The sequence below is a fragment of the Cotesia glomerata genome, linkage group LG1 (genome assembly GCF_020080835.1).
Source record: "Cotesia glomerata isolate CgM1 linkage group LG1, MPM_Cglom_v2.3, whole genome shotgun sequence".
NCBI lineage: Eukaryota > Metazoa > Arthropoda > Insecta > Hymenoptera > Braconidae > Cotesia > Cotesia glomerata.
This window is the reverse complement of record NC_058158.1, coordinates 13,868,206-13,940,294: the sequence shown is the minus strand read 5'-3', so window position 1 is coordinate 13,940,294 and position 72,089 is coordinate 13,868,206. Positions and strand designations below refer to the sequence as shown.

The 72,089-nt window shown below is 34.0% G+C and overlaps 2 protein-coding genes across 2 annotated transcripts in view; one reads left to right on the top strand and one right to left on the bottom strand.

Moving 5' to 3' along the window:
• The window catches only part of LOC123274024 (homeobox protein Hox-C6-like), a 2,594-nt gene extending 2,349 nt beyond the window's left edge, over positions 1–245 (bottom strand). Inside the window, exon 1 of the mRNA XM_044741526.1 lies at positions 1–245. This exon is cut by the window's left edge and continues 865 nt beyond it. The gene's annotated coding sequence lies outside the window, so the exon portion shown is untranslated.
• Positions 246–56,344: 56,099 nt separating this feature from the next.
• Positions 56,345–59,495, top strand: LOC123275054. Its single transcript, XM_044742957.1, has 2 exons — positions 56,345–56,670; positions 58,482–59,495. Exon 2 carries the CDS (start codon positions 58,581–58,583, stop codon positions 59,493–59,495), a length of 915 nt encoding a protein of 304 aa, XP_044598892.1. The 5' UTR covers positions 56,345–56,670; positions 58,482–58,580.
• Positions 59,496–72,089: the final 12,594 nt, after the last annotated feature.

The following is a 72,089-nucleotide window of genomic DNA, read 5'->3' as shown; positions in this document are numbered from 1 at the left end:
CGGTGACAATTTCGTTGGCTAGCCAAGGGGGGATGGGGCTACAGGATGAATACAATAAGGTACAGGGGTTGACGCGCGTGCCAATGGTCCCCTGAAAACTTTCTCCAGTTTATTGTAGAAAAGGTCGTCAAAGTAGAGGGGAGAAAAGACTATCCCTCATGCAGCGTGCCCCGCCAAGTTTTAGGTTTTGAGGGTGCTACTATCAGCTGCCTTGAGCCTTGAGTGCAAAAATATATATTAGTAGAACACACAATGGCCATTTCTCCATCAGAAAATTGAATTAGAAATTTAGTATATTTTCTAATGGAAATTGTTTTATAAATTAGTAAATATAATCATTTTTCATTTCTTATAAATTGAACTAACAGCATTACCTGTCAAGGAATTTATTTCCGGAAAAAAATTTCGATATCACATGTAACTATGAGTCATTTAAAAGGTACACGTTTTAATTATCATTAAAAGTGTTTACACATACATGATATACGTGTATAGAAGCATTGAATACGCTAATCCCATTTCAGGTTTGTGAACGAAGTAAACAAAGCGCGTGGCAAAGCTAGATATAGAAAGTCTTGCAAGTGACATCTCTTTCTAAAAGTTCACTAGTGTCGATTAATCACCCCCCTCTACACTTTCATTCCCTTTTTCATTGACGATTTCTCACGTATATAATACATACACATTTTATACGACTGTCGCCTTCTATTCTTTTTCTTCTCCCGTATTTTTTCAGGTACATTACAATCTTGTTACAGGCCGTAGCTTTGTCTCACTTGTACTTTTCAAAACAATTTTATACATATATAGACGTAATTTTTAAAAGAGCGAGTAGAACCTTCGAAGTTACTTATAACCAGACTTCAGTGACTTTTATCTTACATCATTTGTTCATTTTATAATATAAACATTACTACCATAGGGAGGCTGGTTGACGAATTGAAAATAATGTTTAATTGTGTATGCTCCTCGGTTTTAAAAACCATGAACATGTTTGGATAGTTTGTCATAAAGTTATTTATATACTGATTATTTTGGTTTCGATCAATAGGTACATTATGCATTTACAATATGCGATATGATTCTTCAACTGTCATTGTTATTACAAATACATATTCCAGAAAAATATTTTCTAAACACACAATAGTCCTTACAAGATAATCCCTTTGTGCATGCCTAATGAGATAAGTATTTACTTGATTACTTTTTGATAGTATAAGCAACCCGAATCTTTACCAGATTTTAAAATTAGTTAGTTAAATAAAAATTAAACACAATAGATTCAAGAATCAAATATTAAGAAAATGAGTACAATTGTAATAAACCTAATGCTAGCCGCAAACTATCTAAAAATAGTTGAGGCTGTTCTTCGGGTGAATGATTAATGATGTTCGTATATACTTATATGACCTAGACTGGAAATAATATATGTTTTATAGAACATTGTCAACCGCCTAAAGCTATAGTAACTCTCGAGTAAATAGAGAAGAAAAATTATATATATATATATATATATATATATATATATATATATATATATATATATATATATATATATATATATATATATATATACTTTATTGTATATAATTAAATGTAAGTTCGTCAGTATAAAGTTTGACAATTGATTTTCGATAATACATTAAGTTTTTTAAAAATAATATAAAAATCTAGAAAGTTAAAAAAAGCACAATTAATAATGTTCATTAAAATTTTAATAAGAATTAATGTTTTGTTGCTCATATATAAAGTGTAAGAAATTTTATTATCCTCGGTTAATTACGAAATTTTTATTTTAAATATTTCGCGGTGTTTTTTAATTTACTCAAATGAGTGTCAACTGAAATTATAACGTATGCGCATAAGGAAAAAATTTACCGGTATACATAAAAAAATATAAAATTTATTTTTTAATTATTGATATAATGATTCGCATTAATTGATAATAAAACTTTACTTTCAATTTGAGTCACATAGAAAAAAATTCAATTTTTCGGAAATTGTTGATACTTATAATTATGAGCGTTTATTGTTTTATTGATGTAAACAATAATCTTAAAAATAAGTAGCTAAATTGAAGTAAAAGTTAAATATTTGAAAATTTTCTCAAATGAAACTTTTAGAAGTACTGTAGGTACAAATATTTTAGATTTTACAATAGTGAGCAACATTATACCTGAGTTTTACAATCAAGATATTGTTGCCGAAACTATAGTGTAGATAGTTTATGGACTTACCTTCGTTTCTGTCTCAAGATTACCTTTCATCTACTAAACGTTAGCAAGGGGACACGTGCATAGCCACGCGCCTGTTGCATCCTTGTAGCATCTTCATGTTAATTTTTATTACGTTTGTCTCGTCATTGTGTTGTTTCGGTAACAAAAAAAAATTTTTGAAGGTCACTACAAATTTTATTCTGTTGAAAATATCTTCTTACCTAGTTTACCTAAGCTTTGCCGGCTTCCTTTACACAAGCCATGTTATTTCTTTACTGATGACACAAAAAGTTATAAAACTTTCACTATTGTCGTTTCAATTGGTCTTGGGGAGCGCTCAAGATTTATGCTGGCAAATATGAAGCGAAGTAAATTGAGCAAAGTATGTTGCAGATCCTTTTCGTCACCCCTTTGTTCATAAATTGAAATGTTGTAGATTTTGAAAACCATAAGATAGAACATTGAACCTACCATTCATAAAATATTTTACATAATATAATGCAGACAGCACTCTTTTTATTTGAATCAACAGTTTATGAATATTTATGTGTATTTTGCAGTTCAGGATATATTTAATTATTTATTTATTTTTTAAACATTGAAACGGAATTTTTATGTTTATATATTTACTATCATATTTATTAAACATTATTGTTGGCTGAACTAATTTAATCGGGGGTAGTGTGGTGTAGTAAATAATGGCGCAGACTCCAAAATCGACATATGTGCTGAAAATGTACCCTCCCAGGGTTATGAAAAAAGGAATACAATTGACCAAAAGGGCGGCGTTTGCAACCGTTCGAAAAATTCTGAATTACTAAGAATAGACAGAAGGCTTCTGTATACGTGATTTATATTTTATTTGCAATATGACAGAACAATTGCGTCGATCGAATTAATTTAATTTTTTATTGAATATCGATTTTGAAATAAAATTGACAAAAGTACAAAATTTTTAAATCAACAGAATTTTCAACTTTTCGCCATGAAAATTGTATATTTTCGAGTGCGAAAGTTATCGGTTTCGGTGTGGTTCTATTAATCGAGTTTTCATCAGATATTTTAGTTTCACAGTTTGAGATCTGGGGAAGCTATTCTAACTATTTATAGCCGGATACGTCTAGTTGTATGTGTGGTGTGTATACATGCTCACGTGTATGAGTGTCTGTGTGTATGTGCTTGTCTGTGCGTGAATAAAATTTTTTTGCACGATTTAATTAAATTTTCGAGTCAAATAATTGGGTAATGTCAAGTTAAAAATATATATTTTTGACATGATTTTCAGACTTTCCATCTGTCCAATTTTGGAATTTATAAATTTTACCGTATTTAAAAATGGCGTAAAATCTTGCAAATAAGATTGCACGAAAATATATCGACTTCAAAAAATATTTCTGTTCGAAATTTTCATAAAGATACTTTGTTTTCGATTGAATGAAGAAATTGAAACTGAATAAGAAAAATAATTTAAGAGACCGTTTAAATTCACTTTTCTTTATCCTAATTTTTGTTGAAAAAACATGTAACTTTTTAAATTTGTATTAATTGTGCTTACTCCAAAATCTTTTACACGAGTATATTTTTTAATGGTGCCAATACTGGTAACTCAGCTTGTAAGGTTCAGTCTTAAGGTATTGTAAAACAATCTTTTCTATGATATATTACTATCCATTATTCCTTCGTAAATATTGCTATCAAGTAGACACAAAAAAATTCTATTCAGCATTTTTAATACATACACAATATAGCGATTAGAAGATAAACAAATTGACTTTCCGGCAAAAAACATTCAGACCTGATCAGGTCTGAAAAATGACCAGGCATGAACAGGCCTGATCAGACCTGAACAGGTATAAGTCTTCAGATTTGATTTTTTTTTTTTTTTTTTTGATAAAAGTATATTTATTTAATACAAATAATCTTATAATTATAAGTTAAACAAACTAAATAAAAAAATTAGAAAAACGGTAGACCCTGAAGGCCATCCGTGCAACTTCCCGCTAATTCCATACCTAGGTGCTTAAAATTGCACTAATGATGTTTTTGAGCTCTCCGAGCTCAAAATTATAATTTATGTGTTATTTTAAGCTCTTCTAGCTTAAAAAGATAGTTTTTCTATGCTTTTGAGCTCTTCAAGCTCAAACTTCTGATAGAAGTTTCATAGAACAATATTTTTTTAATTTTCAAACCGCACTAACTTTTGAATAAATCAACCGATTTTCACGCGGTTGGCAGCATTTGACGCAATTTTTTCAGTTTCATGAAGAATCTTCAAGTGTGAATTGATAAAACTAGGAAATTTGGAGTAATTCCAAAAAATCACTAGTTTTCGGTTTTCTTTCGTTCATGATATCTCTTGAACAAATTGACCAATTTTGACCGGCTTGACGGCGATCGACGTAATTTTTTCATGCTGATAGCTAATTAGATTTTAAAATTGATCAGTGCAGCCGTTTAAAAGTTATTCCAAAAAAGGTCGGAGTTATGTTAAAAAAACACTTGTGTCCAAATATTTTATCGAAGATATCTCTTAAACCAATCAACCGATTTCTACGTTCTTGGCGGCGATCGACGCGGTTTTTTTAGTTCTAAAAATTATTGTATTTTATCAAAAACGATCCGAGAAGAAATGACGAAGTTATGACAAAAAAACACTTTTTTTGGTTTTCTTTTGTTCACGATATCTCTCGAACGAATCAACCGATTTTGACTGGATTAGCGAAAATCGGCGTGGTTTTTCAAGCTTAAAAGCGGATTAGTTTTTAAAGTTGATCGATAAAGCCGTTTAAAATTTATTCCAAAAAAACCACTTTCAAAAAAAATTTTTTCTTATTTTTTTTGAGATTTTTCAAAATTTCTCAAAAACTATCGCTCCGAATCGGTTCCAACTTACAAGAAATCTAAGTTTGGCGAAGCCCTTTCGAATGACACCAACCGCGATGAAATCGGTCAAGCCGTTCAAAAGTGACGAGAGGTTTACACACACACACACACACACACACACACACACACACACACACACACACACACACACACACACACACACACACACACACACACACACACACACACACACACACACACACACATACATACATACATACAGACGTACAGACATCATCGTGGAAATAGTCAGGAAAGCTTCCTAGGACCTCAAAACGTCGAGATCCGATGAGAACTCGATTTTCGAAAAACGGGGTAAAACCAATAACTTCCCGATTTTTGAAAATTTTCAACTTTCTTAGCGGGAAGTTAATAATCCCGGGTCGAGTAGGATTTGAACCGTAGACCTTGCATTCTCTAGTCTGATTAGAGAAGAAAAAAAATTCTAATAGGCCTTAACGAAATCATTATTACTAATTACTTACTATGACAATTTTTTCAAAATTTGGAATTTTTTCAAATTTCTAATTTTTTCGAAAATTTGAATTTTGATCTTAGAATTCGAATTTTTTTTTACAACCATTTTCCTTATTTTTAACTTCCCGCTAAAAAAATTGAAAATTTTCAAAAATCGGGAAGTTATTGATTTCACCCCGTTTTTCGAAAATCGAGTTTTCAATGGATGTTGACGTTTTGAGGTTTTAGCAAGCCTCCCCGAATGTTTCCGCGATGATGTCCATGCGCCTGTATGTATGTATGTATGTATGTATGTATGTGTGTGTGTGTGTGTGTGTGTGTTTTTTTTTTTTTTTTTTTTTTTATAAAGAGGTACGAAAAAAGATCTTCAAAAGACACCGGTATCGTTAACTCTGCCGCCCATCTTCCGGCAGATATCGATAGTCGGTAGTGTGGAGATTTTTACCCACTAAAAAAAACATTCCTCTTCCCCTCTCCCCTAGATGGTACGGGGAGGACTGGATTGGAACCGCGTTAGCATTACTTCAATCCAGTCGTGCTGCGTCTCACGACGCCTACTCCTGGCTACTGGTCCCTTTCTGCGATTTTGTCTTTCAAGAGGTGCTGTGCATAAACTGCAACAGCTGACCAGTTTTCCTCTTGTTTGATCATATAGGTCACCAGGCTTGAGGGGGAGAGCCTGGTGCCTATGATCTCTTCAGTGTTTCTTCTGTAGTCCTTCCATCGAGCACACTCGAAGAATGTGTGTTCGGAGTCGTCGATTTTATCCGGGCAGTATTTGCACGTTGGTGTGCTGTGCAAACCCATCTTGAAAAGATAGGCATTGAACTGCCCATGTCCCGTCAATAGCTGGGTCAGGAAAAAGTCCGTATCCCCGTGCTTCCGAGAGAGCCAGACGTTGATGTTTGGGATCAGGCGCGCCGTCCATCTGCCCGTCTCTCCCGATGTCCATCGGTCCTGCCACTCTTGCTGCGTTTCCGCCTTTATCCTCGTTCTTGCGTCCTTCATGTTATCATCACTGTCTTTAGCGTCATAGAGTTTTGCTCTTTCGAACGCTAATAGGTCGATGGGTGCGGCTCCTGCAATGACCAATACAGCCGCTTCGGAAACTGTGCGGTAGGCGCAGGCAACCCTGAGAGCGCCTCGCCGCTGTACTGCTGCGATCTTTCGCCGGTAGGTCTTCTGCTTTAATATGTCTGCCCATATCTCCGCTCCATAAAGCAGTACCGAGTGGACTGCTTCTAGAAGAACTCTTCTCTTTTTGTTCTTGGTCCCATGGTGTTGGTCATAATTCGTGCTAGGCTAGACACAGTCTTGCTGGCTTTCTTGCATGCACTGTCGAGGTGTTCACGGAAAGATAGTTTCTCGTCTATCATTACCCCTAGATACCGCAGGGCCCTTGTTGACGTCAGCGTTGTTCCTCCCATGTCCATAGCGAATGGTTTTGGAAACCATTTTTGACGGGTCAAAACGACCATCTCGGTTTTCTGTTTGGCGAGTTTCAGGTGATGCTTATCGAGCCAAGTCTCGACGGTGTCGATGGTTTCCCGAACTAGCAGTTCGGCCTCTTCCACACTGTCCGCACTATAGTGGCTGCAACGTCGTCTGCAAAGCCTGTTAGCTCTACTTGCTCTGGCAACGGGATTTCAAGAAGCTCGTCGTAGTCTGCGTTCCATAGATCAGGCCCCATTATTGAGCCTTGCGGCACGCCAGCCGTTATGGCGTATTCTTGTGGGCCTTCAGTAGTTTCCACTATTAGCTTTCTATCGTCAAGGTAGTTGTCGACTAGTGCCAGATTTTCTGGCTCCGCGTCAAACTTGTGCTCCAGAGCGTCTAAAATGTCTCCCCAATTTGCGCTGTTAAATGCGTTTTTGACATCTAGCGTGAGGAGAAGACATACTTTACGAGCTTTGAGGCTACCAGACCATGCTTGTGTTGCTGTCTTTATGACTTTCTTGATCGCTCCGACTGTCGAATGACCTTTCCGGAAGCCATGCTGGTTGGTGGCAAAACCTCCAGCACGGTCGATGTCGTCGCGAAGTCTCCCTTGTATGAGCTTCTCGAGCAGTTTTCCAGCAATGTCTAGCATACAGAGTGGTCTAAACGACGAAGGTGTTATGGGGGTTCCCTTACCTTTGTCTAAGAGAACCAATCTCTGCCGTTTCCAGACCGCGGAAAAGGTGCCAGTTGCCAAGCATGCGTTGTAGGTGTTCAGGAGTAAGTCTGGGTATTCCAGGGCTATAATCTTGATCACCGATGCCGGGATGCCATCAGGTCCAGGTGCCTTTCCTGTTTTGAGTGACTTGGCCGCGTCTTGTAGTTCCTTAGTTGTGAAGGGCGTTACTTCGTTGTTTTTAGTGTAGTGTTTCTTCTCCCGCGGCGGGTGTTTGGGGAAAAGCTCCGCTACGATGCTATCCATTAAGGCTGGAGACTTCGGCGCCTCTGGTGAAGCCTTTCCAAGTCGTTTGGCGACAATTTGGTAGGCTTTACCCCAGATGTCATTGTCGAGATCGTTGCAGATCTCTTTCCACAACTTTGCTTTACTTGCTTTGATGGCTCGATTTAGCATCTTTTTGGCCTGCTTGTACTCTTTTGAATACAAGTCCTGGCGTGGGGGGGCGTTTGGCGGCTCTCGTTGCGCGGCGACGTAGTTGATGGCACATTTTGCGAAGTTCCGCTATGTCTGTTGACCACCAGTACGCCGGCCTGCGAAAACTCCGGTTTTTCAACCGCGGCATAGAGGCGTCACATGCGGCGGAAATCTCCTTCATCGTATTTAGTACTGCGCTTGCTGTCTCGCTGCAAGTATCCGGAGTCGGGTTGTTCTGAAGGGTAGACCAGCTCCGTGCAAGTGAAGCTCGCAGTGCCTCTGGATCAAGCTTCCTGACATTCCACTTTCGCTTAGAAAGGTCGTGTTGTGGTACCGGAGCAGATGCCAATCCAACGTTAAATGTCACGAACTGGTGATCACTGCCACTGTATTTTTCGGATACTGTCCAGTTTTCAATCATGTTGGCAATTTTTGGAGTCGCCAACGAAATGTCGAGGATGGACTCTTGGTACCCCGGTCTTCTGAAAGTCGTGGTGCTCCCAGTATTTAGCACTATGAGGTCGAGTCTAGCCACGACGTCAGCGACCTCGTTGCCTCTGGTGTCCGGAGAAATCAGCGCCCCATTCAGCCGATTTAGCATTGAAGTCACCAGCTACGATAACTTCGCCGTCGAACTTAGTGACCGCATCTTCTATATTTGCGAGTTTCTGTCGGAACACACTAATCCCTTCGTTAGGTGAGAGATAGACGCTCATGAAGTAGGTTGTGGGGGTTTGAATCCAGACAAAACCTGCTCCACCTCCGCTGTTGTTGACGGTAACGTTCTTTGTGTTCACAATCCAAATTGCTGCCGTGCCCGTTTCGTCTGCGAACCATGTTTTACCTTCGATGTTTAGATATTGCTCGCAGATAAAGCAGACGTCAATTTTATCTTCGAAAACACGCTGGCGCAGCAGGTTTTGCGCCAAGGCGCACCTATTCAGGTTGCCTTGTAGTATGCGTGTCATTTCTGACCTTTCATGGCTTCTGCAAGTGCTTTGCGGAATGCCTTACACGCTCCAGTGCCAGAAATATGGCATAGACTATCCTGGGCATCTTTGTCCGAAGCACAAAGGAAGCATTTTAACTTCTCCGTGCAGTTTACGGCCTTGTGGTTCTCTCCGCCACATTTGTAGCAGCACCTGCTTCTGTCTGGTCCCGCACACTGACGTGTTTGGTGTCCATAACCAAGACATTTAAAACAACGTGTTACTTTTACTACTGGGCGTATACGACAGTTCACCAAACCGATCCGTATACGGGCCTTGTCAAGGGCCTTAATCGCATTGGGCTCGTCTAGTTCGCAGAAGGCTGCCCGATTACCTCGTGGTGTGGGTTTTGTCAAATTTACCCGTTTGACCTCCAGGTTGTCAGTGAATTCACGTTTGAGTGCTTCACGGACTTCGCTCTCGGTAGAGATTTCATCTAAGTCGAGGATCTCGATCGTTGTTGTTGGTGTTAGCGTCTTGACTGTGCCGATGTTTGCAGTGGCTGCCCTTACTGCATCGGTGAATGCCTTGCTGTCTTCGGACTTTCGAGCCATTTCAAGGAGAACGCCTCCGTGTTTCGTCTTTTTAATAGACCTTATGTCTACGCCCGTCTCGACAGGGCTTACCTTGGCCTTGACTTCCTTCAGGAGATCGGCGTATGTTCGCCCTTCAGCTGGTTGGACTAGGACAGCTTTAGTTCTTGTCTTCTTCCTCCTTGGTTGTGTGTGTGTGTGTGTGTGTGTGTGTGTGTGTGTGTGTGTGTGTGTGTGTGTGTGTTTTTCTTCCCTTTTTGGGAATCCTTTTTACGGATTCTAGGCATAGTTGTTTGGCCTGGATATGTGGCGACTCGACGCAGCGTCATACTAAAAACTCGACGCTAACGCCCCTACCCACTAAACCCTAAACCCCTTTCTCTTCTATCCTCTGATCCCCCATGGTACCGCCGTAAGGCATTTCTTCGCGGGGGGAGGAATTAGCTGCCGCTCTTCCTTCTGGTGGCTAAGATGTTATTTCTTCCTTCTAGATTCTGTCTTTTGCTCTTTTTCTCTCGATGGAACGCAGCTCTGTAAGCACTTCTGTGACAAAAGTGTTCGTTGCATTCCAGGCAGCTTCTGAAGACAGCATTGCTTCTACGACTGACTCTGGTTGACTTCTCCTCTTCAAGATCCTCTCCAGCTCCTCACGTTGTGGATTAAAACGCGAGCACTCGAAAAAACGTGCTCCGCATCTTCAGTGACTCCAGGGCAGGACGGGCACTCCGGAGAATCGTCATGCCTAAAGCGGTGAAGATAAGCCCGAAAACAGCCATGTCCTGACAACATCTGCGTTAGGTAGTAGTTGACCTCTCCGTGTTTCCGGTTCAGCCAAATGTCGATCTTTGGTATGAGACGATGCGTCCATCTACCCTTCTCTGCGGCATCCCACTGAGATTGCCATCGTGCGATGCTGTGCTGTCTTTGTTCCGTTCTGAGTTCTTCTGCGCTCAGTGTTGTTGACCTCTTTCGTTGGTAAAGGTTCCTTCTTTCTTCAGCTAGGACTCTGAGAGGTAGAGTTCCAGAAATTACGCACACTGCTTCCTCAGATATTGTGCGGAAGGCGCAAGCTACTCTTAGGGCACTCAGGCGATATACTGGTCCAGCCTTTCTCCATGCTTCTTGTAATTCTAGCGCATCGGCCCAAATGGATATTCCGTACGTAAGCACTGATGTGACTACAGTTGCCAACAATAGTCTCCTGCTCTGCTTTGGGCCTCCGACGTTAGGCATCAATCGTGCGAGGCTTGCCCTTACTACTGACGCTTTGGCACTGACGTGTTCCACTTGCTGTTTAAAGTTGAGACGGGCATCAAGCATCACTCCCAAATATCGGATATAAGGTTGTGATGTGATTTCTTGTTCGCCGACTCTAAGATTGATGGTCTCTAACACTTTCCTGCTGGTAATAAGCACTGCCTCAGTCTTATGTTTCGCCAGTTGAAGATTCATTGTGTCCATCCACTGGTTTACTTGCTGGAATGCTAGATCAAACATGTGGTGAATCTCGTCCAGGTGTTTAGCGACAATCACTACGGCCACGTCGTCCGCATACGCTACAAGTTTAATATTTCTTGGGATCTTTAGCCTTAGAAGCCCGTCATACATGATATTCCACAGCAGTGGGCCAAGAACAGAGCCCTGCGGAACACCTCCGGTGATTTCGTACTCTTTCGGACCGTCCTTTGTGTCATATCTGAGGACTCTATCCGTGAAGTAGCTAGCTACTATTTTACTTAGGTATCCTGGCACGTTCTTCTCTTGAAGAGCTTGCATAATGCAGTCCCAGTTAGCAGAGTTGAAGGCGTTTTTGATGTCTAACGTCGCCACCAGGCAGTACTTCTTCGTACCACCCTTCCATCTGGTTCCTGCAATTGCCTCCTGGGCCGTAGTAACAACCAGATTGATCGCGTCCAGGGTTGATCGTCCTTTTCGGAATCCATACTGGTTGTTTGCCAGGAGTGGATCTGCAACTGCTTCTATTCTTTGATGAATTATGCGTTCGAATATCTTACCGGCTGTATCCAGCATACAAAGTGGACGGTAAGATGACGGCTCTTCTGGTGGCTTTTTTCCTTTAGGGAGTAGAACCAGTCGTTGTTGTTTCCATTTCCGAGGAAATGTCCCTTCCTTGAGGCACGTATTGTAAACTTTCAAGAATAACGTTGGTGCTGCCTTTATGGCTGTTTTCAAGGCAATATTAGGGATTCCGTCTAGTCCCGGCGCTTTGTTATTCCCTACGCGGTTACAAGCCTCCATTAGTTCTTCTTCCGTGACAGATGGAATGTCTTCAGGGTTTAGCTGCCTTAACTGGCCGGTGAATACCGGTTGTTGAGGAAACAGCACAGTAACAATCCTCTCTAGGAGCCGCGGACACGTAGGCGACGGCATTGGCTGGTATTTCAGGTGGGCCGTGACCACCTTGTACGGTTTGCCCCATGGGTCCTTCTCCACTTCTTCGACGAGTTCTTTCCAACAGCGTCTTTTATTATCCTTGATGGCTTTGTTTAGTTCCCGACGGGCCTTTTTATACTCTGCCACCAGTTCTGCAAGGTTAGGTCGACGGAAGCCACGCTGTGATATTCTTCTTTTCCTGAGGCATTCTTTACGAAGAGCGCTGATGTGATCGTTCCACCAGTGCACCGCGGGTCTTCTATTTATGCCTCGTTTTCGTGGCATACTGGCGTCACAAGCTTCGGTCACTCTTTTCATAAGTTCTTTAGTCTGATCTTCTGCGCATCCAGCGGTGATCGGGCCATTATCCAAAGCAGTCGTCAGCGTACCCACGTCGAAAGATTGTACTCTCCACCGAATGTAGTTAGGTAACCTACTAGTTCCTCTAGTATCCTGGTCATTTGATATCTCCCAGAGAATCGCGTTGTGGTCACTGGCAGTGTAGATATCCAGCACCTTCCAGTTGAGGTTACCTCTCGCGAGGCTGCTACTGACGAACGTGAGGTCTACGATGGAACTTGCGTCTCCTTTGGTGTAGGTTGGTGTGTCACCACTGTTGAGTAAGATGTGTGTGTGTGTGTGTGTGTGTGTGTGTGTGTGTGTGTGTGTGTGTGTGTGTGTGTGTGTGTGTGTGTGTGTGTGTGTGTGTGTGTGTGTGTGTGTGTGTGTGTGTGTGTGTGTGTGCCCGACTAGAAATTTCAGTGAGGCACCCGACTAGAATTTTAGTAAGGCATGCCGAAAAATCAGTTCGGGGCGAAGTTGGCTTTCCGAACTTAGGCTAGCCCAATTCGGATCTTATTTGTTTTAAATTAAGTAAGTCGAACATTGGTATGCCAAAAGAATTCCACATTCGATGTAATCTCGTAATAGTTTGGCACTGCCTAAGTTCGGCATATCATGGATTGCCTAATTAGTACGAAATAACGGTAACCAAAGGTTTACCGAAGTTTGGTTCACCAAGCTCGTGCTCACTTAGGCAAACCTGTGGCAATACCTAAGTTCGGCATGTCATGGATTGCCTAATTAGTATGAAATAACGGCAACCAAAGAGGCTTACCAAAGTTCGATTCACCAAACTCGGGCCCATTTAGGCAAACCTGTGGCAATGCCTAAGTTCGATATGTCATGGATTGCCAAACTGGTATGAAATAACGGTAACCAAAAGCTTACCGAACAGTAACTAAAGGTATTCTGAAGCTTGGTCTATCAAAATGAAACGACTAGGTAAGGCTGTGGCAAGTTCTCACTTAGGTATAATATCGGAATTCCTAATTCGACCGTTGCAACGGTAACCGAATGTTTGCCGAAGTGTCGGGCTTACAAGTATCTTGAGGCAAGAGGTCGCTCATCATCGGCGTAGCGTCGCGGTATGGTATAGGGCTCTCGAGCGTCGGGTACAGTGTTCGAGTCTCGCGTTCGACATGTAAAATTTTTAATAATTAATAATTATTAATTATAATTATTCTTAAGGTGAGTGTGAGGTAAATTTAAGTATTGTGTGTGACTAATATATCTAACTCCATCATCTCCTTCCCCCATGGCCCATAAAAACGACTAATCAAAAAAAAAAACTTCTTCATAGTAAGAAAAACCCTAAAAAGCGAAAAAATGACCGAAAATATAAAAAAAATAATACTAAATAGAAAAAAAAAAATTTTTTATTTACTTAATATTCAAAAAATTTTGTTCTAAAGTCGATATTTATATTTAAAATTTAAAAAATAAATTAAAAAAAATAAGCATTCAGTATTATTAATTTTTGCTTTATAATAAAAATAGCTAAAAACAAAGAAAGGATTCAATTTGGATTCTTCCGTGCGAATTTAGTTTCTGAATTGCTACCTAGGTAGGTAGCCAAATTCGGACCGAATGAGGTTTAGATAGTCACCAGCAAGTGTGGTTTCTAAACCACCGCCTAAGTCGGAAGCCAAGTTAGGCCCAAACTCGCGACTGCGTTACTTCCGGGATGTGGGCCAACTTTGGCTTCCTGGTTCGGCGCGAGCTTGGGATTCGGCATGCCTAATTCAAAACGAACCACCGCCGAACTTAAATTTCTGGTCGGGCAGTGATTTGGTGCAAGTAAGGCATACCGAATTCCAAACTTGCGGTAAGTGAGGCATCCAAACCTAGCCGAAGTTTGGGATTTAACGCAGTTGCGAGGCTCAGCCTAACTTGGCTTCCTGATTAGGCTGCAGCTTGGAAACCACACTTGCTGGTGATTATCTAAACCTCATTCGGTCCGAATTTGGCTACCTAAGTAGGCAGCATTTCGGAAACCAAATTCGCAAGGAAGAATCCAAATTTAATTCTTTCTTGGTTTTTAGCTTTTGTATAATCAGGCGAAAATTAATAATAATAAATGCTTATTTTTTTATCTACTTTTACTATTTTAAGTATAAATATGGAATTTAGGACTAAATTTTTCAAATATTTCGTGAATAAAAAAAAACAATTCTTTTTTGCTTTTATTTAATATTATTTTTTATTATTTAATTTTAGTTTTTCGGTAATTTTTTTTTTATTTTTTGGAGCGTTTTTTTATGTGAAGAAGTTTTTTTTTATTGGTAGACTTGATAAGTCAAGGGGGAAGGAGATGATGTAGGAGTTAGATACATTAGTCACACATAACACTTAACTTTACTTCACACTCGCCTTAATAGTAATTATTAATTATTAAAAATCGTACATGTCGAACGCGAGACTCGAACACCGTACCCGACACACGAGAGCCCTATACCATACCGCGACGCTACGGCCATGATGAGCGACTTCGTGCCTCAAGATACTTATAAGCACGACCAATGTTCGGCTTGTCTAATTTAAAACAAATAAGATTCAAATTGGGGTAGCCGAAGTTCGGAAAGCCAAGTTCGCTCCAAACTGGCAAAACTCAGGTTATCGTTACTTGAAACCAGTTCGCTATTCCCATAATATATCAGACTTAAGAAATCCATGAGACTTTCCTAGTTACGTCCAAGTTTGGCAAGTCGAACTTCAGCAATTATTTATGGTTACCGTTATAACAAATCAGTCCGGCATTTCCATAATATGCCGGACCTCGGCAATGCCACACAGTTTCAGGATCACAACCAAATTTGGAATATTTTCGGCATGCCAATTTTCGTTCTGTCTACCTTGGTTTTTATGAGGTGCAACTTAGGCAGGCCTAAGTTAGGCAAACCAAACTTGTCCCTCACTAATTCTTCGGCATTCCTCACTACAATTTCTAGTCGGGAGTTTAACATACTATTGGTATGCCTGACTTTCATGAAATCACAGTTACCGAAGATTTGCCGAAGTTTGGTTTGCCGAATTTAGGTGTAGCTTGGAAAATCTACGGCAGGACGAAGTTTGACAAACTATTGGTGTGCCTGACTTGCATGAAGTCATGGTTACCGAAGATTTACTGAAGTTTGGTTTGCCAAACTTGGGTGAAGCTTGGAAAACCTACGGCAAAACAAAGTTTGACAAACTATTGGTATGCCTGACTTGCATGAAATCACGGTTATCGAAGATTTGCCGGTTTGGTTTGCCAAACTTGGTCATAGCTTGAAAAACCAACGGGAGTCCAAAGTTTGACATACTATTGGTATGCCTGACTCGCATGAAATCACAGTTACCAAAAATTTGCCGAAGTTCGGTTTGCCGAATTTGGGCGTAGCTCGGAAAAACTACGGTAGTGCCGAACTTTGGCTTACCTATAGTGGAATTAATAAGGCGTGAATTAGGCTTGCCAAAGTTCGGAAAGCCAAACTTGCCCCGAATTGATTGTTCGGCAATGCCTCACGAAATTTCTAGTCGGGTAGTTGTTCATTTTCGTCGAATAGAGAGAAAAATAATCATAAGGTATGTTCACGGTATGATCACGGACATCAATCATCATTTTTATATATCGATGTTCTTAAGGCAAAATTCTCGATTTTAAGGTTTATTTCAGTAAAACGTGTAGGATTTGAGTAACCATTTCTTAATACAGCTCTTCCTTGAGTGATTATTAATTTATTAAAAAAAAAATATGGAAGGTGGTTGATTCTGAAGGTCATCCTTTAAATTTCTCGCCTATTTTTTGAGCGCGAAACTCGAAAATATATTTAATTTGAATTTTTAAGCTCAAAGATTTCGTCAAGGTCAAGTAATTTTGTGGTCTTAAAATTCCTCTATTATAACCATATTGCACTGATACCATAATATGAGTTGGTATACATCAAGAATACACTCTAACTAATCCATACATTATATTTTCTAAAAAATCATTTTGTATTATTTCTTAAAAAAATTTTAACGTGGACGTGCGGATATCTGTATGTAAATTTTTGTTTGCAGTCACAACAATCCTCAATAAAATTAAAGTATCGTGATCAAGTTTTCTTTATTATCTTTAGAATTGCATCAAGTGATTTCGTATTGTAGATGGTTGCATAATTCAGTGCCGTTTAACTATAACCGAACAAAAACAGTTTCACTGTAAAAAAATCGCGCCAAGTCCACGTTCATAAGACTATTAAGAGAAAAAAAAATTTTTTTTTTCTTCACAAAAAGATATAAAATAAAAAAATTGAAAAATCCAAGTAACCGATATGATTGTATACGATTTTCGAAAATTAAAAAAAATTTTGTTGTAAATTTAAAAATTAAAAAAAAAATTTTTGAACGTACTTGGTGTGCGTCATTGTGTATTTCAATTTTTTTGAAAGTCCTAGTAAATAAATTTTACGAATTTCATTAAAAGTAAAATATTTTGCAACCACGCACACCAAGTACGTTCCAAATTTTTTTTTTTTTAATTTTTAAATTTACAACAAAATTTTTTTTAATTTTCGAAAATCGTATACAATCATATCGGTTACTTGGATTTTTCAATTTTTTTATTTTATATCTTTTGTGAAGAAAAAAAATTTTTTTCTCTTAAGAGTCTTATGAACGTGGACTTGGCGCGATTTTTTACAGTGAAACTGTTTTTGTTCGGATTTTAGTATTTTTTGTAATTATAATAAAAATTTACAATTGGTACCAACTTAAGTATCGCGTTGGCTGCATTTTTTATAGCAAACTATCCCTTTGAAGCTACAGTTTATGTAAAAATAATTCAAGCGCACCCTGGCGGATGTAGATGCAAGCCTTGAAATATCTTTTTCAACTGTAGTTTCCCATCTATTGAGGATTACCATGTATTCTCGAATTATTTAGTCTGTGGCATGTCACTTTTTACATCGAAAAAAAGTCAGGATCTAAATTTTTGCGTTGCTATAGTTTGTGCTGATTAAATTTAATAATTTCAAGCAGATTAATTGTTATGATCGACTATTATTAATTAATTTCAGTAAAATAAAGTATGAATTACTGTTATAATATACAATTTAGAAAAAAAAAGTACCGTAGAATTAAATAAAATTTGCAACCTCAAAATATCGTCCTGCTTACAGTAAACACAGTCGGTAGTCTGGCGCTCCGTTTACAACGGATTTGAACGGAACTTGGCGCCAGATTCTACCGAATCTGTGGATTAACAAAAAACTAAAATGGACTAGTCTTCGGTATATATATTTCTATATATGTAAATAAAGATTAGTCCTAAGCTAAGCACGGGCAATCTGTCATCTGTTTAGAGGTGTGTTTGCGCCGTATTTTTCTTACTTAAGATACGAATACCGCAAAATATTTTAATTTAAAATTAAAGCACGATATGTTAAGGTAGTGCGGTTATGAAAGCAATATTTTAAGAAATCCTCGAAACTTTGAATATAAGTCATTAAATGCATAATACATATGCTGTTAAAATTTGAAGACGATTTACCGTACCTAACTTGAGATAATTGCAATTGAAAATGACATTTTTTGTACATGTAACATAGGAGAATCGTGGGAAAATGACAGTATTTTTAATTTTTTCCATCGAAGGAATTTCACCACTCTATCGAAAAACTATAGTAGACTGAAGAATATGATATTTCGATTAATTAAAAAAAAATGGAAACTATTTACCGCGTATTTTTCGAGATTAATTAAAATGAATTTCACTTTTAGAGGATTATTTTTAGGAAAGGGGGTACGAAAAACAGCCGCTAGTCACTGAAACCGTAGTGTGTGTGTATATGTATAGAAAATATAGAAGTCGACGAGTACAGTAACGTTAAAAAAACCTAACCTACAACCTTAGCTCTGTCGATACGTATAACATGGATAGTAAGCCAAAATTTTTTATCTGGACTGTCGCGGGGGTACTACCTTAAATCATCTATATAATAAAAAGACTTCATCTCTGGGCTTTAATTTTAGAAGCCAGTAATATAACGTATTTTTTTCTTTAAAATTCAATGAGCGTTTGAGACGTGCACTTTTGCATTTTTCAAGCTTTTGATTTTGGACTTAATTTCTACATCTTCTAGGTACTTTAATAGATTTTGCTGGTATCAATAAAGAGGCAAAATGAGGATTTCTAATCGTTTTTCTATGGAAGTTAGTGTAATAACCATATATGGGAGTGAGCGGTAAAGTGAGTTATGTGAATAAAATTATAACGTTTAATGGTCTTTAGACAAAGAAAGTAATTTTGTTGTTAATAGAAAACGATTATCTAGATCAGGATCTGATTGATTTTTCAAATAATTGACTGACTAGTTTATCAATCGCTTGTGAAATAAAATGAAGCTAATTTGTTTCTACACTTAATCTAAATTACGTGGAAGTAAATGTTTGACCAATCAAAAATTTTAATAGTATCTACGTCTCTCTTCTTTGGCTTTCTAATTTGATTATTTTTTAACGATCGTGTTAATTATTTGTATTTTCATTTTGTTTTGTATAAAATTCTAAGTAACCACGACCATTCGGTAAATATCTGTAGGATTTCTTCATTTGCATGACTTGGCATCTTTTATGCTCCGCCTTGTCCTTAGCACTCTAGAACCGCCTGCTTTTATTCAACGATAAATCAACATAGAAATCGGATATCAGTTTGATGATTGGAAATTGTGGGCTAAGATAATTATAATCACTATGGACGAGCTTATAGTAAATCAAAATACAACGATAAGTAAATTGTTGAGATTTTCGAGCGTAAAATATCAATTATTTTTACGCTTTTTCAAATTCTTCAAGCCTACTGCTTAATTTAAATATGGATGGCAACAATTAACGCAGTTATTGGAAGTTATTGGTTTTACCGGTTATTTCTTGTTGTGGTTTTTAACCATAAAATTCGTTTATTTTCTGTCTATTTCGAATAAATCAGTCGAAATTTGCAGAAAATCGAAAAAATTTTTTTTCCGGGGTATGACGACCCTCTTCCCAAGAAAGCATAAAAAAAAATTAAGAAAACGGTTGACCCTAAAGGTCATCCCTGCAACTTCCCACTCATTTCATACTTAAACACACAAAACTGCATTTATTACGTTTTTGAGCTCTTCGAGCTCAAAAATATAATTTTCGTATCATTTTGAACTCTCCGAGCTCAAAAATCTGCTAGAAGTTGAATAAAACACTATTTTTCGAATTTTTAAACCGCAATAATTTTTGAATGAATGAACCAATTTTTACGTGGTTGATGGCATTCAACGCAATTTTTAAAGCCTCATTAAGAAATTTTGAGTTTAAATTGACCAAACAAAGAATTTCAAAGTAATTCCCAAAAAACGATTTCTTCGATTTTTTTCGTTAACGATAACTCACGAACGAATTAACCGATTTCGACCGGGCTGATGGAAATCAACGTGTTTTTTTTTTCATGTTAAGAGCTGATTGATTTTAGAAATCAATCGGTTAAGTCATTTAAAAGTTATTCTAAAAAAACCACATTTGAAAAAATTTTTTTTTGCAGTTTTTTTGAGATTTTTCAAAATCTACTGGTTCGAACTGGTTCAAATTATGGTCAAAATCTAGTCAAGCCCTTTCGAATGGTGCCAACCGCGATGAAATCGGTCAAGCCGTTCAAAAGTTATGAGAGGCTTACATACGGTCGCACACATGTCCTATATATAGGACCAGTACAGAATAAACTCCCTAATAAAAATTTGAACATTAGTATCAATTGCGTATCAATAATAAACAGTGCAAAACAGAAGAAATGAAGTGACCAAGATTATTAACATCATAATGTAACATCTTGAACATTTAAAACATTGTTTGAAGTGGAGAAGACTTTCAGCTATGACTATGTTTAGCACAACGAGCGAAGTGTGTGCATCAACACACGATTGCTTATAGCATTATCCACTCAGTTTATACATAAATGAATATACTTAACTAGTGTAATTAACATGATATTTCACACAATATTGTGATCCAGAAACGAATAATCATATCATAATCTGAGAATGAGTAAATGCAAATAATAGTAACGAATAATAGTCTTATTTCTACATCATAATCTGACCATTTGTTATTTGATCACACTATTGTGCGGAAAATTCACACAAGTTTGCTATTTGTATGGAATTTTAAACGTATGAGCAATGACAACTTTTGTTTATATGCTTAGTTATTGACTATCTTTTGGTAAGAGTTTATGATGCAAATAAATGGCAGTATAATTTTTTAATACATTTGCTCATGTGAGTTATTTATAGTATTTGATATGCATGTCTAAAAAGAGATATTTAAATACGAATAACAATAAAATCTAATATAAAGAAATAGAAGTTTTATGACTGATTTGATTGAAGAGACGTCTGACTTCTTGCTGCACGCAAAAAACACATTAACTTCAAATGCTTAACTAATAGTCAAATTTGCTGTAATCAATAATAGTTCTAATTTAAGATTTTTGATGTTTTCTTTTCAGAAAATACAGTGAATTAGGAATAATATACAATATTTTTCATAAAAAACAAAATTTTATTAGTAGATAATAGCACAAACAATTCTAGACGTATATTCGATGATGTTTTTTTGAGACCATAAATTTATACATCACTTATTATTTATATCGGATATAACTTCAAGTTTGAAAATAATTAACTGGTATAAGATACTATTTAATAACTATTCTTAATTCTTAGTTTAATTTTTGTAAATGGCGAGATCTAACAAATGTAGCCATCGATTGATTATTAACTAACTATGTTAAAGTTTTTTAGATGTAATTTTAAAACTTAAGTATTCTAATGTATATTTTCGAGGATAAATAAAAACTATACTTTTAGAAAAAGAAAAAAAAAAAAAAAAAAAAACAATTCTAGACGGAAACTTTTTGAATGACATATTTCAGTACTGTATATGCAATTTTCACCCAATTGTGGTGTTTGCATTTAACTCGATTAATAAGCTCGACAATACTTTTCTATTCGAAAATCTCTGTTTGGTTATTATTATTTTTTTATTTATATATGGTTTTCACTAAATTCATATATTTAGTTTTTGATACAATTCTTAATTTTTTTTCTCAATAAATTGAATACCTTAACAATTTTTTGAAATATGATATCAAATAAAAGTTCCATAAATTTATAACTTTCATGTGCATTATATTCTTACATGAATTAAATTAGTATTTTTAGAATTCTTCAGCTAAATTGCTATTAAATACACATCAATAATTAGTGTTACGATATGTTTAAGCAGAAATTCAATTGATCTTGTCAGACGGTGTCAGTCAATTCATCTTAGTTCTTCTATTGGTGGCATCTTTACCAGTCGCTCTATCGGACGTTCTTGTAGTTACTTTAGTTCCGTTTCGTCTCGCCAAGCAGAAAAACAAAAACTTAGCTGTCCGGTTGACTGCCAAACTAGCCATTAATTACAAGCGCTCACAGACTTAGTTATTTGTCGTCGCCTGTTTTCAGGACTCATTCTAAATTATTTTTCGCGCTAAGATCTAATCTATGAAAATCTTTGGGTACTATACAATCTTACTGTATGTATTAGTAAGTTTCGTCTAATTTTTTTCCGTATTTTAAATCAATAAATACATTAGCAAAATTAACACAAAAACGTGATTTCTACTTGTTGTACCTTTTTTTTTTTTTTTTAATTCAAATATTACCTTATAAAAATTACCGAAAATAAACTTCAAGAAACTCGGCAGCGTTTCGTGCTGAATTATCGTTAGTTTTTTGTTTACCTACTTTCATTGAAACTTTATTTCAGTATTATTGATGCGATAATTTTCATTCAGTAATCTAGTCTTGAAAACAAATAAAATATTTAAAATATATAATCTCAAATTTGCTGATTTTCTTGCATCTAAATTGAAAAATTTAGGAACATTTTTGAGCAGTTTCGAGAAATTCTTATTTGATTGTAACTTACGCTTCTATATTCGCGTTAGACATGCAGTAAAAAAAATATATATCGTCAGTGAAATGTATAACATCGAACGAGAAATTAAAGTAAATTCGGCTATGGTATACAATCAAAAAGCAGTTTGTATATAAACCAAGAATTCGTCAACAGCTAAATATATGATGATTTTTAATTTATAAAATGTGGATATATCACAAGGTTTTTTATGGACACGTGTCATGACGATAAATCGTAAATGCCTGACATATTTTGTTTGTTTTGGAACCGACCACGACTTTTCGGTATTGTCGCTGTAACTGTGATAGACTAACATATGGATAACAGATTCACATGTATGTATGAACGTTCATGTATAACTTGTTAAAACTGTATTTTTCTATCTCTCATCCTTCTTTCCGTGGCATGAATTGTCATGACCCCAGTTAAACATAGTCATTTTAGTTGTATCTTAAGTTCGTTCTTCATGTTGCTGTACGATCTATGAGGCGGAGGAAACTTTAGAAGCATCGCCGGGATTATATGGGGCGCGACCAACGTTCCCGGCTGTCGTTCTTCCGTTCGGCAACTGGTGAGAGCTGCAAAATGCTACGCACGGTTTGCATCCACACCTCACGCTCTTTATTTGTTGCTTCCGTTCAGCAATAACTATTTCCATCTTTGTCTTGGCAACTTTTCGAAATTAGTTCAAAAGTACCGAATTTGTAAATAATCTCATACCAAACTAGGGAAAAGCATCTCGGTTACTCGATGGCTTTCAAATAAAAGTAAATTTCGAAAATATATTCGATGGAAATACCATCTATTGTTGATTCAAAACAGTATTTAATTATATTTAAAAAATATGCGAATATTCAACTTTCGACGCGATGAATATCAAATTAGTTATTAGATTAGTTATATAACTTCTATATATTTTTAGTCAAAATCTGTTTAAGACTACATATACCAAAATTAATCATGAAATGTGTCAACATATCTGTCAACTTAGTTAGCCTTGACAACATGAACACTTACAAAAAAATATCAATTTTTTTACACTTTTCAATAAGATGTATCTTTAAGTGAATAAAATGATAAAACCAAGAAAAAGCTTTATATTTTCAATCAAGTTTTATCTCAAACTAACTGAAGTTTTTTTCTTCAAATTATCCATGAACAGATCAAAATTTCTTTGCTGCGATTATCAAAAAAAAAAAAAAAAATTACAAATTAAGAATCAACACTATTCTTGTTTGTACCGATAAGCAAATTTTTAGTTATTCTTGTAGTCATTGATAAAGTTCCAGTATAAGAGAAAATGGATTTGTTTCATTCATAGAGTATACGACATTTATACACACGCAGATATGCACTCTATTTTAAGATTTTATTAAATTTAAAACAGTAAAATTCAATGAAGTTTTAATTTATAAAAATTTAATTTAAGCGAAACTTACGATCTTAGTTTTTCCAGAAATTGACCATTTTTTGAGTGTGAAATTAGAGAAAAAATTAATATATTCATTAATGTTTATCACATAAAAAGTATCTGATATTTATTTGTTCTATACAATTGTATAGGGTTAACCCTATTAAAAACGAGAATATTTTAATAATATCTAATAAGATGATTTCAAGTATTTGAAAATTTTTATGTATAAAGACGAATTACATTGAATGATTTCATAAAATTTTATATCAAATTTTCCAGCCATATTCAATTTCGCAAAATTTCAATGTTCAATAAAAATTAGCAGAGGTGAAATTATTTTTTAAAACAGATTTTCTGACATATGTTAAAAATATAAAACTTGTAAATTAAATTCAATCTTTCCATATATCTTTATTGATTCAGTCTAGAGAAAAAATGTTTTTGAAAATACATTGTGTTAAGGGGGGAAATACGTGTACAGGCTTAAAAAAATTCAATTTTTTTTTTTTTTATAAATCGCTTGTAAAACTATTCAAAAATATAGATTGAAAATTTCAAGTCAAAATTTCTATTCGTTCAAAAGTTATGAGCGATTTAGTAATTACTTTAATACTATTTTACATTAACTTTTTCTGTCACTTTTTTTTCAAACGCGTTTTTCTCGAAACGAGTTTTTTCAAAACTGTGTGCAGTCTAGCTCAAAGAGTTTTAAACCAATCATCTTGCGATATGGCTTATAATTTTCTTTATACAATTATCTTGAATATGAACCTCAATCGAAAGCGATATTTTGATTTAAACTATTTTTTTTTTAATAAACAATGCATGAAAAGTGATAAAAAATCTCGGCTTAATTTCACAACCCTCTAAAAAATGCAAATTTTTAGTTTTTTTTTTTGTGGAATTGAGGTTCATATGGAAGATACACATATAAATGAAGTAATTTTTCTATGCCATTGATTTCAAATAAAAATTGTGTCTTCCATACTGCACACAGACTGCTAAGTCGGATGACAACCTACGATGTGTATCAGCTGATATCTCCGCTATTTGTTAACTTATATTGTTGTTTAATACGAAAAAATACTCATAAATATATTTATAAAATAAAGTGATAGTTTCAATAAATAATATTAATTTCTTACACCTTAAAAAAATTAATGAAAATCAGCATGAAAACGGCCTTCTACACGTATTTCCCCCCTTAAAGAATTCATCTCTTAGACAATGAAAAGGTCAATTACTTCATCCGAATTCAAAATAATTCTAAATACTTTGTTAGATCAAGGAAATTTCACTGGGATCAAGAATTTCCCTTGTTTGTACAGAGGTAAACACATGGAAAGGTTCATTAATATTCAAGGTATACTAATCGAAGTTTTAGTAGTTTCTTTTTTAACTTCCCGCTAAAAAAATCAAAGATTTTCAAAAATTGGAAGATTATTGGTTTTACCCCGTTTTGCGAAAATCGAGTTTTCATAAGATCTTGATGTTTTAAAGTCACAGGAAGCTTCCTTGACTACCCCCGCGATGTTGTCAATGTGTGTATGTTCTTATCTGTTCAAATTCACAGGAATCGGTTTCGTCGTTCAGAAGTTATTACGGCATCAAAATTCAAAAAATAGTGTTTGATTTAACTTCTATCAGACTTTTGAGCTCAAAGAGTTCAAAAACGTTATAAGTGCAATTTCAAGCGTTTAGGTATTAAATTAGCGGGAAGTTGCAGGGATGGCGTTCAGGGTCAAACGTTTTCCTAATTTTTTCATAAAATTTTGAAAATTATAACTCAAACCTTGACAATAATTTACTTATAAATGAATTTTCATTAAAAAAAAAACTTTTTTAGCCTTGAATTATCACTGACAAAAGCATTAAATAAATAAATTAATGAATCTATTAAATAAGCAAATAAAATTCAGCAACAAAAGAACCTGGTGAAGCGAACACGACGTCAAAATCTTGAGCTCCATTCAAGAATCCAGATCTTGGTTTTACGGTGGGGACACGCAAGGGTAATGACGTGTGCATTATTTTGATAAATGACCATAGTACGCATCAAACTAGACTTTGCGCTCACGACAACCTTGAAGCTGTGATGTGTGTATACTTACATATCGTTTCAGCTTTTCTATATTATGTATCCGAAAAACACGTGGTATAGAGGGAAGAAATAGAATAGGAGAATCAGGTTTTATTTTTAAATAACTTAAACCATAAAAAATTTCACTAAAAATAAAGTCAAAGGTTCATTGATAAGCTTTACGCTATGATTAATTAAATCGATCGAAAAATGGATACTGTTAGTGTGGAGAAATTCTATTTTATTTTTGTTTTTAAGAATAGATTATGCGGGAAAGTGAAACAACTGGATCTTAAAAATATCAAGCCGTTTTCTTCAATAGAGATATATTTTTATAAAAATAATCTCAATGGTCTCTTTATAATTGCTTCATAAAACTAAAAATTATGATAAAAATTAGAAATTTACGGATGATCTTTAATTTACATACTATTTTCAATAATGCTATTTAATAATCGATTAGTAAAACATCGTTGAAAAATGTTAACGCTATATTATTTTTTTCTTTCCTGTTACTCGAATGACCTCGGGATGTGTAATTCGTATCGTTTAACCTTTCTGAGAGACTCAGTTCTTTAGCACACTTGCTTTCATCCTACTAAATTATAGTCACGCAAATGTATAATTCTGTCAAGTAACTGTAAATGACATTTTCATGAAGCTAGGCCATCTATGAGACGAGATCAAAGCTGTTCAAAGAAAGATAGAAAGTCGGTATCATTGTGTATCAGGCTTATCGGCTTAGCATAGATGGTAACACACGACAAAGTCTATCCAAAATTGTACAATCAATATTATGTAACGCAAACAGAAGGTGATCGAGTTATCCCACTATCGCAAAAAGACCGACGTAATTGTCTAGGTAATACGGAATTTCGTAAAACTTGGCAAAAGCAGTTGTGCCAATTTATGATACAGGTATTTTTTACAGCTTTCTAAGGATTCATTTTGTTAGGAGATTAAATAATAATTTTTTTTTTTTTTTTTTATTTAAACACAATTGTTTTATAAGTGTCACAATTTATTAATCCAAATTTTTCATGATTGTTACTCCATGGAAAATTTATTTTACTAAATATTGAAATTATTTTTTCAATTCTTAGATAAAACAGATTCGCAACAATTGAGGATTTTATAACATTAATCTTTATACAGATTTAAAGAAAATTTCAAAAATTGTAGTAATCATCCCACATAATTTTTATGTGTGCTCATTTAGAAATTTACTCATTTAGAAAAATTCAGTATAATAAAATTATAATTATTGTCGAAATAAAAAATAGTAATAATGAAAAATTTTCAAACAAAAAAGATTTTTTTTTTCATGGTTCTTGCTTAAAAATATATTATATTATTACATAAATTCATGTAACACATAGGAAGTTAGTTACACGGATAAAAAAAAATTAACTTGATTAAAAAGGGAAAATTTTAAACCAAGAATTTGATTATTTTGAATCAAGTGAAAGAATTTTTAAGGTAAGAAATTTTTTTTGGCTCAAGTAAATTTTACTTTATATCAAAGAATTTTTCTTCTTGAGTTAAATAATCAAATTCTTTGAATGGGTGTTTTTAATTTTAGATTTTTTTTCTCTTGAATCAAATTAATTGTTTTATTAGCGTAATATTTATTCACTTAGCTTTAGTTCACAATATAAAATCCCTTTTTCTACCATTCGTAACTAAAAATTCAGTTGCATGATGAAAAATAATAGTTTGAAAAACTAAAATACATGCTTTAATAGTAAACTAACATAAATTGTATAAGATAATTTTAAATGATTGTTAATGAGTTTAAAATAAGAATAGGTTGATAAAGAAAAAAAATTATTTAGTTATAAGAAACGTGTGGGCTACTTGACATCAATTGTTGATTTAAAAATTTAAAAATACTCGACGCGCTTTGTTTACAATAAAATAATGTTTTTAATTGTTAGTCACTCTTATTCTCGTTTTCAAACTTATTTTAAATCATGGAAAATTTATTTTCAAATTACGTCTATCCTCATATTATTTTTATACTTCCATTAGTAGTTTTGTTGGAACTTTAAAAAGTCCCACAATTAAGGATATTATTTTTTTTTTTCAATTTATAGTTTTGAAATTTACCTTCATGTATAGAGTAAGGCCGAATGGTGCTGTTTGTATGAATTAAATTGTGTCACACTATTAGTTATTAATTAATTTTCATCAATTCTCTGTCTCTTCGAGTTTTCTGAATTACATATATTTAAAAATCTATTTATACCCATAACCATATCCTAGCTATCTAGTATAAATAATCATAAGATATACGAACACTCCAAAGCCACTGGGTGTTCATGTGTTTTAATTTAAAACGCCCAAGTGTTTTATTGCCATGTAGATACATGATAGTCACTTTTAAAACCCTAGCAAAGCGCTTAGAAAGTGACTACCATGTATTTAAATGGCAATAAAACACTAAGGCATTTTACATGAAAACGCAGTAATACATCAGGAGACAGTATATATCTTAACTTTGATGACTATTCAATTGAAAAATTGCAACTTACATCAAATAATTAATTATAAAGACGGCGATCAATGATTTCAGGACTATTTTCAAGAATATTCAATTTATATTTCAATAAAATTGAGAAGCAATGTTGATGAAAATTTTTCTGTACAATAAATACTTCTAAACTGAAAAAAAATTTAACTTAAATCAAGATGAAAATTCTTGAATCAAGAAAATAATTTTGAAGAGTTTTATACTCTTGAATCAAGACGAAAAATTCTTGAATCAAGTAAAATGTACTTAAGCCAAGAAAAATTTCTTAATTTAAGAATTTTTCTATTCAAATCAATAAGGTAAAGTTCTTCAAAATTATTTACTTGATTCAAGCAATTTTTTTTTCTGTGTAATAATCTTTAAAAAAAATTGCTTTTCTAGTAAAAATACAATAAAAATGATTATATTAGAGTAACTGTCTTAAACTTTGAAGAAACTCTGATATGCATTTTACATAAAGAAGAATTATTGTAGAGTGTTCTCTAATTGAAATAGATTATTGAGTGCTGTATAACCATATATTATAAAAATTACACATATTTATAAATACACAGACCTGTAGATTTGTTTTTTCTATCATTATTTTTATAGGTTTACATAAAAACATATCGTTTGTTGTTATTGTTACTTCTATAATAAAATCCGTGGAGCTTTTTTTAATGGAAAATCTCTGAAAAATAATCGTTTTAATCAATTTTTTAGAAAGATTTAATTTATTTTGTCACTATAGATTAGTTTTTTCATGAATACAACTCAGCGACTAAATAAAGTTGATCCAGTAGATCGTTTTATTCATCGATTATTTTTGTTCGTTTTTTAGGTGTCCTCATTTTAATCGAAATTTGGGTTTTGTAATATCTAATGCATAATTCACGAGAATCAAAATATTGCAGAGTGCAAACGTGATTGCTGTTGAATGGATTCATGGCACATAGGAATCACGAAGAGGCACCAGGGCGCAAGCCACCTGGGTATGTTACTGGTGCTGACTGGCTGACAAGAACGATATCCATTCTGCTTTTGGCTATATACCGGATAAGTATACGAATCCGAGAGAAATGTAGAATTCAAATGAGTTACAAGCGTATTACACTCTTGGGAAGTAGGTGCTAAGTGCTTGGATATGCTGATCAAGCATATAGCGACATTCCAAGTTTGACAATGTAAATATAAGTAGACTAAATCACAATAACGTTGAATAATAAATATTATTTTTGAAAAATATTATAAATATATAAATGCAACTGAAATTTCTATTAGGGTTTTATAAAAGCAAAATTGAGTTTCAAATAAGGTCTCAAGACAAAAAAAAAATTTATCAGGATTTCTTGTTGGTTTCATACTATATCGGAATAAATATATTTTATTATATTATTTTCGAAGTAAACAGAATAAAAAATTGATTCCAATTTAAAAAGAATTTTTTCAGTTCAATAGAATGTGTAGAATAAAAATTTCTTGATCGAGTTAAGGATTTTCTTGATACTGAACATATTTTGATTTAAAAATTAAAAACAGTCTTAAAGAAAGTAAAATTAAATTACACAAAACATTATTTGTTCTCATATTGAATTCGTCTGTACAAAAGAAATTTTGTTTACGTAAAAGAAAATGTGCAAAAAATTTTCTTCTTGCTTTCAGAAATCATGCAGCAGCCCTGCATTTAAAATATTCCACATAAACCATTGAAAATTTTAATTTATTCAGCATGCTGAGTTTCAAGAACAATTGTGATTAGATCATTAAAGAATAACGTAAAACTTTACTATAAGAGAGACTCACGAGAAAAAGTTGTATCGAACAAGAAACTGAAGCCCACAGAGAGTGTATCAAATCTAAGTTACCGGCTTTGCTCATTCGTCGCTTATTATTTGTAACTCTAGTGTTCCAACAGCATCCATTTAATCTCTCTCAGTGAGGAGCATTTCTTTGATCAGCGCGAGACCGCATCTGGTATGCAATATCTCAAGCCATACCCACAACTAGCTTCTCAGGCGCAAGCTTCCCGTCTTTCTTGCACCAGAGCATTAGTCCATGTCAACTGCCGGCTCGCGAATAGTGTATTTTACATTGCTACCAGGACTCTGCTTTTCGTTCCTTAGATAGGAATAATAATCTATGTTTTGCGAGTCTTGAAAGAAATTTTGAATTATAATCTATACAAGCTCTTAACAAAAATTATAAGAAGATAATAAACTTTTGTTTTGTTTCAGGACAATTAATTATAATCATTATCGTTCAGATATTATAGTATAGTAACTGTCATGCTCTAACACAATAATTTTTTTTATATTATTTTTGAACATCTCGTTTCAACTTTGTGCAGTAACAATATGAAAAAAAAATCAGTCCCTTATACATGCTATAAGATAGAAATTCTCAAAAAAGTAAATGTTCCATAATCAGTGACTTAGAATTTATAAGCAAATTGAAAAAATAACAAGGGTGCTTGAACTACAAACATCAACCTCTATTAGATGATAATTTGATATTATCATTGTGAACCAATAGCGGTTTATGAACTCAATAGAAAGCAATCATCATTACCATTAAGTTCTACTAATTATGGAGGTTATCTTTTCAATTGCAGTAATAACTGCTGTATCAATATTACTAGAAATTTCTGTGTGCATTCTTCTATTTCTTATAAGCTATACACGGAAAAAAACTGTATGGAAAACTGGCAATTGTCATATCGTTATCCAAGACCAGATTTTCAATATCTTCACTTTCATGATTTTACATTTTAAAATTCACGATATTGCATCGTTCAAATTTGAGATTTAATACTTATATAGGCATTTTTTACGATGTAACATTATAAATTTTTTTTGTCATGCACTATTAAACTATAGCAGTGCACTACTGGACTCATCAGTCTAGTTGACATAGTGTCTAGTTGATATATGCTCTAGTTTTACGCCGATAATGAGCCATTAGAGAGTAATAAAACTTAGAATCAACTTAAAATAAATATAAAAGACTTAAATTGAATGATTTTTTTTTCGTTTAGCACAATATTTAACAGTGTTAGCAAAAAAAAAATTAGGAATTCGGTTGACCTTAAAGGCCATCCCTGCAACTTCCCGCTACCTCCATACCTAAGTGCTCAACAATTCACTTATTTTTTAAGCTCTTCGAGCTCAAAAATATAATTTTCGTATAAGTTTGAGCTCTCCGAGCTCAAATAAATCGCTGTTCTGTGCTTTTGAGCTCTTCGAGCTCAAAAGGCTAATGGAAGTTTTATAGAACACTATTTTTTGAATTTTCAAACCGCAATAACTTTTGAATGAATTAACCGATTTTCTCGCAGTTTACGGCATTCAACGCAGTTTTTTGAGTTCTTTAAAAAAATTTTAAGCGTAAACTGGTTAAACTGAAAATTTCATAGAAATTCTGAAAAAAACATTTTTTTCGACAACGATATCTCACGAACAAACCAACCGATTTTGACCGGGCTGGTGGCAATCGACGTGGTTTTTTGAGGTTAAGAGCTGGTTAGTTTTTGGAATTGATCGGTTTAGCCGTTTAAAAGAAATTTCAAAAAAACGAATTTTTGGAAATTTTATTTTTGAGATTTCTCAAAATCGATCGACTCAAATTCTAAAAATTAGTATCAGAATTTTAGGGGCAAAAGAACTCTTCATAACGCTGCTTATTTCGATCGAATCGGATGATCCGTTCAAAAGTTATGCGAGATTTACATACATACACACACACACACACACACACACACACACACACACACACACACACACACACACACACACACATACATACGTACGGACATCATCATAAAAATAGTCAGGGAAGCTTCTTAGAGCTTCAAAATGTCGAGATCTGTTGAAACCTCGATTTTTGCAAAACGGGGTGAAAACAATAACTTCCCGATTTTTCGAAAATCTTCAATTTTCTTAGCGGGAAGTTAAAAATTATCGTTTTAAATAAAGCTCCCTTATGTCTCGTATTATGGATTTATCCTATCTTATCTATCATACATATATATCTATATCATATGATATCTATCGTTATTGAAGGAATGAAGTTTTTAACAATTAAGTTGTCGCATTTACCCGATAATTGCCGGTAGTAGAATCGTATGGCCCACCTGTAGGATCCTACTTAGATTATCGTCATAATCATCATTATGACCACCATCATGATCATGTTCATCATTATGATCAATATCATTATCCCGTTGTCATCATAATGATCTGCGTCATGATCAATGATAACCATATGATGATTATTATTAGGGTCATCAATAAGAACATCAACTTGCCTATCATCACATACTATAGAATTGTTTTGTCTAGAGACACTTTCACACTGAATTAATTCAACCGAAGTTAACCTGATCAGAGTTATATTGGCTCGAGTTATTTTCAAAGATTTTTTTTTGCGATTATTGATTATGGCAACATCTTGTGTTCAAACCGTTCAAATATAAAATTACATTGAATAGTAGTAATCATTATCATCATTAAGTACTAATAAGTAATCATTATCACTATAGATAATACTTATGCCTATTCAAGGTGTTGTCATAATGGAGCAATTAAAATTTTTTATAATTATAAGTATGAAGTATAGGAGTAAGTTATTAAGAACCAGTAGCAGCTAATTATGTGGTTCTTTGTGATGAAATCTGTATTAATTACAATTAATAAAGCAATCATTATTTAAAAAAATTAGGAAAACGGTTGATCCTGATCATGGCCATCCCTGCAACTTCCCGCTAATTCCATAACTGGGCGCTTTAAATTGCACTAATAACGATTTTTTTCGACAACGATATCTCACGTACGCATCAACCGATTTTGACGATTTAGTGGTGATCGATGCAGGTTTTCAAGGTTAAGAGCTGATTAGTTTTTAAGGTCGATCGGTTCAGCCAATTCGAAAATATTTTTAAAAAATGTAAAAAGAAAACAACTTTTTTTTACACTTTTTTTTCACTTTTTTGCAATTTCTCAAAATCTACTAGTCCGAATCGGTTCCAACTTACAGGAAATCTAAGTTTGGCGAAAACCTTTCGAATGACACCAACTGCGATCAAATCGGTCAAGCCGTTCAGAAGTTATGAGAGGTTTAAACACACACACACACACACACACACACACACACACACACACACACACACACACACACACACACACACACACACACACACACACACACACACACACACACACACATACACACTCGGGGCAGAAGAGATACTGCTACCGGGCGCATCTCCCCGAGCGGATGGGAGAACGCTCGCTGTCCTTGGATGACACTGAGTCTCTTAGTTGACAAGGTACAGAGGGTAGGAGCTAAATAAAATACGCTCCCGTGGACAAAACTCCCCTTAATGAGTTGGTCACACTAACTGACCTAGCAAGAAGAAGATCGTTCTCTGTTGTAACCCACTGGAAGTGTCCGGAACCTGTGTCGTAGTTTCCGACGACGCAGGCCACGGCTGATGTGAGCTTGCTCTGCCGAGGTGTAAGTTACAGCAGTAGATCAGGAGCCAGCCACCTCGGGCCTTGATCAGGGAGTACGCAGTGAGTGCTAGAGATCAGAATCTTCACCGCCCCGAGCGAGTCTAGTCCGTCCGTGTATTCCGGGACTAGAGAAACTGACCAGCGAGTTAAATGTCTTCGTTCAGTCAAAGGTCAACATCCACAAGGAGATAAAAAACAAGATGACTAGTGTAGCGAACGCACTTCAACGTTTCAAAAAACTGGACGAAGAATGGCGCTCATCATTACTCCGCACCCCTTGTGCTACATCGGAGAAAAACAGTCAAGTGGTTGTTGAAGAAGCGATGGACACTGGAGCCGAAGGTGACGGAGAATCAGTCACTGAAGAAGAAAGTGAAACTATCCGAACGGCAGAGACTGAATCCTTTGACCAAGACGGCCACAACCTGAGGAAGTTGAAAAGAAAAATTCGTTCTCCCATAGGCGGAGCTTTTCATACTCCCAAGAAGCTGAAAGACCTTGGACCTGGTCATCCCATCAAGAAGCAGGAAGTGGTTAAGGATCTTCCACAAAACTCTGGTGAACAGAACAAGAAGCCAGGCTGGGAAAAGGTGCAGTCCAGAAACGACAAGAAGAAGGAGCGCAGGAAACTGCCCCCAGAAAAACCTCTGGTGCCTCCACCGAAGCCGAACCAGAAGCCAAGAAGAACAGCAACGAGACCGGAGGCACTTATTATCCGTCCAGCGAACAAAGATAAGTATTCTGAAATACTTACACGGATCAAGGCGGACGTTCGCCCGGATCAGGTCCGTAACTATTGTTGAATTCATGGACTTTCTGGATCGACTGACGGAGGACGCGAAGCACTACTACCCAGTGGCAATAGCTGGAGACTTCAACGCCTGGGCAATGGAATGGGGCAGCAAACACACCAACGCTCGAGGTAAAGAACTACTGGAAACTTTTTCTACGTTAGATGTAGTATTGTTAAACAGCGGCGATGCGCCGACGTACACTAAAGGAGACGCAAGTTCTATTGTGGATCTTACTTTTGTCAGCAGCAGCCTCATCAGAGGAAACTACGACTGGAAGGTAATGGAGATCTACACGGCCAGCGATCACAATGCGATTCTCTGGAAAGTATCAAAGGACCAGAATCCTAGAAGACCGGCTAAGAAACTTGACATCGTTGGGTGGAAGGTGAAATCCTTTGACCCAGGTGCTCTAGCAGCTGCCCTAAATAGTGAACCGCTTACTACTGGATCTGCAGAGGAAATGACCAAGGACTTGATGAAGAGAGTGACCCAGGCTTGCGAAACCTGCATGCCTCGTAAACGGAGCATGAACCAAAGACCTTCGGTGCACTGGTGGAACGAACACATCAGCTTCCTACGGAAAGAGTGTCTCAAGAAAAGAAGAATATCTCAGCGTGGTTATCGGTGGCCTGACTCAGCGGAACTAGTCGCAGAATACAAGAAAGCTCGTCGACATTTAAACAAAGTCATCAAGGATAGCAAGAAGAACTGCTGGAAAGAGCTAATCAACGAGGTGGACAAAGACTTGTGGGGTAGACCTTACAAGGTAGTCATGGCACACCTGAAATATCAGCCAATGCCGTCTCCTACGTGTCCTCAACTCTTACAGAAGATCTTGACTGCGCTGTTTCCGTGACAGCGCGTTTTCAACTATCTGTTGGCACAGGACGAACTGAATGATATTCCACCTGTCACGAAAGAAGAACTGATGGAAGCTTGTAACCGCGTCGGGAATAATAAAGCACCGGGATTGTACGGAATCCCTAATATTGCCTTGAAAACATCTATTAAAGCAGCGCCAGCGTTATTCCTCGACGTCTACAACATCTGCTTGAAGGAAGGGATTTTTCCTCGGAAATGGAAACAACAACGGCTGGTACTACTTCCAAAAGGGAAAAAGCCACCGGAAGAACCGTTATCTTATCGTCCACTCTGCATGCTGGATACAGCCGGTAAGATACTAGAACGTATAATCCACTAAAGGAGAGAAGCAGTTGTCGATCCACTCTTAGCAGACAATCTCTACGGATTTCGGAAAGGACGATCAACCCTGGACGCGATCAACCTGGTTGTCAGTATAGCCAAAGACGCAATCGCCGGTACCAGATGGAAGGGGGGAACGAAGAAATATTGCCTGGTGGCAACTTTAGACATAAAAAATGCCTTCAACTCCGCCAACTGGGATTGCATCATGCAAGCCCTTCAAGAGATGAACGTACCAGGATACCTACGGAGGATAGTCGCTAGCTATTTCACAGATAGAGTCCTGAGATATGACACGAAGAATGGTCCAAAGGAGTATGATGTTACTGGAGGTGTACCGCAGGGTTCTGTTCTCGGTCCGCTTCTCTGGAATGTCATGTACAACGGATTGCTGAGACTGAAACTACCAAGAAATGTCAAACTGGTAGCGTACGCGGACGACGTAGCCGTAGTAATCGTCGCCAAGCATCTTGATGAGATAAAACATATGTTCGCTATCACCTTTGAGCGAATTAACCAGTGGATGGACACAGTAAATCTACAACTGGCTAAACAGAAGACCGAGGCTGTACTTATCACTAGCAGAAAAGTGGTGGAAATGATCAATCTAAACGTCGGAGACCAAGAAATCACATCCCAACCATTCATTCGATATCTGGGAGTGATGCTCGATGCCCGACTTAACTTCAAACAACAAGTTGAACACGTGACCGCCAAAGCATCAGCAGTAGTAGCTAACCTAGTACGATTGATGCCCAACATCGGTGGCCCGAAGCAGACAAGGAGGTCATTGCTATCATCAGTAGTTACATCGGTCCTCACATATGGTATATCCATTTGGGCCGACGCACGTGAGATCATATCATCACGCACTTTCGAACAATATCAGAGGAAGCAGTGTGTGTCATTTCTGGAACTTTGCCGCTCAGAGTCCTAGCTGAGGAAAGACGGAACCTTTACCAACGAAAGAGGACAACCACACGAGAAACTCAGAGCTAAAGAACGGCAGAACAGCATCGCACGATGGCAATCGCAGTGGGACGCCGCGACAACAGGAAGATGGACACACTGTCTCATACCGAAGATCGACGTTTGGCTAAACCGAAGTCATGGCGAGGTCAATTACTATCTGACGCAGTTGTTGTCAGGACATGGATGTTTTCGGACGTATCTTCACCGCTTCAAGCATGATGATTCACCGGAGTGCCCGTCCTGCCCAGGAATCAATGAAGACGCGGAGCACGTTTTCTTTGAGTGCCCACGATTTTACCCACAGCGAGATGAGCTGAAGATGATCCTAAAGAAGAAAATCCAACCAGAAACAATAGTAGAAGCAATGTTGTCATCAAGAGCCTCCTGGAACGCCATCAGCACACTTGCAACAGAAGTCCTCATAGACTTGCGTTCCATCGAAAGAAGAAGAGCAAATAACAACAACTAGAAGAAAGGTAAAATAACACCTTAGCTACCAGAAGAAAGAGCAGTAGCTAGATCCTCCCCTCACGAAGTAATGCCTAACGGCGGTTTCCATGAGGGATTAGGGGAAAGAGGAAAAGGGGTTTAGGGTTTAGTGGGTAGGGGCGCTAGCGTCGAGTTTTAGTATGACACTGCGTCAAGTCGCCACATATCCAGGCCAAACAACTATGCCTAGAATCCGTAAAAAGGATTCCCCCCCTTAAAACAAAAAAAAAAAAAAAAAAAAACACACACACACACACCACTCACACTCACATACAGACATAGTGATATCCTCGCGAGAGTAGTCAGGGCAGCTTCCTAGGACCTCAGAACGTCGAGTTCAGATGAGACTTCGATTTTTGCAAAACGGGGTAAAACCACTTACTTCTCAATTTTTGAAAATTTTCAATTTTCTTAGCAGGAAGTTAAAAAAAATCTTTTGCTTTCTATAGTGAATCATAAATGAATCAGGAACTTAAAATGATTTTGCGACTCAGTGTGACAGTTAATTTGACAATATTGTGTGTTCGTCCTTTCCAAATATTTACAAATTTAGAAATATTGTACTGTATCAGAAAAACATTGAAGAAATAATCCTTCATATGATTGAATATGAAAAATACAGATGGTAAAAAAGACTGACGGATAAATATAGGTAAAAAAAAAAAAAAAAAAAAAAAAAGAAAGAAAAGAATATAAGAACAGAGGCTTAGGTAGCAACTCGCTTTCGGGTTGAAACGGGGAGCCGCCCTATGTTTGTGCTCTCGCCAGGGAGCACAGAGAGAAATGGCGAAATATTTATCAGTGTTGTCTCCTCTTGCCTTCGCATCCCTTTCTCTCGTGATCTTGCTTCTCTATCTCTATCCTGCTGTTTTAAATCCATTCGCCTGTTCACCGAACCTTGTTTTCTCTTCCGTTCTCGGTGAGCTCTTCTGATGGCCTTTTATGTCACGGTGCACGTATGGATACTCAATCTTCACACGCTCGACTTTGACAGCTGTCCGAATCGCGGATCTCTTCGTTCACCCATTCCAATTATTTGCACTTAACTACATATTTTCTAGAAATCCATTGAAGGAGTAGCTTATATAAATGTCTTTCACGCTCGTGAGATATGTTATGCAAACTTTACATGCATTTAGATATTCTTCTGACAAATAGTAAGTATTGAATATTTTAGAGAAATATAATCTTGAAAATTTTCTTCTAAAACAGGAATATTTTTAAATTAAAATAATAATGTAAGTAAACTTGAAAAATTATGAGTAAATTTTTTTTTTTTATTTGTTTAAAGTCACATAGTCTACTAAGGTCATGAGCGACTACTGTAGGGAATCAATTTTTGTGGTTGAACCCGTTTTATTTTTTTGGGCTGAGCAGCATTATACTTTTAAATATTGAAAATATTCATTGGCGTACGCCAGGTTCGAACCCGATTCAATGCTTTGGTAAGCAAGGGCCGGATCCGATAGGCTACTGCGCGCCTATGACTAAATTTTTGTTTTGTTAAAAGTACATAATGTAAGTTTTAAACCAAGGTGTCCGTCTGATTATTGACTATTTTAAAAATAATTACTACTTCATATTAATTATCACACTGTAAATCTATTTTTTCCAACGGAAAACACTCTATTGTTTCTTTACCATTTGGATATAATGCAATTACATTCTACAACTGTTTCGTTGATTGTATACTTTAAGATTTTGAAATTAGTATTTTGAGACTTTTTGACTGTTTACTTTTTAGAACCGCTAACCGAATAGATTGCCCTGGAGAGATAGCTATTAGAAAATTTAGTCAATGTACTTAACAAATAAAAGTCACACTGATCAAAATAAGATTTAACTTTTTAATAGCACTCCGAAATTTCAATAAATTTATTATTTTGTTGTATAGTTAAATAAATTTAGTTTTTGTACTGTCTATAAAGTCTTTTAGAATTTTTCCACAGCAAGAATTAGTGTGATACTTTAAAGATTGATTGACCCATTCATTTAAGGGCAATATTTATCTAATTTGAAAATTTCTTTGTCATTCATATTCCATAAGATCTTCATTTACTCCTTCAATTGTTTCTACTAGACAAAAAATTTTGAATAATTATTCTTAACTAGTTTATTTTATGATTGTCGCTGGTCATCATCATTATTATTATTATTATTACTATTTGTTGTTTTTATTATTATTATTAAAAAAAATTATTAAAAATTTTTTTGTTTTGTTTATAAACCGTTATAAATACATACGTAATTGTGTATCTGACACTAAGTGGTTACATAGCTACGTAGGCGATGGTATTCAAACTAACCAGGATTAAGATGTCAAACACCCGCAGCGTTTGATAAATATCCTTCATTCACTGAAACAAGAAGATGTACCATTTCTATGATGCAACTTGATGGGTCGAGTTGACTTTAGTTATACTACTTGAACACGAGTCACCGAATCCATTTATGTTTATGAAAAGTGTTTAACCCTCAAAAGTCTGTTTATGTTATCTTTTTCTGTCCAACTCATGTGACTTGACTCACAAATAATAATGAAATATTATAAAATAAACTTTAGAAACCTAGCTCTTATTCATAAATTACTATAGTAGGATCCCAAGTGTCCAAGTTTTTTTTAACTTCCCGCTAAGAAAATTGAAAATTTTCAAAAATCGAGAAGTTATTGGTTTTTCGAAAATCGAGTTTTCATCAGATCTCGACGTTTTGAGTTCCTAGGAAGCATTCCTGACTATTCCCGCGAGGGTGTCACGATGTGTGTGTGTGTGTGTGTTTTTTTTTAGGGGGAATCCTTTTTACGGATTCTAGGCATAGCTGTTTGGCCTGGATATGTGGCGACTCGACGCAGCGTCATACTAAAACTCGACACTAACGCCCCTACCCACTAAACCCTAAACCCCTTTTCCTTCTTTCCTCTAATCCCTCATGGAAACCGCCGTCAGGCATTACTTCGTGAAGGGAGGATCTAGCTACTGCTCTTCCTTCTGGTGGCCAAGGTGTTAACTACCTTCCTTCTATCTTCTGCTATTTGCTCTTTTTCTTTCGGTGGAACGCAAGTCTTTAAGGACTTCTGTTTCAAACGTGTTGGTAGCGTTCCAGGCAGCTCCTGATGACAACATTGCTTCTACTAGTGAATCTGGTTGCATTCTCTGGTTCAGGATCCTCTTCAGTTCTTCACGCTGTGGATCGAAACGAGGACATACAAAGAAGACGTGCTCCGCGTCTTCAGCAGCTCCTGGGCAGGACGGGCACTCCGAAGAGTCATCGTGCTTAAAGCGGTGTAGATACTCTCGAAAACACCCATGTCCCGACAACATCTGCGTAAGATAGTAATTGACCTCACCGTGATTCCGGTTAAGCCAAATGTCGATCCGAGGTATGAAACGGTGCGTCCACCTACCCTTCTCTGCAGCATCCCATTGTAGTTGCCATCGGCCTATGCTCTTCTGCCGTTCTTCAATTCTAAGTTCTTCAGGGCTCAGTGCAGTTGACCTTTTTCGTTGGTAAAGGGCCCGCCTTTCCTCTGCTAGAACTCTAAGAGGTAGGGTTCCAGCAATGACGCACACTGCTTCTTCTGATATAGTGCGGAAGGCACTAGCTACTCGTAGGGCACTCAGTCGATATACTGGTCCAGCCTTTCTCCATGATTCTTGCGTCTTTAATGCGTCGGCCCAAATGGATATTCCGTAAGTGAGCACCGTGTGTGTGTGTGTGTGTGCGTGTGTAAGTAAGTAAGTAAGTAAGTATGTAAATTTCCTGTTAATTAGAACCGATTCGGACCGATAGATTTTGAGAAATTTGGAGAAATCTAAAAAAAAATAAGAAAAAAAATTTTTTTAGAAGTGGTTTTTTTGGGATAACTTTTAATCGACTCTACCGATCGATTCCAAAAACTAATCAGCTCTTAACCTTGAAAAACCACGCCGATCGCCGCCAATCCGGTCAAAATCGGTTGATTCGTTCGAGAGATATCGTGAACGAAAGAAAACCGAAAAAGTGTTTTTTCGGAGTTACTCCGAAATTTCTAGTTTGACCAATTGAAACTTAAAAATTATTTATAAGGCTTAAAAAACTACGTAGAATGCCGCCAACCGCGTAAAAATCGGTTCATTCATTCAAAAGTTATTGCGGTTTGAAAATTCAAAAAATAGTGTTTTATGAAACTTCTACCAGACTTTTGAGCACATAGAGCTCAAAAGCATACAAAAGGTATCTTTTTGAGCTCGAAGAGCTCAAAACAATACACAGACTGTATTTTTGAGCTCGAAGAGCTCAAAAAAAGCGGCCAAGCATTAACGGAATCAGCGGGAAGTTGCAGGGATGGCCTTTAGGGTCAACCGTTTTCCTAATTTTTTCTCAAATAATAATCGAATCTATCCACGAGAAATTCCAATATTATTTATATATAATCACGAAATTATTTCATCAAGAGTTTTATATGTAATCAATTCATAGGTAAATCGCCTTCAACTATACCCCAAAATCTACTGGAAAGCCCCCACGGATCAGATTCTCATCCGAGATAAATCTGAGGCTGAATATCTTTTGCAAATTATTCGAGGGAGAGAGTTAGCTTCTGATCGCTCTTCAAGCCACTCCTACACGGAGAAAAAAATTTTGCTATAGGAATTCTATAGTAGTTAGTTAGTTGTAAAAAGTTCCAGTAGGTTAACGTATTCTTATGGTAACAATACCGTTTGGCTCCTGCAACTCGACATCGTTGAGCACTGAGAGCTAAACGTTATTTACCTCTCATAACTCTACAGGATCGTTCTGAGACTATAAAAAATTTTTGGCAGTCTGATTAATAATTTTTTTTACGATTTAGCATTGATAATTTAATAAATAAATGCGACAGAACGAATTTATATTGCCAACGATAATTGTATATGACAAATAAGAATAGTATTATAATAGAAATAAAATAATAATAGAACTTATATTGCAAATAAAAATTATTTGTAAAATAAAAAAATGGTCGTCACAAAATTATCTTATTTTCTTGATTATATTAATAAATATTGGACATAAAATCACTACCGTATATACACAAGAAAATATAAATAAACGAAAACAAATTTTATTTTGTGTTAAATGGGGTCTTTTGAATATATTCCGATAACTTATTACTTATCACAATATGTTCAACTAATAAATTAAATTAACAGTCACTGCAAATGAACCTTGAAAAACCACACTTACAAAACTGTTCTAACGAAATTCAATTTGACAAAAAAAAAAAAACCTATTTCCTTAAATAAATAAACTGGAAACTTAATTGTCCTCATATATTTTTAATAATATGGATGAGTAACAAAATAATTCTGTTTGTCATTTTAGAAAGTTATGAAATATGTCAGCGCATTCTACTACTGCGCAATGTAGGGCGCTCCCAACTATACCGTTTGGTTCTGAGAACAATCCCGTAGAGCTTTGAGAGCTCAACAACATTGAGTTATCAGAACTAAATAACATTATGTTACTGTAACTCTACAACGAATAGTAAACCGTGTATAGTTGTGGTAACTCTACAGTTAGGTTACCAAAATGAAATTTTTTTTTCCGTGTAGGTTCTCGATTATGTAAATCTAGCTTGTATACTTTGGAGAACAAACAAATCTAAATCATGCTAGACCATAAGGTTTTGATAAGTGACATAACAATTATAAATTTAAGACAAACAATTTTTTTTAACTTCCCGCTAAGAAAATTGAAAATTTTTTAAAACCGGGAAGTTATTGGTTTTACCCCGTTTTGCGAAAATCGAGTTTTCATCAGATCTCGACGTTTTATAGTCACAGGAAGTATCCCTGACTATTACCGCGATGGTGGCCGATTGGATCGAAACAGATGGCGATCCAAAGAGTATCATTGCCATTAAATTTCGTAAAAATTTGAATCGATTCGGTTCTCTAGATTTTGAGAAATCTCAAAAATAAAATTTTCAAAAAATTGTTTTTTTGGAATAACTTCTAAACGGCTTCATTGATCAATTCTAAAAACTATTCCGCTCTTGAGTTTGAAAAACCACGTCGATTGCCACCAGTCCCGTCAAAATCGGTTGATTCGTTCGGGAGTTATTTCTGAGCAAGGCCTCGTGACGTTGTCAAATTATTTGGCAACGCAGGTAAGCTCAAAGATTCGGGGACTAGATTAGACAGACGTACGAATGATACTTTCGTTGCTTATAGCTTATATTCTATATATATTAGCTTATATTAAATTGTTGATTTACAAAATAAATTCTATATACAATATCGATAAACGATACTATAATTGCACAGTTAAAGATGAATGGAGATGTTTTTTCATTGCCTGTTGAGAAAAGATTGGTCACTACTCTAATTTATCCTATTTTTGATTATTGCGCGGCTATTTATACTGATATTACAGGTCAACTACAGACTAGACTTCAGAGAAAATTAAATGCTTGTGTACGATACATTTTAAAATATCAAAGTATGAACATGTTACTCAATATTATACTGAGCTTCGTTGGCTGACACTTAGTTCTAGGCGTAAATTTTTCTTATCGTGTCTTATTTATAAAGCATTGTATCTTAATCAAAAGCCTCTAATTAGGCGAGACTTGGAAATTCTTGAGCCTCGCCTACGCCGAGGAGACATTCGTCAAGACTATCTTGAGTTACCGGTTTATCATTCAGCGAAGTATGAAAAATCATTCTTGATATCTGCGGTTAAAATCTGGAATCAATTACCAGCTGATGGTACAACGTTACCAACGTTTATGGAGTTTCGAACTGCTTGTTATGAATATTTTTTACAATCTGATAGATCAAATATGTATTCATTGTATTAGAATTTAGTAATGATTGAGTGATTGAGTGACTGAGTGTTTAACACACTATATTATATATACTACTTTATATATATACTTTATATATACTACTTAACACACTACTTTATATATTATATTAAGATTTTTTGTATCAATTTTGGATGGCCGCAAGGAGTTTCGACTTCATGGCCAATTAAATAAATAAATCATAATAATAATAATACTCTTGTAGGGGGGATAATTGTTATGGCTCAAACAGGTCTTACGGCTATACCTCCCCACATGGGTCCCGCTGGTAACTGGTCGGGTTGTCATTATATTACCGATCAGGCTAACGCAGTCGTTGAATGGGTTGATACAGTTAACTGAGTACAAGGTCAGATTGACATTAAATTCAACTCAATTCACATCTGTCCTATGATAGCGTAAATGCTTGAGGGCAGGGTTTTTCCTTGCCAGCAAACTTGGCTGTGTATTTCCTGTGTGAGGGTAGGATAGATATACGTGCGCGTATAGCTCTTTTGAGCCCAGGAAATGGCCTCTTCGGAGGTAGGCGAAAGCCTCGCCATATATTCTTCTTCGGGAGTTATCAAAAACGAAAAATTTCGAAAAAAGTGTTTTTTTTACTTAACTTTCATATTTATTTTTTGATCGTTTTTGATGAAATACAATAATTATTAGAGCCCAAAAAACTTCGTCGATTGCTGCAAAGAACGTGAAAATCGGTTGATTGGTTCGTGAGTTATCGTTGTCGAAAAAATTCGGAAAAAGTGAATTTTCAAATTTCTCTAAGATTTTTGGTTCGATCAGTTTGTGTTCAGAAATATATCATAGAATTTACAAAACTTCGTGGAATACTGTCAACCGCGTGAAAATCGATTCACTCATTCAAAAATTATTGCAGTTTGAAAATTCAAAAAATACTATTTTATTAAACTTCTATCAGACTTTCGAGCTCGAAGAGCTCAAAAGCTTTGAACAGCTAACTCTATGAGCTCAGAGAGCTCGAAAGAACATATAAATTATATTTTTGAGCTCGAAGAGCTCAAAAACGTCATAAGTGCAATTTTAAGCGTTTAGATATGGAATTAGCGGGAAGTTGCAGGGATGGCCTTTAGGGTCAACCATTTTCCAGATTTTTTCTTATGTATTAAAAATTTATGATAGGAGTAAATTAAAAAAATAATACCTCCAGCTTGAATTACCCTTGCAACAGTCAAATAATCAGAAATTCAGACATGGCAATTTACCCAATATTTGATTTTCAATCATGCTCTCTTATGAATCGGTGATAGCATATGGATGTGTAGAAGTTAGTTTAATAGTTTATTAATTATCATTATCACATCTTAGCAATATTATTCTAATACAAAAATATGTTTAAAAAATCCAAGTTAGAGTTATTATTAAATAAATTATATTTAATCATAAATTATTTTTTAATTAATCGCTCGTAGTAATAGACCTTCATTTTTAATTATTGGCTCTCAATAGTCCAATAATTATTGGACAAAAAATGTTAAAAGATCATTGCGCGATTAAGTATTCTCAGTTCACTGTTTGAAATCAGTAATTTCGTTGAATCGTTTTAATAGAGTATAATCTTTAACCTTCTATAACTTTTTTGAGCTCCTTTATTATGAATTTGCTACATAGAATATTTTATTGAAAATGTATGAAAAAATAATTTATTGTAATTTTATACAGCCACTATGTCCTTACCAACCACTACAGGAATTACAGAGCTTGGATAGGTCGACCTGTGCTGCCGAATGATCTGTGTTACGCAGGTTACTAAGAGGTGGTGGGACATGATATCTACTTTCAACTCAGGATTCTGTTAAATATAACATAAAATTTTTTCAGGATGATTATGTAACATAGGAATTTTACCAATAAAATATTATCAACAGTGTAAGCATATTTTTTTAGACTGTTATTTTTTAAATAAAATTCAAGTTGTTTACCCTTTCTGATCTTCTAGTGATTATATAAGTGTTTTTCCACGTTAAAATAATTGGTTCTGGAGTTTCACCACCCACTTATTTTTCAAACAATTCTAAAATTCTCTGCAAACATATTTTTGTCGAAAGAACTAAAAATATATAGCCAAAGCTTTTCACTAGAAATGGACTGGTAGAAAAGTGCTTGTAGAAAAATTGCTCGACATTTATTGCAAGTGAAAGAAGAAACTAGAGTCTCTATCAATGTCCCCTAGTATTTTTCAGTGACGTTTTTTTATACAGCTATACGTAAGATAGTGGAAATAGCGATGCTACATCGTTTTTTTGGTTTTTAGTATCGTTGCATCGGATCACTCGTAAGAATAATATTGTGGTGAATAAAAGAATAAAGCTCAAAAAGGCAAAGCAAATAAAACCATCAGAGAATAATACGTGTAAAAGCTGAATAATGCTGAAGCGTATATTTTATAGATGCTTTATTCAATACTTATTTATTCATCAGATTCGCGAAATATTCTTATTGCTTGTGATATAAAAAAAGTCACGAGTGAAAATAATAAATATTCTTACAAAATTTTTATATTGTAAATTAAAAATTTTTATATGAAGAGTTAAAAATTTAGTGAAAATAAACAATCAAATCAATTTTTTATAGGTTTATTTTTTTCTTTTTCACAATATTTTTTGAACCTAAAATGACATCTGAAAATAATAAATGAACTGGAATATCTCTAATATACGTACTAGAGTGGCATAGATATCTTTTACGAGTCTACTATGAAAATATGTTAATTTATCATGTTTTAAAATCCCTTTTCAAAGATTAGCTCGATAAAAAATCACTAAGGGCTACTTAAAATTTGAAAAAATTTTAAAATTGATTTTTTTTTTAATTGAAATTTTGTTGACATTCACATTTCGAAGTCGTTTAAAAACATTTCAATTACACTCGTTTTCAATTAAACTGTAAATCCAAGTGTTTTAAAAGTGACTACAAATGGGCATTTAACATAGGAAATTGAAACACGTGGAAGTGTTTTAAAAGTGACTACAATGCTTCAAGATAGGAACAAAACACTTAATGTGTGTTTTGTTGAAACACTTGAATTTACAGTGTACTCTTATTTGAAAGCTAAAAAAATTTTGAACGACCTTCAAAAATTTTTCCATCGAGCTGGTTTTTAAATAGGATTTCTAAAAAATTATAAACTAACATATTTTCATAGAAGATTCGTAAAAACCAATAGGTACTTTTGCGCTACCCTGATACAACCAAAAAAATTTTGATTACTAGTATTTTCAGAAATTACTGGTTAACTGAACGCACGTTCAAATTTATTGAAGTATCACATTAGAAAAATGATTATAAAAATGAAAGATTTATTTCTTTTTAATTCGCTTAACTTAATGAAAAACAACACAGAAGAATATCAGAGTTATATTTAGTACGCTGTATATTAACATTGTACCATGCGAATATTCTATACGTGCATATATATATGGAAGGTTTCTCGTGTTTCATTTCCTAAGCTCCTTTATAACTTTGTGCTCAACTCGACGCCAGATTAATAACAATCCTCAATATTCCACTATATCCACTTTCAAACAGGTTTGAAGTGTTATTCTGCATAAATATGTCCTGTAGATTGATAATACTTTTTATCATTCGATTCGATACCATTAGAGACAATATTGTTTTGAAGGTTATTTGAAATAAAACTCAGAGTAAACGCTCAAAAACGGATGTAGTATTCATAAATAATCGGATCACAGGGCTGCACTTCAATTCATTGTTTTTTAACGCCTCGTAAGACACTAAGTCTTTAGCTATGCTACATAATCCAGTTAGTTACCTGTAATTAGCATTAACTTTTTAAATGATGATCTAATTAAAATAATTATTCATGCAGAAATTTTATTCTAAGTGGAATGAAAGTTTTAATGAGGTTGTCATGGATAATTTACTTGAAATATTTTATTTTTGATAATGAAGTAACACAAATTAGTTACATTTAACCGAAAAATTGAATTCGAATGTCAAAAAAGCTTGTATATGAAAAAAAAATTAGGAAAACGGTTGACCCTAAAGGTCATCCCTGCAACTTTCCGCTAATAATTCCATATCTAGACGCTTAAAATTTATGATGTTTTTGAGCTCTTCGAGCTAAAAAATACGATTTCTGTGTGTTTTTGAGTTCTCCGCACGGAAAAAAAGACTGTCAAAATTACGGAAAAACTGTCAAATTTACAGATTTACCGCTGTCAACCAAAAAATGTCAATTTTACAAAGTTAAAAATGTTATTTTCACATTGTGGAAACTGTCAATCTAAAACTTAATTTTACAGTTTTTCAATGTAATAATGACATTAAAAAAATGCAAAATTCACTTAAAAAATAAAAGTGAAATTTATGTTAAAACAATAATTGAACTTGTTATTTATGGCTAAGAATTTTACATTTCGTTAAATGGAAATAATAAACAAAAAAATATTCTAAAAATTAAAGTTTTAACTGAAAAAATTAGATAAAAAAATTAGGTCATATAAAATAATTGTTCAAATCTGGAAACCATAGAAAGTAAAAAGCATTAAGATACATATAACTATAATAATGATTCATTAATAATGAATATTAGATTTATCTGTATTGTTAAGAGAATAAGCAAAATTCGGTGGCCAGTGTATTTATATGATAAAATGGGTTTTTATGATTAAATGGGTATCGTTGGAAAAGTCTTGACCTGGAGTTGGGCCTTTTCATGGTTTCATATCATTCTCACCAATAGTCAATTTATGATGATAAGTACTTAGGTTGTATTCGAAAATGCTCTATCTCTAGTTACATAATTAAGAAATGACCTTGTATCTTGTGAACTATTGACAGTTTTAAAGATATAAACTCATCCCGATGTTACAATCATCAAGACGTTTCATTTGAGTACCCACATCAATGTTTCATATATTATATATATATATATATATATATATATATATATATATATATATATATATATATATATATGTATATGGGTCATTCCATGTCAAATCGACCAATAGTTGGAATCGACCCCTTTCGATTTAGATGAATTTTGGTCAGAAGTTTTCTTTTATTATGAAACGAAGTTCTGCCAAAGGAAAAAAAATAAAAAAATTTTTTTCGAAAGATATGCAAATTCAAAATTTCGCGATTTTTCCAGTTTTTCAATTTTGTTTTTGCAATATCTCGAATGCTATTATAGATACAGGAATGATCTTTCGTTTGTTTAAAAGAAGACACTTGGGGCTATTGAAAAAAAAATATTTTGGAAAAAAATTAAAAAAAATGCAAAATTTGTCAAATTTTGAATTTTTGAAAGTCGTCGAAAATGAAGACCGCCATTAAAATTTTGGCTCAATTTTTTTTGTATGATACCTTGTAATGATCTTAAAAAATCCTGAAATTTTTGGATAGGGGTTTTTTCAAAATATGAATTTTGAATCTCAAAAAATTTTGAATTTCAAAAAAATTTTTTTTTGTTTTTTGCAACTTCTATACAAGTTAAAGTTATGCAGATATATAATATTGTAATTTTGGGTATTTCGAAATCAAATGCACGACGTGAAAATATTAAATAATAAATTAATTTCAACTTTTATTCATTTTTTAGACATAATCCAAAAGTCAGGCTTTACGCATGATATAATTATGGGTCATTCCATGTCAAATCGACCAATAGTTGGAATTGAACCCTTTCGATTTGGATGAATTTTGGTCAGAAGTTTTTTTTTATCATAAAACGAAGTTCTGCCAAAGGAAAAAAAATAAAAAAATTTTTTCGAAAGATATGCAAATTCAAAATTTCGCGATTTTTCCAGTTTTTCAATTTTGTTTTTGCAATATCTCGAATGCTATTATAGATACAGGAATAGTCTTTCGTTTGTTTAAAAGGGGGCACTTGAGAATATTTAAAAAAAAATTTTTAAAAATGCCAAATTTGTCAAATTTTGAATTTTTGAAAATCGTCAAAAATGAAGACCGCCATTAAAATTTTGGCTCAATTTTTTTTGTATGATACCTTGTAATGATCTTAAAAGATCTTGAAATTTTTAGATAGGGGTTTTTTTTTTCAAAAATATGAATTTTTGAATTTCAAAAAAAAATTTTTGAATTTCAGAAAAAAATTTTTTTTTGTTTTTTGCAACTTGTGTACAAGTTAAAGTTATGCAGATACATAATATTGTAATTTTGAGTATTTATAAATAAAATGTACGACGTGAAAATATTAAATAATAAATTAATTTCAACTTTTTTTTATTTTTTAGACATAATCTTGCATCCTTAAAATAAGTCATCCTTAACGCATGATAGAATTTGTTAATTGTCCTTTTTTTACTTCATTTAAAGTTGTTGATGCCACTTGTCGTCTCATTAACATGGGAATAATTTGTAATTTAAGATTGAGAACTATGAATGTGCAGAAATTCGTAAGTAAATAAGTATTCGAAAGAACGAAAAAAAATTGATATTTTCATGAAATCATTTCTAATTTTTATAGAAAATTAATATCTGTTTGAGTTATTTGAGGTTAAAAACTGTAATTGAAGTGAAGAAACGGACAAAATATATCATGCGTTGAGAAAATAAATAATTATATCATGCGTAAAGCCTGACTTTTTGATTATGGCCACAAAATGAATAAAAGTTGAAATTAATTTATTATTTAATATTTTCACGTCGTGCATTTGATTTCGAAATACTCAAAATTACAATATTATATATCTGCATAACTTTAACTTGTATAGAAGTTGCAAAAAACAAAAAAAAATTTTTTTTTGAAATTCAAAAATTTTTTTTTGAGATTCAAAAATTCATATTTTTGAAAAAAAAAAAACCCTATCCAAAAATTTCAGGATCTTTTAAGATCATTACAAGGTATCATACAAAAAAAATTGAGCCAAAATTTTAATGGCGGTCTTCATTTTCGACGACTTTCAAAAATTCAAATTTTGAAAAATTTTGCATTTTTTTTAATTTTTTTCCAAAATATTTTTTTTTCAATAGCCCCAAGTGTCTCCTTTTAAACAAACGAAAGATCATTCCTGTATCTATAATAGCATTCGAGATATTGCAAAAACAAAATTGAAAAACTGGAAAAATCGCGAAATTTTGAATTTGCATATCTTTCGAAAAAAATTTTTTTATTTTTTTTCCTTTGGCAGAACTTCGTTTTATAATAAAAGAAAACTTCTGACCAAAATTCATCCAAATCGAAAGGGGTCGATTCCAACTATTGGTCGATTTGACATGGAATGACCCATATATATATGAAAAATATATCAAAAAAGCATGTGGGTACTCAAACGAAAGCTCTTGATAAGTGTAACATCGGGATGAGCTTACATCTTTGAAAATATCAATTATTAAGAAATTACTTTGTATCTTGAGAACTATTGACATTTTTAAAGATATAAACTTATCCCGATATTACACTCATCGAGACCTTTCATTTGAGTACCCACATCATTTTTTCATATATCTAGGGTAGATGTACCGTTTGTGGCCACTGTTCCGTTTGTGGCCATTTTGAGATTTATAACTAAATATTAAATGTTTAGATATTTTTATTGTATCACGTAGTTTACTTTAGGATTTTTTGATATGTTGGCAACGCTGTGAACTCTTCTCTTAAGTCGTTACGCGTATTGTGTAAAAAATAATTCAAAACATTTTTGGACGTGTGGTGTATCTGAGAAATTTCATCGATTTCTAATAAGAATCTGCAGAACGACCCTGGTAAGTAAATTAGTGATATTTGTCGAAAATCTTAATATTCTTTGAATATTTTTTATTTATACTATTGAAATAGCTTAAAATTAGATAAAAAAACATTAATTTACTAAAACTAACCTAAAATATTAATAAAATAACCCATGGCCACGACTGGTACAACAAAAACATACAAGCGCTACTTTTGGTCATGCCATGACCACAAGTGGTGCATGTATTTTCCAGTTTTGGCCATCATATTTATTTGCTTGACAACTTGAGTTACTCGCGTGTATATTATGTAGTAATTAATTTTAAAATAATTAATAAAAGATTTTAATCATTAAACTAATAATTAATCCTTTAATTTCGTATATTTTAGAAATTAAAATGCCGTTGAAAATAAAAAAGAAGACCGTGGAGAAAATTCCAAAGTCTTTTTAAGCGACAATCAGCAAACCTAAAAGGACGTTTTTTAAGTATCTTGAAGCTGATTTAAAAAAGGCTTTAGAGTTAATCAAAAGTGGAACTGCTATTGCATCGGCATCTAAACAATATAATATTCCTAGAATGACATTGCGTAATAAGCTGAAAGGAAGAGCTCCAGAATCTTCAGGTCACGTGGGTCCGGAATCTGTACTTGGTCATCATATTGAAGAAAAATTGGAAGAGTGGTTGTTAGGGACTGGTAAGATGGGTTTTCCGATAAATAAGAATTTTTAGATACACTCTGTGAAACAATTAGTGGAAGCAGAAGGGATGAAAAATCCGTTTAAAAACAATATCCCTGGAAGAAAGTGGTTTGAAGGTTTCCTTAAACGTCATCCACGCGTTGGACAAAAAAGAGCTGAACATCTTTGCAAGGTTCGGGCAGTTGTCACTGAGAGTAGTATACGTTCTTGGTTTTCGCATGTAGCCGAAGAGCTTGGTGAAGATATTAAAATTCTTGAAGATGGTAGACGGGTTTTTGATATGGATGAAACAGCAATACATCTTGCGCCAAAGGGTGGTCTTGTTTTGGCCGAAAGAGGAAAGGCTGTCTACGATGTAGCTGGTAATGGGAAAGAAAATGTAACGACATTGTTTAATGTTAATGCTGCTGGAGAGTTTGCACCCCCATTAAAAATATTCAAATACGAACGATTACCGAAGATTTGTGTTGATTCTGCTCCAAAGAATTGGGGGATAGGGAAATCGGAAAACGGATGGATGACTAGTGAAGCTTTTTATGAATACTTTCCAAATGTTTTTTATCCATTTCTTCAAGAGAGTGAAATTGAACTCCCAGTGATTGTATTCTTAGATGGTCATGTCTCTCACATGTCGATCCATCTAAGTAAGTTCTGTAAAGAGAAACAAATTATCCTGTGCTGTTTCCCACCACAGGCAACACATATTCTCCAGCCACTCGATGTATCTTTTTTTTCCCGTTAAAACAACGGTGGAAGAATTTGGTTTGTAATTGGCGAATCGAAAATAATGGTGCTGATGTGCAAAAACATAATGTTCCAGCTTTTTTGTCAAAGCTCATCAATGAAAAAAATTTTGTTAATGTTATTAAGAGTAGATTTAAAGCTTGTGGCATATGCCCATTAGATGCTGACGCAGTTGATTACACTAAATGCGTTGAGATGAAAGAATCTCAAAATGATCACAATATTTTTAACGAATCTGATTCACAAAAATCATCACAAGTTTCATCTCATCGACAATTCGTTGAAAGTAAAATTGATGCAGAAGTTTTACAACGAATCAAGAACGCAAGAGCCGCAGGCATTGGTTGGGAAGCTGATGATAAATACGAGCTTTTGTATGATCTTTGGGTCAAGGCTGTAGAAGATGATAAAAATGTTGATAATGAACTGCAATCTTCATTGTGCCTCACTCTCGCGTCTAAAGATCTCAATCCTTCGATTCCCAATGACAACGACATTATTGAATTTCCGTTTCCTGAATTTTCAGAGCCTATTCTTGATGAAGGTGAGTATATGATTAGACAAAACAAAAATTTAAACACTTCCTAATGTCAATCGGTTTTTAGTGTCTTTCCATTGGTTTTTTAATTTAATTCTAAAATCATGTTTTAATTTAATTTTGTTTTTTATTCTTTTTTAGTCGATGAACAATTGGAATCCTTGATCTCTCACAGTCCTAACCAAAATTCAGATTTTGGAGTTCCTTTTTTACTTGAACCTCCTATCCCTTTAGATATTGATAATGATTCTACCAGTGTCAGACCAATTCTTCCTTCCAGTGATAACGCTATCCAATCATCACCTGTTATTATTGAGGTAACAGAACCTGATGCTGTTTCTTCTGTTAGCACGGAAAATGTATCTAATCCTAATACTATAACAATGCGTCGAAAATCATTAGACGAAGTCATAAATGAAATAGTTATGTGGCCTAAGTCTAAAAAACAGTCATCAAAGCGCAAACGTGCAGTTGAACATTTGCCTTCAGTAATAACAGCTGATAAGTGGATAGAAATTATGGAAGCTAAAGAAAAAGAAAAAAATGATAAAGAAGAAAAAAAAATTAAAAAAATTGAAAGAGAAGAGAGAATTGAAAAAAATAAAAAGATAAAACAAGAGAAATTAGAGGAAAAAGCTAGAAAAAAATTAGCTAAAGAATTACCTGCGAAAAAATCTGTAAAACCGCGAAAAATGTCTAAAAATTAATTTAAAGTTCTTTACCTGTAACAGTTTTATTATTTTATGTTCAAATACGTTAAAAATAAATTGATATTTTGCTAATTAAATGAGTAAATATTAATAATATTCCATCCACCAAAAACTTTTATTTGTTATGACCACAAGTGGTGCAACCGATGGCCAAAAGTAGTACTTCTATGGCCACTACTGGTGAAACAACAGGTATGATTAATTATTTCTATTTTTTTAAACTAAAGTAAGTTTATAAGGTATTTGCTTTTGATTATTCGATAACTAATGTATTAAAGATATCATTAATCCATATTACGTTATTATATACTTTACTTAAGTTAATTAAATTCTAAATAAAAAATATGGAATCGCTTAAAGTGGCCACAAACGGTACATCTACCCTATATATATTATATATATGTATTAGGGTGGCCCAAAAAAACCGACTATTTTTTTTTAAGTCTCGAGTGAAAAAATGTTAGTTTTTAATGTTTTAAGAGTCCTCTCCAAAAGAGAGCTCAAAAAAAAATTTTTAAGAGGTCGCTCCAAATTTTTTTAAATTTCAAAAATCGATTTTTTTTTAAATTTTTTTTCTCGTTACGGTATAATTATATTATATGTCTCGTTCTCGATGATAATATTGTAGTCATGCTTGTCATGCTTAAAGTCACAACGTTTGACGCATAAGAATTTTAAAAGTGGCGCTCTCCCGCCATACTGGCCGCTCGCCAGGCCCTCTACCCTCATATTGTTTCGTTGTGTTTACGAGCTAAAACGTTTTTCGCATTTCGCTCAATTAAATAATTAAATAAAAAATAATTAAGACATAAAAAATGTCAGATCGCAAAGGGAAAAAACGCTCAAAATCCCGATCCAGATCCCGAGAACGACGCAAGCGTCATAGAGATGAAAAAATAGATGAGTTGGAAAATCGCGTGATTAACCTAACAAAGGTGGTCACGGACCTCGTCAACATTCAGAAAGAACAAATAGCTTCGAAAAATTCTCAACAAGAGAATTCTTTAGCTAAAGATAATGGTAAGTTCCATAAGAAATTTTTTCGTTTGTATTAATTACTACTCTATCAATTCCCATCTTTCCACACGAAAGGTGAGAGGCAATGTCCATACGACATTGACCAGTCCATACGACACCCGACACATATGTCTATCTGTAGTAACTTGTAATAAGTTCAATAAGAACGCTAATACAAGTTGCACAATAAGTGCTGCTACATTATTATAAATGTGTTCAGTAAAAAATTTCTCCTATTTTAGATCTTGATAATCAGGAGAAGATAGACAAGACAGACAGTCCAGTGGAAACAGTGACGCTGTCAAACGAGGCTAACGGAGAAATAGATCCTACCACCGAGGCAGAATCATCAAGGGATGATATTTTAAAAATTTTGGGTTTTGATGCAAAAGATTCCACATTTAAAGATGTAAAGCATCACCCAGAACTAAAAGAAACCTGGCTGGAGTGGAAAAAGAAAGGGCTGCCTGAAAAAATAAAAAGAAATTCTCCAATCGTACAATAGAAAAGGGGAATTTTATACAGAAGCTCCCAAGATAAATCTTGAGATTGTACCTCTCTTATCAGAAATTGCTAAGAAGAGGGATCAACATTTTTTAGAAACACAGAATTGTGTTGGTACGGCAATTTCGGCGTTGGGGGCAGCAGTGTCTTCGCTACTAGATCCTCCAAAAGAAGGCCTGGATGAGGATCTATTTACCACGTACATCAGTCATGCAGGCCAGATTTTAACTGATGTATTTTTTCAACAGACAGAAGCCCGAGAATCTTTTATTACTCCTCAGCTGAATAAAAATATCAAGCCAGTGGTGGATTCTATGATCTCCAATGAATGGCTCTATGGAGACAAGTTAAAAGAAAGCGTCAAGGATGCCAAGGAAATTGAGAAAGCCTGCGCCGATATTAAGGAGAAAACTCCTCTGAAACCGTCTCAAAAATTTCAGAGTTCGGGAAACTCCAAGTACCCACCGGCGGCTTACCGTCCGGTGGGTCAACAACAGAGACGCTTCATGAAATTCAAGCCGAAGTCGAACAAGACGCAGCGTACGTCATCGAAGACAGCAACGCGGTCGACGAGCCACTCATCGTCGAGGAAATAGTACAGGTAAATAAAACAGCTGGTCGCTTATCTTTCTATGTGGAGAGATGGAAAGAGATTTCCGATGATAGACACATATTAAGTTACATAAGTGGTTATCAAATACCATTTATTGAGACACCAACTCAGATGTTTATTCCAGAAGAAAAAATTTGGGCACTAGAGGAGGAAAGGTTATTAGATTTTGAGATTGAAAAGTTGCTAAGAAAGGGTGCTATCGAAGAATGTGAGGACTGTGAAGGGCAGTTCATCTCATCGTACTTTCTGGTACCAAAGCCAGATGGCTCAAATAGATTTATTCTTAATTTAAAAGAATTAAATAAATTTATCGAGGCTCCACACTTTAAATTAGAGGACATCAGGTCTGCACTAGGCTTACTATCTCCCAATGATTTCTTAGGATCAATAGATCTTAAGGATGCTTATTTTCTTATATCTATTTTCGTAGAGCATCAAAAATATTTAAGGTTTAAATTCAAAGGAAAAACTTTTCAGTTTTTATGCCTACCATTTGGGCTTTGCACTAGCCCGTATACGTTTACAAAGGTTATGAAGCCTATAATAAATATTTTAAGATTAAAAGGAATGATACTTGTATTATACTTAGACGATTTTCTTTTTATTGAAAAATATAAAAAGAGCTGTGAAAATAATATGAGAGAAGCAGTTAAAATTTTAGAATACTTTGGTTTAGTTATTAATTATGAAAAAAGTTCATTAATTGCAAAGCAGCAATGCAAGTATTTAGGCTTCATTATTGACACAATTAACTTCTCCTTAAAGTTACCAAATAAAAAGAAATCTCAGATATTTAAATTGTTAGAAGAGTTTAAATTAGGTAAGATGTACAAAATACGAAAATTTGCTGAACTATTGGGGGTGCTGACATCTGCTTGTCCCGCTGTAGCTTACGGTTTTATTCATTGTAAACGCCTGGAAAGACAAAAATTTCTAGCTTTAAAATTTAACGGCGCTAATTATGAGAGAAAAATACTAATAACTGATTCGATGATGGAAGACCTGGCTTGGTGGAGAATTAATGCTATTATTGGTTCGTGCCCAATCAGGACTCATAAGTATACACTTGAAATTTTTTCGGACTCATCCTTATCCGGATGGGGTTGTTACTGTGATGGCAAAGAGGCTTTCGGGTTTTGGAACAAAGAAGAAAGAAAAAATCACATAAATTATCTTGAGTTATTGGCGGCTTTCTTTGCAATAAAATGTTTCGCCTCAAAACTGTCAAATCAGGAATTTTTGTTACGCTTAGACAACACGACGGCTATAGCGTACATAAATAGAGCAGGAGGTGTTCAATATCTGCATCTTAGTGAACTCTCCAGAAAAATCTGGGAGTGGTGTGAAAAAAGACACCTATGGTTGAAAGCATCATACATACCATCAGCAAAAAATGTTGAAGCAGATAGAGCTTCGCGTTATGACAATGTTGACTCCGAATGGGAGCTCGCTCGAACTGCGTTCGAACAAATTGACGAGAGGTTCGGCCCGTTCTCAGTCGATCTATTTGCTTCTAGATTAAACAAAAAATGTAAAATTTTTTTCTCGAGATTTCCTGACCCAGAAGCGAAGCTAGTTGATGCCTTTACTACATTTTGGACAAGTCAATACTTCTATGCCTTTCCTGCGTTCGTGATTATTTTACGTGTCCTTAGAAAAATAATTAATGACCAAGCAGTTGGTGTCTTAGTAGTACCAGTTTGGCCGACACAGCCATGGTACCCTCTGTTTACATCTCTCCTCATAGAACCACCTATTCTATTTAAACCACGATCCAACCTACTATTTTCTCCTTTCAGAAACATCAGCCATCCACTGTCATCCTACCTTTCCCTGGCGGCAGGGAAGTTGTCAGGGAGGCATACACAAAGAAAGGACTTTCGGATGAAGCTGCAGATATGATGATAAATTCAATCACAAAGTCCACCTTGAAGCAATACGAGTCTAATCTAAAACGATGGTGGTCGTTTGTGTGTCTTAATAATATCGACTTATATAATTCAAAAACTACTGATATCATTCAATTCCTGAACAACCTGTTTAAGGAAGGAGCAAGCTATACTACTCTCAACACTGCTAGATCTACGATATCTTTAATATCAGCTTACGATATTAACAATGATGGCCTGATATCACGTTTCTTAAAAAGTGTATTTAAACAAAGACTATCCAAACCAAAATATAATTCAACATGGGACGTGGTCCCGGTGCTGAAATATATAGAAAAAATGCATCCTCTTAGTCAATTTAAATTGAAAGAAGCTGCTGAAAAGGTAGCTACCTTGTTGGCATTAACTACAGCTCAAAGACTTCAAACTCTAGCATTGGTGAGAATAGAGAATATAGAAAGAACAAAAACTGAGATAAAAATAAAAATTACGGAGCTAACAAAAACGACAAAACCTGGATCTGTATATCCGGAACTTGTATTGCCATTCTACAGAGATAGACCAGGGCTTTGTGTGGCATCAGCAGTTTTAGATTATATTGATATTACTAAAGAATTAAGAAGTAGTGAGACGAAGACTTTATTTATTGGATCTACAAAACCATACGGACCAGCCTCATCACAAACCATCGGCCACTGGATAAAGTCACTCCTGGGAAAGGCAGGAGTAGATACAAATCAATTTAGTGCATATAGCACACGGCATGCAGCGGTCTCAACTGCCCACAAATGGGGTGTGGACATTTCGACAATACGACGATGCGCTGGTTGGACACCAAATTCTCAGACCTTTTTTAAATTTTATAATAAGCCCATTCAGGCTCCTAATAGTCAATTTGCACGGGCAATTTTGGAAAAAATCTAAGCAAGCTTTTGTTTTATTAATAATTTTCTTACTTATATTTTACTTACTTCATTTATAATTTCATTTAATAAATGTTTGTTTAAAAAAAAAAAAAAAAAAAAAAAAAGAGCAGTTGATTATCCGGAACAGGAATTTTCACAGAGCTCTAAAGATCTACAATATTATCATCGAGAACGAGACATATAATATAATTGTAAGATCAAACGAGCCGGCCGAAGGCCGGCGAAGTTTGATCAAGATGATAGTAATGTCGTTCCCCACCACTTTCTAACCCAAATAATTAGAATAAGCCCGCTATCATCTTGGTGCAGTGATAATTCCTGACACATCACAAAACAATATGAGGGTAGAGGGCCTGGCGAGCGGCCAGTATGGCGGGAGAGCGCCACTTTTAAAATTCTTATGCGTTAAACGTTGTGACTTTAAGCATGACAAGCATGACTACAATATTATCATCTTCGAACGAGACATTACATATAATTTTGACCAAACTTCGCCGGCCTTCGGCCGGCTCGTTTGATCTTACAATTTTATAGCCCTAGCGGTATCGACGACTCAGAGTAAACTCGGAGTTTACGCGGAGTTACTATGGAGTATACTCCCTCTTGGAGTTTAATCGGGGTATAAGCGGAGTTTACGCGGAGTTTTAGAGGTGTATGCAAGGAGTATTGTGTGCAGTTACGACACAGAGTCACAAAAGTGTATTATTGGAGTTTTCGAGAAGTTTTTGACGAGTTTTTTCGGAGTCGCATGGAGTTTTCCTCACGTTTTTGTCGAATATTTTCGGAGTTACAGTGGAGTTTTTTTGGCGTTTTCGTCGAGTTTTTGTTGAGTATTTTCGGAGTTGCTAGGGAGTTTTTGTCGAGTTTTTTTCAATGTTTTGCGGAGCTTTATAAGAGTTTCGCTGGTGTTTTTTCGGAGTTTTGGTAGTGTTATTGTGGAGTTTACTCGCAATTAATAATACTTCACGGCATAAAAATTAATTTTAATTTCACAAAGATGACTATAAATAAATCATTTTTCAATTACGGTGTACTTTTTATTAATTAATTTATTTATTTACAAGTTGAAATATATTTATCTACATAGAATATGTTATTTAATAAATATATTATGAAGTTTATAAGTAAAATATATGATATATAAAAAAAATGACATCATAATGAAATTGTCAAAAGTTTACAGTTGTTACACTGAATCAATATTATCATAACTAAAATTAGAATTTTATCAATACATAAAGCGATTCAAAACTTTTTCGGTTTCCGTAAGATAGACAGTGTTGTTTATTGCTTGGTGGGTCTTATTATGTGACTAAATAGTTAATACTGATAATGTCTAAGATAGCTTGACCGATTGAGCCCTTGGCTAGAAATCAAATAGTCCGGGTTCGAGTCCCGGTCTGTACGAATTATTTTTTTCGGTTTTTCATTCATTATCCATCAAAAACTCCGATGAAACTCGCAAAATACTCTTGGAAAGCTCCACAATAGCTCGGTAAAGACGCTGACTAAACTCGACAGAAAACCCGTAAAAACACTGATAAAACTCGGGGAAAACTTCATGAGAACACCAGCAAAATTCCAACCAAACTCCGTAACGATCTCAATGAGCCTTTTTCCTCAAGTACGAAAAATTCCTCACTAGCAGCGCTAGTAGTTCGGTAGGGACAAACATAAACAAACTCTCATTTAAATACATAGTAAAGGGGTTGCCGAAATAATGTTTTTAACGGAAGATGACGTCCCCGGGGCGAAATTAAAATTTGCACCTGTAAAAGACAATAATGTTGCAACGTTGAAACGTTGGCTTGCGTGCCGTAATTTAAAAATTTCTGGGAGAAAAAATGAATTAATTAGCAGGTTAGTATGTGGACTTCTAATAGTAAGTAGCGGCAGATTTAAACTCTAATAACAGATATTAAAAATAGTTGTGCATTTCAGATTGTTTTAGAATAAAACAGCAGTCAAATATATTTTGTAATGAATATAAATTTAATTAAATATGATAAATGAATATGATAAAGTCATAAATAGAGGTTATCTATCTTTCTAATCAACATTTATTTACAATGAAGGAAATTAATTATTAATTTCTTATTTATTTAATTAATTTTAATTATAATTTTAAATGCTTATATAAATCATGACTCTCAGTTATTAGTTTATCAGTTAGTTAGAATTTTATAGTTAAGTAATATTTTATTGGAATGCATTAGGGTCAACGATTGTATGAATAATGGCAGATCACGAGTTATATTTGAAGGTGTTGATAAAGGAATATGGCTAGAAAAGAAAAAACAATGTTTGCAAGTATCATCAACAGTTACATCTGCATCTGGATCATCATTGAATTTGACAGTTGATTCATCTAAATCCATACCCACCCGTAATCAAACAACTTCCTATCCTGATGATAATTGGCAAACTTTTCCATCAAAATTAATTCCCCGTTCATTCTGTTATGGTATAATACATGATTATATAACACAGGGTAAAAATTTACAGGAGAACTATTCCGATAGTGACGAAATGAACGATGATTTAATGCTTGTTTGTGGTAATTCCAAAGCGATTCAAAGAGGCAGATTATATTGTATTAGTGGTCATATAAAAAATATGCAAGATAATAGCTTGAAAAATATTTATTACTTGAAGGCAAAAATCCAATCCTCTTTCAAAACCAATACGATTTACGATGTGGTAATAGCTCTAGATGAACATGGAAATATTATTAATGCTTCATGCCAATGTCCAGCATCAGAATCCTTAAATTGCTCACATATCGTCGCATTACTTTTCAAGCTAGAAAAATATACACTACAATATGGGTTTGAACCCTTGACCTGTACTTCCAAAATCAAAGAATGGAATCAAGGCCGCAAAACTGGAAATAATCCATCGAGCATTATTACTGCTGAATATCAAAAAGCCAAACGATCGAAAGTTGCCTGAGAAAATGAAAATAAAAAAAAAGTAATTGAATTTGACGCACAATCAAAATTAAGCTACTCTGTGGATACTGACGTAATGACCGCAGATTTTATCCAGCGTTTGCAACATAAAAACCAAAAATCTATGTGGGTTGACTTGTTGCAAATTAAATATGACGACTATATGTTAGATTGTGATCAGAAATTAATTTTAAAATTGAAAATTGAACAGTTTCAAAATAATTTAAGCTCATTTACGTCAAGTCCTTTCGAAATTCAAGTAGAACAAAATAGTTCAGCATGGCTAAATGAACGAAGATACCGTATCACCGCTTCAGATTGTAAATCTTTTTATACAAGCAAAGACTTAACTAATTTAATAAATACAAAGTTATGGCAGGAAACAAAAGATTTAAGTCACTTGCCTGCGATTGCTTATGGCCGAGAAAATGAATCAACTGCAATTCAAGACTATTTAACATCAGTGAATCGAACGCAGATTAAAAAGCCAGGGCTGATGGTTAATAGTCGGTTCCCAGGGCTCGGTTGTAGTCCAGATGGATTAATTTATGAAAATAATGAACTTCAGTACTGTATTGAAGTGAAGTGTCCATACAAGTTGAAGCATTGTTCACCATTGAATTTAGCTGAAGTGAAGGATCCAAATAATTTATGCTATACCGTAAAAAATAATCAAATCACTTTAAAAAGAAACCATGCTTATTATTATTAAATTCAATTAACGTTAGCTATTTTGGAGTTACAACATTGTGAATTCATTGTCTGGACTCCACAGAATGGTTTTGCAGTTGAGACGATTTTTCGAGATGAAATTTTTATAAATGCGTTAACAACAAAATTATGTCAAGTTCATAAAATCTTGGCTATGGAATTTTTTGAAATGAGACTACCGCGAAAATTACCACTTCGTTCAAAGGACACGTAAACCTAGTATAAACTACAGTCAACTTTTTTATAACAAATTTTTAATAATATGGCATGTGATGTGTAATTGTTGATGCTATTATTAATGTTTTATGCTTGTTATTTATTAAAAAATATTTTATAATTTATGACTGATAAAACTAATTACATAAAAGATAATAGGAATGAGATTATAATTATTTTATTAAAATATTTAATTAACAAGTGGTTCTTGAAAATTTACTAACATTGCTATTATAAAAACAATTTGTGATACAATAGGCAATACAGTTTTAGGTATAATTCTTTGCATTATTCTAAACTGTTTCATTCGACCAATGAATCGCTCCACATGTATTCGAGCTGAAGCTATTTCTCTAGCTTTTTTGACTTCATTTTTTGTAAATTTTTTTCTGGATTTCAAAAATGGTGGTGTCAATACAGTGCATCTGTACTTATTACAAAGATCATCGATATTAAAACCACGATCTGCTAATATTAAGTCATCCTTTTCCAGATATTCAAAAAATCCACTTTTCTCAGTAATACTCCTATCAGTTATACGTCCTTCAAAACCTTCCGAAAGAAAGCAACATCCTCCGGTTGGTATGATTCCAATCAAAAACTTCACTGTGTTATGAGATTTGTAGCTAGAATATGTATTACCTTGTTGACTGAAATTTTTTGGTTTTTGGTTTTTTTTTTGGTTTTTTGGTTAAATTTTCACTTATATCTTTTGCTGATGGGAAACGCTGAAGTACTTTAAATTTACAATACATTAATTGAATCCATGTCATAGTAATTTTAGAAATATAACCCATACTCACACCAAATCGACAACTTAAATCATATAATAAAAAACCACATCGTAATCTTACAAGAGTTAAGAAAAGTTGGTTTTTCAAAGATAATATTTTAAATTGTTTTATCGTTATCCGTTTATTAATTTGAGATTGTGAATGCCAAATCATCAGTGATGATTCTGTTGGTGGACCTAAAAAATGCCAGACAATATCAAAATCTTCTGGCATTAACCCTGTATAAAATTTAAACTATTTCGAATCGTTCATACACATTTCGTAACGAAGGGTAAATGTACACAATTTTTTCTGAAGACATTGAATCTCACTTTGCAACTTTTTTACAAAAATACTTTCAACTTCCATACAAGTTTGATTCTCTGCATCAGCTACAGATTTTTTGGTGTGCTCTTCAGTGCAGGGTAGTGGTTCAGTAAATTGAGGCATGAAAATATTATCCAGTTGTATGTCTTCGAAATCATTTTGGTGAATTGGAATAAAAGATTCTTTATTAACATCTGAAACTTTTCTCGTTTTCTGGAGTGGACTGCACAGAGAATCCATTGCCGATGTTGAAGGACGTTTTTTGCGTGCTTTTGGTATCTATAATAAATTATATTTTTTATTATTAACAAACATATTTTTAGAGAGTTAATAACAATTATTAATTTAATTATAATTTCTGTCATTAAACAGGCAATTATGTTATCCATAAAATTATTTTTACTCCAAAATTGACAACATTTATTTGTTAAGTAATTTTATTATTACTTACTTTACTAATCGTTGCAGAAACTGGATCAGGATTTTCTTCAGTTGGACCTTTTCCACCAATAAAATGTTTAGAACAAACGAACGAATATTTATTAATTTTTTCTTTTATTAAATCTACTCTCCTTGAAGCATGTATCCATTTATTACACCTAACCTCATCAATATGAGGTTTTATAAATGGTATAAAAAAAACGTTTTCCTCCGGATATCGATTATCCGAAGTACATTTCGCAAAACTACAATGTTTTGTTGGCATTGTGGTTTAAAAAAAAATTTTTTTTAAATTAATTAATAATTACAAATAATTCAATAAAATCACGTAAATAACACCGTCTTAGATGTGAATATTTTATGTTTGTCCCCACCCCAAGTGCTGCCTCTCGTGACAAATTCCCGTCACTAATCTCAGGAAAAAGGCTCATTAAACACCTATTAACCACTATCGTCTTTATGTGTCACAACTGCACACAATACTCCGAGTTTACTCCCCATATGCGCTGACTATACTCCGTCGTTATGCTGAGTTTCGGACGAGTTTCTACAGAGTTTTATCGGTGGCACCGAAACCGCTAGGGAGACCAAAAAAAAATAAGTTTCTGAAAGTTTCAGTTCAAAATTCAAATTTTGAAAGGTCGCTCATATTTTTTGTTAATTTATTAGTGCATAACTTCAAATTTTTTCGAGCGACCTTTTAATATTCAAATTAAAATTCTATGCATTTTTTTTTTATTTAGTACAATAATCGATAAGAATACACCACGAGATGAACTAAAAATCAAGCACAATATAGAAAATAGTATATTACATACTACATGGTCATATACATACATACATGGTCTTAAAAACCAGCTTGGTTGAGATTTGACCCATGTCGCGTAGGTTAAGATTTTCACAAACCAAAAAGACCCCAATGTACCACTCCCAACAGTTAAAGTCAGCGATATGACCACAGCAGTTAAAACCTACTCTAAATAATAATTAATTTAAAAAAAAAAAAAAAATTATGAGTGACCTTTCAAAATTTAAATTTTGAACTAAAACTTTCAGAAACTTATTTTTTTTTGTCTATAAAATTATACCGTAACGAGAAAAAAAATTAAAAAAAAAAAAAATTTGATTTTTGAAATTTAAAAAACCTTGGAGCGACCTCTTAAAAATTTTATTTTGAGCTGTCCTCTGGATAGGACTCTTAAAACATCAAAAACTAACATTTTTTCACTCGAGACTTAAAAAAAAATAGTCGGTTTTTTTGGACCACCCTAATATGTATACAGAGTGTCCCAGAAGTAACGGACGCCATTGTAGCATCTGATAAACAAAATAATTCTGAGACGAAAAGTCCTTAGTCATTTTTTAATCAGACGCATAGATAATTAATTATTAATTAAAATAACGTCATTTTATGCGTTAGAGAGCGAGCACTAGTGTCAAGTCAAGTGCGTTCCAACGAAGATGCTTGCACGTGTGAATGTGTAAGTAAATATGTGTGACTACGTTAGCTATAGAAACTAGTTAGTCATATAGTTAGTTGTGTCTTTGTTTGGCACATATTTTACTGGACACGCGCTCTCTCTCTCTAACAAATAAAGAGACGTTTTTTTTAATTAATAATTAATTATCTATGCGGTTAATTGAAAAATGGCTAAGGACTTTTCGTTTCAGAATTATTTTTTTCATCAGATGCTACAATGGCGTCCGTGACTTTTGGGACACCCTGTACATGAAAAATATATCAAAAATGCATGTGGGTACTCAAATGAAAGCTCTTGATGAGTGTAACATCGGGATGAGCTCACACACTGAGAAAAAAAGTAGTACTCTTGAGAAAATTTTCTTGTCACAAGAATATATATATTCTTGATAATTTTCAAGAATATATTTTCTTGTCTCAAGAATTGATCGAATTAATCGAAGTATTTATTGTTTAATTCAAGTGAACCTATTCGTTTGTTAATCTATCAAAATTAATGCCAACATTTTATTATCATGATAGATATTGATATTTTTTTGTCAAAAAACAAAAATTCATCTTAAACGATTCTTGAGCCAAGAAATTTTTTTCCGGAAAAAAATTTTTTTTTCTCAGTGCATCTTTAAAAATATCAATAATTAAAAAATGACTTTGTATCTTGTGAACTATTGACATTTTTAAAGATGTAAGCTTTTTTTTTAAATTTTTTGGTTTTAATTTAATTTTTTTTTTTTTTGTTTAACTGAGGTTTTTTTTTTGCTTCATTTTGATTTTTTTTCTTTGAGTTCTCGGCGATACTCAAGACTCGTAAGAATCGTGGTTTTCCCTCGACGACGTTTTCTGGGAAGAGAAAATCTAAATTTTGATGATAATGGCTTCAAAAAAAAAAATTTTTTTTCATATGATTTTTTGGGGAGAGGGCCGTAGTTCCCCAGAAAAAAAAATTTTTTTTGATTTTTTGCAAAATTTCGACTGATTTATTCGAAATAAACGGAAAATAAACGAATTTGATGGTTAAAAGCCACAAAAACCGTCAAGGGGGCCGTCGTACCCCAGGCTCCCCTAATTAACTTTTTACATATTATTACTGTAAATTTGACAGTTTTTATCTGTAAATCTGACATCGTATGGTTATTTTATTTTCACATATTATTTATCTAAATTTGACAGTTTTTCTTTGTAAATCTAACAAAATCTGGCCATGTCAATTTAACATTCCCATATCTGTCATTTCCACAGATTTTTTTCCGTGCGAGCTTAGAAAGGTAGCTTTTCTGTGCTATTGAGCTCTTTGAGCTCAAAAAATTGATAGAAGTTTCATAGAACACTATTTTTTGAATTTTCAAACCGCAATAACTTTTGAATGAATCGACCGAATTGGTGGTCCCTTATAATTTCTCAGCCAATAATGTCTTGTCAAAAATATCTAGGTAATCTTATCTCAGACAATAATATCTCATGACAAAAAAATCTCTAGCCAAGAAAATCTCCACCAAAAACATCTCATGACAAAAAGATCTCTAACCAAAAACATTTCATAACAAATTCTTCTCAACCATCAAAATCTCATCATTATGGTAACAAGCTTATGTGTTGGTCTAATATCGAATAAACACATACAAATGTTACATCGATAACATTAATCACATTTAAATCATGTTAAAAAGGCGCAACACCATTACGCGTGTTTGTGTTGGCCTATTTCCGATTAAACACACATTCAAATCATGTTAAAAGGGTGCAACACGATTACGCACTTTTATGTTAGTTATTTCCGAGTAAATTAGTGTAAATTGGTAAATACGTGGTGAGTAACGTCTCGTGGCGGATGACCGGAAATTTGGGTCCAGGGGCGAAGCCTCGGTGGGGGCGGGGGCGAAGCCCCCACTAATAAAATTGATTTAATTAAGTTGATTATCAATAACTAAATTTTATCATTGATAAGGTGATATGTGATGAGTGTGTGACGTCTCATGGTGGGTGACTGGAAGTTGGAGTTCAAGGGCGAAGCCACTAAATTTTATCATTGTAACATTCGACAATGAGAAATAAAGTCTAAGAAAATATTGTACAAGAAATTATTGCTGAGAATCTTTATCGCAAAAAAATTTTTGCATGAGGAAAAAAAGACGGTCACCTGAATGATTCCCCGCCTTTATTAATCCACGAGATTTTCGTATGAGAAAATATATCTGGATATAGTTTTTCAAGAAAAAATTTGGTCAGAATAGAATATTGCATAAGAAATTATTGATGAGAAATTTTGTCATGGGTAATTATTGCATGAGATATAAAAGATTGTCCCCTTGTTTCTAATAAATATTCTCTAAATTTTAAATGCACAAAGTTGTAGATTATATGTTTCTAATGTATTTATTATTATTTCAAAAATAATTGTGAGGATTATAAGGGGTTAGGGGTAGTCAGAATTTTAAAAAAATCGATTTTTTTTACATTTTCTTTAAGTATAATATGTTAAAAATATTCTCTGAAAACTTGAAGTAAATCTGACAAATACTTTTCGAATTATTCGACAAATAACAAAGGGCGCCCAGGCACTCCAGAACGCAAGCGAAAATCTTTAAATGCGTTTTTCTCAAAACTATGTTTTTTGAACTGGTGATCATTGTAACTCAAAAACCGCTCAGTAAATTTTAGTGAACTTTATACAGCTTTTAGAATACATAAAAAACTCGTACCTGATCAAAGGATTTTTTTTTTAATTTCGATTTTTTATAAACAATTAACTTCTAGTTTTTTCTCAAAAATCTAGAGAAAAATTTCCTGAGGCCACCATTTTGTTAATTTTCAAAACAAAAAGCTTTGATCAGGCACAAGATTATCTATTAACAAAACTAATTTTTTTTGTCCGATTGATTTTGAATGAATCTCTAAGGATTTATGATGATCACCGCAAGGACATTTTGTTAGAACTGGGTCAACACAAACAGCCATAACTTTTGAAATTATCGATTTTTTTTTCAAATTTTCATGAAATCAGGTCAAAACATTGTGTAATGATGCCATATTATTATTACACGGAGAAAAAAATATTGTACATTTAGTTAATTCAACTATACAGATCCTCACGTTAACGAAACAATTGCCTGTTTTGACAAAACTACATATATTTACAAGAGCTATTCTCTGCATGCTTTTAAGTCAAACAAATAAATCCTTAAATCAGAAATCCGGATTGTTATTTTAAGGAAATGTCGTTTGAGGATACGTTGGATAGTCATTTTAACAATATTTTTTTTTCCGTGTACTTTTATAATTATTATTACTTTGCCATATTAGTATTACTTTTATAAAGTAAAATGATTTACAGGCAAAAAAAAATTATTGAAAATTTTCTCATTTTTTCATGTCTCTGACTACCCCTAACCCCATAAATTTAATCAACGTAGAATATAACCTGTACTTGGACTGAAAAGGACAGTTGGTTTGTGCATGCGCCAAAAACTGATATGAAATTCACACCTAAGTGTTTTATTTTCTGTATCGCTTGTGATTGTAACATCAAACCACTTTTAATATGCAATTTTAATATCACTGTCTTCACATTACTGAGTCCTGCACTGGTACTAACTATTCCAGTCTCACACAACACTCTCTACTCTCTATGAATATTTCTCTAATATTTGTACGAAACAGTAATTATTGCTGTTTTATTTTCTTCGTGAAAAAGATTTTAACCTGAATTTATCATCTAAATAATTAATAAGAATAAGGAAAACTTTGTGACGGGCTTATATGCATTTTGAAAGAGATTGTTATGGTTAAATTTGGTATTATCAAAAAGGTCTTGATCTAAATTTGTATCTTTTCACGATTTTATTTATTTTTTCGGTGATTATTAATCATTAAGTTGTTATGTTAAGTTATTGATAATTAATACTGTCATGGAAGTATGATTTTTTCAATTTAATTTAAAAGTACCCTAACTCTGGATATTAGGGTTAAAAATATTGAAAACCCACTTAGCAAAAGTTTTTTCATTCATAATTAGTATTTCTCGACAGTAAGGAAGTGATGACAGATTGCTATAGTAACTATAGTTGCATATTATATCATTACTAATTTCTAACTTCCCACAAAAAAAAATCATGGTAAGTCTTTCAGTATCGTAGGAATGCTTATCATGTCAATATAGAAATAACTAATATGCAAAAACAGGAAAGTATCAATTGCTAAAGGATAATTTCATACTTTATAGCTGCCTTATTAATATTCACGCACATGGTGCACATATAAACATTTAAGCGTTCATCTAAAAATAATGAGAATATTGTCTTGGGACTTCAAAATGTTTACATCTAATGAAAGCATAAGTTAGGAAAAACAGAGTGAAAAAATTTGTTTCTAAACATTGACAACTTTCTGAAATAGCAAGAAGTAAGAAGTACGGTTGTTAACCTGAATTTTTAGAAATCAATAATGAAATGATATTAAGCCTGGTATAGCGGCTACCTGAATGAGAAATTAAATACCACAGCAATATAATATATATTATTTACAGCATGATAGTTATAACATAACAACGTTGTCATGGAAAGATAGAATAGTGTAGCAGTCATTAGTACAGCGCACATACATCCATGATAATTACATCAATGATTACAGTAGCCAAACGATAACTTTATATATTTATGAGAAATAGAAGTGTTGTCATATTTAAGACTCTAAATATTTCAAAAATTATTGTGATCAATTTGGACAACTTAAACTTGTTAATATATTTACCCATTCTATAGTTTTTAGTTGATTTCATATCAATCTAACTATTGCATTGGCCATTTTGATAGCTTTTGAAAAATCTTGATATATATCAATTTAACTCATCATGCTGATTCATAAAACACACATTGTTCCAAAGTTTATGAATACATGTATTTATATAAAGAAGGGGGGAAGCACGATGGGCTCCCTAAAATTTTTGGTACTTCAAAATATATGGGGGCAAGTAATAAAAAATAATAAAAATATTTTTACTTATGATCATTTACAATAATCACACACTGTAAAACGAGCAGTATTAGTGGTGTAGGTGGTATAATTCTCAGAGTTAAGATAACGATATTGAAAACCGATGTAAAGGCCGAGTAATACCGGTATAAAAGCGGAGTCGGCTGAGTTCGTTTAGAATATTAATATTGTAAAAATTATAAAACATAAAAAATGTTATTTTTTTACGCAAATGCACGAAATATTTTTAACTTCCCGCTAAGAAAATTAAAAATATTGATTATTTGTGTTTTCATTTTGTTTTTTTACAAAATTCCAAGGAACCACGACCATTCGGTAAATATCTGTAGGATTTCTTCATTTGCATGACTTGGCATCTTTTATGCTCCACCTTGTGCTTAGCACTCTAGAACCGCCTGTTTTTATTCAGAGAAAAATCAACATAGAAATCGGATATCAGTTTAGATACCTGCAAAGGACCACAGGAGGTAATAGAGATCCGAGACGTTGATGATGACTGATGACACAACGAAGGACGACATCCAGGGTGCCCTACAAAAGGAAGCTAGAGATGGCTGTGAGATACCACTAGAGGCAATCAAGATCCGTAAGGCCTATAGAGGTACTCAAATTGCCACAGTAATTCTACCAGCAGCAACAGCACAGAAACTACTGGATGGAAGTAGCAAAATCCGGATTGGTTGGGTTGATTGCCGAATAAGGGC

Coding starts and splice junctions, on each gene's coding strand:
- LOC123275054 (XM_044742957.1), top strand. CDS start 58,581: ATGATGATAAATTCAATCACAAAGTCCACCTTGAAGCAATACGAGTCT.